At 43.9% G+C, this 60,818-nt stretch overlaps 1 protein-coding gene across 1 annotated transcript; it reads right to left on the bottom strand.

The window, feature by feature from the left end:
* Window positions 1-10,770: 10,770 nt before the first annotated feature.
* Window positions 10,771-55,321, bottom strand: erfl3 (Ets2 repressor factor like 3). Its single transcript, XM_070966355.1, has 5 exons — window positions 54,683-55,321; window positions 23,033-23,267; window positions 13,804-13,919; window positions 12,468-13,618; window positions 10,771-12,257 (listed from the first exon to the last, which is right to left on the bottom strand). Exons 1-5 carry the CDS (start codon window positions 54,702-54,704, stop codon window positions 11,580-11,582), a joined length of 2,202 nt encoding a protein of 733 aa, XP_070822456.1. The 5' UTR covers window positions 54,705-55,321; the 3' UTR covers window positions 10,771-11,579.
* Window positions 55,322-60,818: the final 5,497 nt, after the last annotated feature.

Genomic DNA, 60,818 nt, shown 5'->3' with positions numbered 1-60,818 from the left:
AACCCCGTGTTTGTAACTTGCAGGCAGTGGCGGAGACGAACCGGTGTGTTGAGTACTGACTGAAAGATGTGCATGTTTGAGATGAGGGCACGTGCATGAGACGGGCATCCTTGCACGTGTGATCTCTTCGATATATGACATCTGCATTGTGACATTTATCCTTTGCATAAAGGAAGGGAATTCACGCTACCTTGCAAAAGATATAGTGCCATAATAGTAAACATTACATAATCCTCCGCTCTGTGTGTAGTAAAAGACCAGACTCATGCTGAGACAGACAGCCATGCGGGATCTCACGGTAACAGCGCCCCCAGTCGGCACGACCTGATGCATGCAGCTTGATCTCTCCAGCGCAATGACGGAAGAGAGGAGATGTGTAGACCTAAAAACAGAAGAAAGCCCTGATTGGCTGAAAGGAGCTTGATATTTTGTAAGAGTATGTTTACCACGTATGTGTGTTTGCCTGTGCGTGTATGCGCGTGTGTGTGCGTGTGAAGAGAGAGAGAGTAAGCTGGGAACAGTGAGACGTTGATTAAATGTTGATGTAGAATGACATCTAGTGGCAAAAAGTGAACACTGCAGCTTACACGTTTCAACGGTATTGTTTTGCAGTCAGGAATATCTGAGATGAAAGTGGGAAATAAGAAAGAAAAGAAAACACATGTCTGTATTAGACAGCTGACAAAACTATAAACTTAATAAAAGGGTCAGAAACCACTACACTAAATCATTTCAATCACAATATGAATCTTTGTTCTCAGTTACCTCTTTCAGCCTTTTAATATATATTGTTTACTCCATAGACCTCTCTGGGTCCCTCGCCATCTGTGTTTGTCCTCGATCTCAAATGATCTTTCATTTCCAGCCATGCAGTAGAGTAGATGGATCCGCAGCTCAAAACCAGTAAGATGGAAGCGCTCATACTGGGCTCCCAGCAGCTTATTCTCGATTGTCGAGGTTGATATTTGGAGTTTATAATACCTAATAAAAATATGTTGGCCTTTGCACTTATTAATTTTCTCAGTTAAAACATTCAACCCAAAGATTTCTGGATGAATATGAAAGTAAACTCGTCAATGCCATCTAGTGGACAAACCATGTAACAGCGACCGTATTTCAAACTGCCTCAAACGCATCTGTGACCATTTCAGGTTGCTGACATATTATATGCTGATACGAGTGTAATGTCAGCCAGAAATCAACTCTTTCTAGCTTTTTCCAGAACTTTCAACCACATCTCACGCTCTTACTCAGCAGATGGAATTTGCTTAATTGTTGTGGAGATAGCTCAAACGTCCTACGTGGCCTTCTGTGTTCGGATTACATCAGAGAAGTTCGTGAAAGAGTTAGTGAAAGTTCACTCTCAACTTTTATTTATGTCTATTAGGTTTTTTTTTTTTTTACTAATGCATTTATATTATATAAGTGTTAATATATAATAAGTACATTCTTTCTTTTCTTTGTATCCGATAAGTATTTGCGGTGCCCATAATGAGGATCATTAAAGTCTCTTACATAATTTTCAGTCTTGTTTTTCCCTGCATGCGGCCCCACCAACCACCCCACCTCGTTAGCAAGTCCCCCCCCCCCCCCCGTTTCCTCAGCTCTGCTCTCCCCCTCTCCATGGGAGTCTGACCTCCGACCTTCACCCCTCACCCTCTCTCTGTGCGCTCATCACTGGTCTGTCAGTCAAACACCAGAGACCCTCCTCTCCTGCTGGGCTCTGCTGTCAGTCTGGCCTCAGGTACAGACAGCAGCAGAGGAGAACAGAGAGAGGGAAGAAGCGGGGAACCGCTGTGAGTCTGGAAGAAAAGAAAAAGAAAGAGTACGATACAACCTGAGCAAAGGGCAGAACAGTAAGCTGACAGAATAAACTTAAACTGAAATGATTCTGTTACTCTTATTAAACACTTTGCTTAAATCTTACTCACACTGTCCACACAAGGCCAGAACCACAGGAATGTCTCTCACCTCAGGGTCTCTCAAAGCAGAAACACACACAGTAGCATAACCTCTGACCTCTGACCCTCACTTTGACCTCTCACCCGGCCCAGTCAGACCATGCGTGCCCCATCAAACCCTGGACAAGTGATGGAAATAGAAAACCGAAGGGCTCTAAAAACAGCAGCCTTGCAGTCATGGAGACTGTGCGCTCCAATAAAATGATCAAAATCAACAATAAAGCTCGGATTCAGAGGGTTTAGTGTATCGCCTTGAAGTCGTCCACCGTGTTTCACCTGAAAGCCAGACTTAAACCGTCCCTGCAGCGATGAATTCCTGTTACCTAAAGGGATGGAGTCATCGGAGGTGGCCTTGGATTTTAAACATGCGGCAAAGCCACAGCGCTTTGAGATGACTTCTTTCTATTAGCCACACTAGCAGCATGGCCAGCTTGATGACAATGCTAGCCACTGAAATGTCTGAACCAATACTCGATGGGTTGCCATGAAATTTTGAGCAGATACTCAGGGTGGTGGTGTCCTGACTTTTCCTCTAACACCACCATGCGGTTAAAATATTTGTTTTTCAGCAAAATGCCTCTGGATGGAGAGAATTTCCACCAATTCATGCATACTTTGTGTTTAGTGCTAATTAGCAAATGTTCACATGCTAAAATACAAACCTAAACGTTAGATCAGCTTAGCATCAGCATGTTAGCATTGACAGTGTGAGCCTGTTAGCACGCGGGCATTAGCATTTAGTTGTACTGGAGTGCAGCCTCGCAGAGCCGTTAGCATGGCTGTAGACTCTTTTCAGCATTTTAATATTTAATTACTCCTGACTTTATCATCTTATTTGCAGACATTTGGAATAACGATGCCTGACTTTGCTTCTTCTGAGTTTTCAGTTTGCTTGAGCTGAGACCTTGGACACAGACCTTGTGCAGAGGAAAAATTTTCAAAAGCATTGTAGAATCCTACACAAGGGACCAAGACTATTTCAATAGAGTTGTACTTTTATTTCTTTCCACTGAACTTGTGCACTCTTTACCTTGGGCTTAAAGGAACGGAGCGTGTTATTGAAGGAAAGAAAGGGCTGCTCTCGTAGCTCACAGGAGGAGGCAGCGACGAGTCACTATGTGTGTGATAAATGCTGCACCCAAATGATGCAAGGTTAAGGATTTAGGGGAGATCCTGCCAGCACATGCTGGTATTAAAACCTGAAAATAAAAACAAATTGAGTAAAAAGATGTCACCACAAAATAAATGTGTAAAAATCTCTCTTTTATAGACTTTTCTGAAGCCTGAACAGCTACTCTATATTTATGCGACTGGCTCCGTGACACCGCTACACAGCTAGAAAAAGCACAGATTATATCATCATTAAAGGTTAACAGCGGTGGCACAGGAGGCTGGCATCCATACTGGCTGCTCGTATGGAGAACAGTAGGTCCTTGTGCTCGCTGCATTCTTGTTCACAGTAACTTTACACCACTCAGCTGTTCCTCAGGGTCCACGTCATGTCCCGGAGCTGAAGACAGGACTCTCACGGACAGGCGTCCTTGGACACAGATTGCTGCCTGTCTGAGTGAGAGGATGAGGAATGAATGGTTACCAAGCTTTATATTCCCTTTACATCCCATAGCTGCACATTCAACCTGGCTTTTAATATAGTGATTTAAATGATTATAGCTTATTCTTTGCTTTTTTTATGTGTTTTTTTGGTTTATTTTTTAAACACAAATGTATAATAAAAATGCCAATGAACAAATCTTGTGGTCCCCCTTTGCCTTCAAAGCACAGAAAGAACAAGCTCAGTGTTTTAGTTGTTCACTGAATTATTAAGTTTTAGCTGGATGAAGCAAAAACAAGTTGGAGTGTTTCTAGTCACCGGCTTGTTGTTCAAAATGTGGCTTAAAATGGCAGAAAAACAGACTAATCCAAACAAAAATAAGCCTTTAATTCTAGTTGAATGCTATCACCTCACAGGACACTGAGTGAAAGAAAACATGCATCTCCACACTTAAAAACACTTCACCCTAATTTACAGCTGTGTAACATGCAGTGCAGTATTCCAACAACAGGGGGAGACATTCAATGTGAAATAAGGGAGCAGAGACAGCAAAGTGAACCATTTTTGTTTTGTGGGGTGCATAAAAAGTTAGGCCTATTTCATAAAGCCTTAAATATTCTTTACGCATCAGGTCATTCGCTCACATTTAGTTAAAAATTAATATATTTCTTTTGGGGTCAAACATGTGAAACAGAAAGATTGTTGGGAAGGAAGGAGAAAAAGGAAATATGAGTACCAGAGTTTCAAACAAACCACATCAATGTGCGCACACACTCGTCTGTGCTCGGTGTGACAAAGTGCCGCCGCTCACTCCTGTGCGGTGCAGCTTTTCTCTGTATGGTGGAGGATGTGGTGAGCTTACGAGCTTTGCCTCTGTATGTCACCATACCGTAAGTCTCACTGAAGATGCAACAGTCGAGTGTGTGTGTGTGTGTGTGCATTCATAAAGGCTTCTTGCTGTGCAGCATGTGCATAATGCATAGGCTGTGGTTGTATGTGGAGCACAGCGCCGGCTCTGCGCAGGTTTCTGCGAAAGCAGGCGCTCAGAGGAAGCAAGGGGGGGAGGGATGTGGCACAGGTGAGAGAGTACAGTGGTTCCTGTGGTCTCTCTCTTTCTCCTGCTCCTCTGCTGTGAATGGAGCACCTGGGTGACTGGTGTGTCAACAGAGAGGGCCAAAAATCTCTACACACACACACACACACACACACACACACACACACACACGGTGACCCTCACCAAGGTCAAAGAAGGTAAACCCAGGTAGCACGACTCAAATGTCACACACTCACTCATGGGAGCATAGAAGCATCTGCGTCCTTCAAAACGATGGATCCTTTAAAACGAAGCGCTGTCCCACTTGTGACCCCTCCTCACAGGTTAAATATGTGTATGACTTGCGAGCAGTTCAACTACAGGGTGAGTTTCTCCTCTTAACCACCATATTGCTTCGCATGAAGAACTGTCAGAGGGTAAAACTTTACAACGCTCCACAGATAATGAAGCAAAAATGAGAGAAAAGTTGTAAACAATCCACGTTTGTGTAGAAGCAGAACAATAGTTTTCCTCTCTCCTGTAATCATCTTTGAAAAAGGACCCTTTGACTTCATCTTACAACCAAAGCCCCAGTCCCCAAGCTGGCAACCATTACTTCTGGGTTTTGTCAAGTCTGTCTCGGTGCAATACTCATGTGCCCATACGAATGTGGAAAAAGTTATTTGTTGCTCCAGTTCTTCCTCCTCTCCACACAGGCTGCTGGTGTGAGAGGTGGAGGACAAAATCCACGGTCATCTTCGAGAGCAGAAGTGTTCAGCAAAAGTTAAAATGAGGCTTTGGTAGTCTGAGTTAGTTAAAGTGAGGGCGGGATTCTTCCAAAGTTACCTTCATTTCAGCACAAAATTCCCTCTTTGTGTTCCTTCCCCTCCACTGCTGCTCAGTAAGGAAACTTGGGAAACACAAAGAGGAAACCTGGCATTAAAAAGACTGAATGTGAAAGATATTTGATTTGTCTAACTCAGACTGCAGAGGCCTCATATCACTCTGAGGTATACCTGAAAGCATTTTAGCACGGACTGTGGATTTTGTCCCTGATCTTGTACAGTGTTATGTCTGAAAGGGATCATTTCACAGCCAGTGTGGAGAGGGGGAGTGACTACATCCACCAAACCTCTTTCAATGCACGTACAAACGTGTTAGAGTTGAATAGGAAACACTTGGAAAAAAAGAAACGAACATCTAAACCTATTCTTTAAGTCTGATTATTGGCTGGATCAAGTAGTGACTCTTTGTTGATTATTAAAACAAAAAATAGCATCTCGACAAGTTCATGACACGTTTTCAGAGAGGTGCTGGTGTCTAGAGGAGCTCGGTGAGACTGAAGAAGTTTCACTTTCATTTCTTTATAGAATCCATCCTGTCAAACGCTGTGTGCTCTGTGTCGCTCCCGCCTGTAATACCTGAAATGTTCCAAACAGGTGTTTTTGGAGCATTCCACAACTTTTCCCAGCATTTGCTGCTGCTGTTCCAACTTGTTTGAAACGTGTTGCTGCATCAAATTCAGAATAAACATATATTTACAAAAGTTAATGAAGTCGCTTTACACAGCGTCTCAACTCTTGTGGGATTGGGGTTGTATAAAACATGATCTACTTTAAAAGTTTATGCTACATTCTCATCGTTATTTGTTTCGAATATTATTGAAAAATGTATTTAGTGTTACTGATAAAAGCCAGCACCAAAGTACAAAGAAAATTTAAGCCTTTACACAAACATCAGCTAAATTATGTAGCCCATGTCTGTGTGTTTGTATACTTGTATATATGTGTTTTGTGGTGCTACTCAAGGGCAGCACCTCTTTGCTCCAGCAGCTCCTCCTCCTCCTCTTACATACAAAATGTGCCTGTAAGTGCGCTTAAGACAAGGGAGCTGCTGCTGACGTCACGTTGAAAGGTAATGGGTGAGCCTTGTCTGAACAGTGTGTGGGTGAGTGGGCAGCAGCTCCGCAGACAAAGTGCTTTTCTTCATCACTGCCGACGTACAACCTCACAGGCCTCTGCAGCACGGCAGTGTGTGTGTGTGTGTGTGTGTGTGTGTGTGTGTGTGTGTTTGTGTGTGTGTTCATTAGGTCCACGCAAACCATCAGGGATCACGAAGGCCAGGATAAAAGGCTGCTCCTCCTCTTTCACATTTAAAAAAATGTTTTTACAACATCTACAGTCTGGAACATGTTTCGTGTTTCGGGGTTTTTATGTACGAATGTGTGTTTTTACATTTGCAAATCAGCTCACCTTCTGGAGAAATGACTGTCTTTGAGTCTGAGAAAAAAAAGATTAAAAAATATATTAAAAATGGCTGGAAAACAATAGTTTTTTTTTTTAAAATATGTGCATTTAATGTGGTGAAGAGTTAGCGGTTTATTGAAGCTAAAGCTAGCAGCTGGTTAGCTCAGCATAGCACAGAGAGTGGACATGAGGGAAACAGCGAGTCTGTCTGTCAAATGTAAATCATCCTACAAACACTAAACCTCAGGAAATAGCAAATTATATCTAGTTTAAAGCATAGAAAAATGTGAAAAAGGGACTTCAGGAGGTTAAAGTTATGCCTACCTGTTGCACCTAAGCTAACAGCCCGCTAGCTGAACCTCACCTTTAACACACAGGTATGAGAGTGGTATCAGTCTTCCCACCAGAAAGCATATTTCCCAAAACCTCAAAGCGATGCGTTGAGTGTCATTTTGTTTTCATTGTAACTGAAGTCCCCACAGAAATACCAAAAGGCCTCACACGACTGTCGGGTTAATCTCTTTGTTTACAAATAATAAAACTGGGCCTGATTATGTGTCATTAATGAATATGGATGCATGAAAGAAGGGCATAAACAAACACAGAGGTATTCATATTGGGTTTTAACCGGTTTTAATTAACCCTGATTACAGCTTAATTACAAGTTTTGAAAAAAAAAAAAAAAAACACGAAAGAAGTGGAGAAATTCAATGTTACATCATGGTATTAACTCTCATCTCTCCATCTGAGTGTTATGTAACTGCTCGGGGGAGAGGAGGCGAAAGAAGAGAGACTGAAAGAGGAAGATAGACCTTTACACAGTCAAACAATACACATCTTTTTTCTCCATTTAAAATGATACAACCCCCCTCCCCCCCAAAAAAACAAGAAAAAAATATACAAGATCAAGAGAGAGAAAAAAGTAACATTATAAAATAAAAATTACAATACATGACAAAAAAGATAAATCCACATCCCCCTCTGCCCCGAAAGAAAATCCTCCACCGCTGCCCCTCCCTCTCGATGTTATTCTCTGTCAGCATCAAAATAATATTACACATTTTAGTTATATTACATTTGTAAAAACTAAAGACAAGAAAAAGGACTCTGGTTTGGGGGCTTGAAAGTTTGAAACAGGACATGGGGGGGGGGGGGGGGGGGTTCACATCATCCAAAGTGATGTACACAACATAAAAAGCAACAGCTAACAGAGCCATGGAATAATAATAATGCCAGGTGGAGAGGTAAATAACCCAATGAAAACAATAATAACAACAATAATCAATAGCAATATCGACATCAGAAAAATAAACTGAGAAACTTTTATTCTTTTGATAGAGAAATGTCATCTTTGTGCTGTTTATCTACTGTCCTTTGACTGTAGAGGCCTGAAACAGGATGAGAGAGAGCCTGTGTTACAATCAGAGTCCAGTCAATCTTTATACCCTGCAATATCATGACGGAGTCAGATCACGCCGCAGTTAGCAGGAAGTCAGACCTGAAACAGAGCCGGGAAAAGCTGAACAGAAAGAGGAGAGAAAGAGCGCAGAGCAGGTGAGACCCACGCCTCATCTGTGCTGAGATATGACCAGAACGACCCCGATTCCAAAGAAGTCGCGACGCTTTGTGGAACAAATAAAACAGAATGTGATAACTTGCTAATCCCTTTTTTTTTTGACGTATCCTCAATTTAAAATGGTGCAAAGACAAAACATTTAATGTTTTCCCTCATCAGCTTTGTCGATTTTTCTAAATATCTGTTGGGACAGGAGCAACTAAAGACTGGGAAAGATGTGGAAAGCTCCAAAAACACCTGTTTGGATCATTCCACAGGTGAACAGGTTCATTGGTAACAGGCAATAGTATCATGATTGAAAGGCTCAGACGTTCACAAGCGAGGATGGAGCGAGGTTTGTGAACACATGATTGGTTAAAGAATATTACTGCATGAGCTCGGGAACACTTCGTAAAACCACTTGCAAATGATTTCATTCTGTTTTTATTCCTAATTTACAGTGTCCCAACTTTTGGAATCAGGGTTGTGGTAGTAAGGCAGCTGTCAGTTCGAATACAGACACAGGACTTGGTGGGGGAGGGTGAGAGTGTGTGTGTGTGTGTGTGTGTGTGTGTGTGTGTGTGTGTGTGCATGTTGTGACAAGCTCCAGCCCAGACCACAGGGGTCTGATGAGGAAATTCAATCAGCTCAGCTACACAGACTGCCAGGAGGCCATCTATCTCACAGTACACTGCTATAGATCCGTCTCGTCACTGGGTGGGCAGGGACAGGCCACTGGTCAACACGGCTCGGCTAACCAATCAGACGCCTGGATGACCTGGCTGCACAGATGAAAAAGCTCCCGGGTGTTAAAACATAACCACAAATCATTTGTGTATGTGTGAATGTGCATAGTTTGAGGAGAGGGCCTTTCAGCACGGCCTCACATCCGACTTTTCCAGGCTATCTTACAGCAATGATTAACCCCCCCCCCACCCCTGACTCTCCTTTGCCTCGATCCAGAGCTGCTGCAAACTTTCGAGCGTTATACTAACTGGCTGAAAAGACAGGATTACTACTTTACTCATAACCCATGAGCCAATTCTGAGCAAACACGCACACAGCCTGGAGAGGTGGCCTGGGGCCAGGACAGCTGAGGTTGGGGAGAACCCCGCTGAGCTGAGCTGAGCTGAGCTGAGCTGAGCTGGGCTGTGCAGACAGGAAAGAGCAGAGTGCTGCGCTGAAAGAGTAAGCTACTGCACATGAAGTGAACAGCAGCAGAGTGAGCCTCTCATCTGATTCATTAGCAGTCTGTCCGAGTCCTGTTTTTGTTTTTTTTTCCTCGTCGGTGTTGTTCTGGTAGACCGGCCTGTGCTGCTTTCCTCTGGCTCGTCTGGCTATGAAACAAATGTACAAGAAAAACCCGGACCCCCACCCTCCATACCATGTTACCTAGCGAGTGGCACGACACATCTCACCACTCAAAATAATCCACTTACAAAAAATCCTGAATCAATCATATCATTAAAATGCTATGGTTCTTTTAAAATCTCACTTTCTTAATAATTTCATTTAGAATATATAAAGATATAGTCTGTATGTGTGTTATTAGAGCTCAGTTTGCACTTTTATACATGCTATAAAAACAAGGCATAGAGAGGCAGTGTGTGAGTGTGAGTGTGTGTGTGTGTGTGTGTGTGTGTGTGTGTGTGTGTGTGTGTGTGTGTGTGTGTGGTCTAAGATGTTCCCTGCTCTCTCAGGCTCTCACACTCATGTAGTTAACAGGCCTGGCAGTCTCACACACTCTCAGGACCCGACGATGACGCCACTACAGGGAGAGCTGGCGGTCCAGACAGAGAGAGAGGGAGCGTGTTTCAGAGCTAAAGGCAGTGTCGTGCATGTGTGTGTGTGTGTGTGTGTGTGTGTGTGTGTGTGTGTGTGTGTGTCTTTGCTGGTTTAGTTTAACACTATCTATGATTGTTAGAGGAGCTTTAGCTGGTGAACTAGGATTCTGTGCTGCTGGGACTTGAGAGAAACTATTTTCAGTATACAAGCCATGTTAGGTGAGGTGAGAAGGCTAGTTACAGTCACTGGAACCCCTCAAACCCGTCCCTTCCCCTGCTGCCTTCCCCCAGTGGTCCCCTCAGCAGTCCTTCCTCTGCAATGAAGTACATCTTCATTCGTCTCCTTTCCTCTTCTCACATCTCCTTGGGGTTAAAATTATTTCTGCGAGTGGAGTCATGATCTTTCCACAGGTGGTCCGCAAGAGAAAGAGGAGGCAGGATAGGAGAGAGACAAGAGGAAGGTTATACAAAAGTCAAAAGCTCTGAGAGGACAGTGTGCCAGAGTCTGTGTATGTGTGAATGTGTCTTGCATTGCTGTGAACATTGTTAAGCGTCCATAAGCAATGCTTCCAATCTGTGTCCCCTTTGCTGTTGGCTGCTTTTTTATTCTTTTTTTTTTTTTTTTTTTTTTTTTGCTTGTGTGTGTTTGTGTGCATGATTCCAATAAACATACAGCAATAGGCTTCCCTGAGTGGAGTGGGCCAGGTTTAAGAGTCAGTCAGACAACACCCAACAGCCCCACTCTTCTATCTTGGAGACACTTTCCTTTTTTACCCCCCATGATGTCTTCAGTATCTGCCAAACTTTACAAGGGTTTCATGAGTTGAAGAATGATTACTCCTGAAGCAGTCCTGTCTTCCATGTCCCTCCAGAGCTGTGGGTTGTAGATACAGGCACTTATCAAAGTCCCGTCAGCTTATAGGAAAAGTAGCATAGGGGAGAGTCTGCACATTGTCATCACAGGTGTGTTGCTGGGCTGTGAGGGAGTGTGTGTCCCCTGAGGAAAGTGCTGACTGGCTGCTGATTCTACTGATGGAGCCTGAAGGCGGGAGCTGTGCTACTGGGGCAGGGCATCTGGAGCTTCACTGGCCAGGTGGGAGGTGAACGTGGAGCCAACTTTCATGAGGGAGCCTCCCTCTGATTTCAGCCCCGTTGAAGTCACTGTGCTTGGTATGGCTGAGTCTGAGTCAGTCCCGCCTCCCAAAGGATGTGTCCCAGAAGAGCCCTGACCCAGACAGAGGACTGGTGGGGGATCTGACAGAACAAGAGAGGCTGTCTCTGAGGTGTTGGTTTTATATGTGTGTATGTTGGACTGTGTTCTCAGTTCACTGGAGGTTTCAGGAATCTAATTTGCCAGTGTGGGAGAGGGATTACAGAGGAACCATTTACATACTCCTGTACCACCTCCAGTGCTACTGGAGCAGTAGTGTTTTGGGCTGTGTCTCTCATCAGCAGTCTTTGTTCTCCAGAGACAGCTGTGCAGTGGCACGATGCAGCTCAGCACTCACCCTCAACGGTGTGGCTAAAGAGCCCTCGTACGCCAACGGGGGAGGACTGTCCCCTTCTCCACTGCCTGTCCCGTCCTCCTCCATCTCCATCCGTCCATTACTTTGCCTTTCTCTTTCCCTCTCCCCCTCTGGTCGTACTTTCTTGTCATCTGACTCCTCCTGTGAGGCCTCCATGCGCTGGTCTTCGCTCCAGCGCCTCTTGAAGCGCAGCTTGAGGGGGATGCACTTCGTCTGGGGAGCTCCCGCCAAGCCCGTCTGAGGCGGGGGTGTGTTACTGTCCCCTGGTTCGAGGGGTTCACTCTTGAGGATGGGCAGCCCGCGGTGCGCATTGGAGTGTGTGTGCTGTGAGGTGAAGAAGGGCATCAGGCCAGGCGGAGGCGGAGCAGGGGCTTTGAAGACGTCCTCATCCAGGTCCTCATCAGGATGAGGGTGATGCTGGGGGGCACCTGTGCCATTGGCAAGGCGGTGGTGGTGGTGGTGGTGGTGGTGGTGGTCAGAGGCTCCAGAGTGGCGATGGGAGAAGAGCTCAAACTCCTCATCTCTCTCATCTGGGTCCTCATCACTAATGTCGGTCACCTCCACCTCTTCCTCTGACTCTATATCAGAGATGGGCTCCACCTGGACAGTCGGACAAAGATAAGAACAGAGATTAAGATGAATGCTGCAGGAAAACAGAAAACGGAAGAACTCACTGGTAATAAATTAGCATAATTTTTAAAATTAAATATACATGTATCATTTTTAAGATCTTTAAGATCTAATGGTGATTTCATGTAACACATTTTCCCTGATTGCTGCATAGGGAACATTTAGATTTATGTATCGCACCTTTATCTTGGGAAGTCCTGCACTGTTTAGAGACTGCGTTGAGGAGGAGGCAGAGATGAGGCCTGAGCCGCTGGCTGAGCTCAGGTCGCTGCCAAATGACAGCGAAGAGCCAAGGCCAGAGGTAGACGACATGGATCCAGATCCCGAGCCTGAGGACATGGAGCTCTGCCTGGGTTTACTCTGGCTTTGACTGTCCCTCTGCTTCCTGCCCAGTGGTGGTGGCTGCAGCTTGAACTTGAAAGGAGACATGTGTGGAGGCTCCTCACCAAGGTGGAGTGGGTGATGCACGGGATGAGAATGCGGGTGAGGGTGGGCAGAATGAGGCGGATGCGGGTGGTGGTGGGCAGAGTGAGCCAGAGGTGGATGGTGGTGCCGCTCTCCTCCCCTCTCTCCTCCCCCTGCTGTCGCTGCTCTTTCTGCTCTCTCACCTCTCTCTCCAGTCAGACCAGCCTTGTCTGCAGCGGGCCGGTGGGGCTGAGGGATGACGATGTTGGGGTACTGGAGGAAAGCTCTGGGGCTGAGGCCGTAGTTGTACACTGACTGGGTGTGGGCCTGCAGGTAGCGCTTCATGTCCTCTGGATTGAAGGAGAAGTGGGAGCCTAACATGGGTGACAGGGTGGGTGAGGGAGTGTAGGGGAGGTGAGATGTTGGAGTCATGGAGAGCGCTGGGGACAGAGGAGGGGCTAGAAGGCCAGCTCCTCCCGGCCCTGGCAGAGGAGACACAGGGAAGGGCGACAGGGGCTCTGGGTGGATGCGGTGCCCTGTGGGGCCGCGGGAGCCTGGGTGCCCAGCGGGGTTACCTGGTCCTCCGTACATGCGGAACAGGGTTTCATGAGACAGACGTGGATGGATGATACTTCGGTAACCTCCACCTCCACCACCAGGTCCTCCTCCTCCACTCACACCCCTCTCCCCCCTGTCCTCTCCTGCTACCGTGTTGCCCTCCTCAATCTCAGAATTGACCGAGGTGCCGTCACTGCAATCGCTGACGGAGCCGCGTGCCATTCGTCGGGCCACAGAGCTGAACATGCCACCAGGGCTGCGCAGGTCCTCGTTCGGGGAGAGGACTTCTGAGGGAGTTGACGGAGGAAAGCGGAAGTGGGTCCCTGCACCGGTGGGGACAGGAGGGGCGCTCTGAGGAACACTGCTTCCTGGAGACGCCACGGGAGGGAGGTAGGGAGAAAAAAAAAGAAAAAAGAGAGGGAGAATACTGAGAAATAACAGATAATGTTCTCCTGTGTAATCCTATGTAATCATGCTATCCTATTGTGGGATTAGGAGATATCTGAGCATGCACAGGCATGCACACACACAGCGCCAGACTATGCAGACTTACCAGTGGAGCCCATGTCGATAAAGGGGTAGTTGACCAAAACAAGTTTATTGAAGTTGAACTTATAGGTGAACCTCTTGCCTTTGGTCTTATGGAGGATCCTCTTGTTGTAGTAGTATCTGGTAAGGAGAGCAAAGCAGACATGATAAATACAAATATTAAGAAAAGACACTGTGCTCACACATGCCTAATGCATGTAAAGACAAATGTATACACACTTATCAGGGTTAAATAACTGACTGTGGATTATCTTATGCAACAATTTTGATGCATACTACCAAGGTATATAAATTCTGGCCTAGTAATAACACTGGAACACTTAATCCAAAATACACACCTCATTTTACAACATTATTTTGTTCCTGAAGTCATTGAGACCATGACAGATGCGCCTGCACACTCAAGCACACACTTTAATAAGCACGAGTCTTTCATGTTGCTTCCCCCCTCCCTTTCTAATGATAGATATTACAGAGTGTTGTATGACATTTGCACAAAGCAGACCCCGTAAAGGGAGGGGGAAGGAGGAAGAGGGGGGAGAGAGGGGATGAAAAAGAGAGAGAAGATAGATGAGAAGCAGTGGACAGACTGAACCGTGGAGCAGCAGTGCTGTTGTGTGGAGGTATAAACAAACAATCAAAAGATCAGAGGTTGATGTATGCAGCATTAACACTGCAGCCAAATGTGGACCGTAAATGGACTGAACGGGTGTGTGGGACTTTGTGTGTATTTTGTATGTGCGATATCTTCACTAATGTATATCCATCTAAATGAAGGTCAGGAATTAGGAAGCAGTATATTTTAGAGTCTGTTAAGTTCAGATTTTGTCAGACAAGTGTCACGTACAACAACACACTCTAATTCATTTTGCTAGATGGACCCATCGCTTTATGTAACACCAAAGCAAAGCCACCAATAATTCACCCCATCTTTATCTGTTTATGTAATGGCCATTCTCTCTATTTTTTCCGAGCTTTCTCTCTCCCATGGCTCCTGCCTACAGTACAAGGCTCCATTTTTATTAACCTTTGTCCAGCTACAGCTCTTTATGTAACATCTCTCTGCTTTCTTACACAGATCCACATCCACTTTATGTAACCTCTAGATCCCTGGCTGCCAAGCCTCACACACTGAGGGCTGAGACAGAAGGAAAGAAAGAGGAAGAGATAAAGGGCAAGAAAGGAACAAAAACGCTGTTTTTGTCTGTCAGGGACATAACAAGCTTGTGTGCCATGCTCACTAAAACCACCGCCTATCCTTTCAACACTACCCTTGGCTATTAAACACAAGAGATAACCAGACGGCACATTTGCTCATCATGTCTGCATGCCTACCTGCTTTTATAGCACCAGGCTCAGCTTTCCCTTCCTCCAGCATGTGTCTGCTGGCACAAGTTAAGTGAAGTGTGCTGACAAAGATAGGGGCTTCAGGGTATGTAGGTAATGCTGAGTTAATCAGAGCCCATTGACTATCATTACACTGAATGGTAGTTATCCAGACGGCGGTGTGTGTGTGTGTGTGTGTGTGTGTGTGTGTGTGTGTGTGTGTGTGTGTGTGTGTGTGTGTGTGTGTGTGTGTGTGTGTGTGTGTGTGTGTGTGTCTGTTTGGTGGTGGGGAGGTGTCGCCCTTCACCCCCTCTTATTATGCTTATTACACAGGCTGGTTGGGCCGTTTTTGCTCTGGGAACAGACTGTTGCTCTTTTTCAATCTTCAACCCTCCTCCTCCTCTTCTCCCTTTATCCTCCTGATGCCTCTCTCTCTCTCCCTCTCTCTCTCCCTCTCATCAATCCACCCCCCCCTTTATCCCAACTCTCCCTGCGCTCTCCACTCGTCCCCTGAGGCGATGGGAGAGGGTGAGAGAGAGGGAGAGACAGAGAGAGACGGGACAGGCCTGCACTGTTGAAAACATTGTTTACGCCAGGCACAAAGCAGCATGTAATTTCTGCTCTAGGGGAGACACTCACAAGGGCTGGGAAGGAGGGGAGAGAGGCAGTTGGGAGCGAGAGGACAGACAGAGACAGGCAGGAAGTCAAGCAGAATTAAAACCACAACAGGACTGTGATCGAATTAGCTGATGACAGAAAAGTCAACAGGCTGTGTTAGGGGCCATATGCACCCAATACAAATATGGATTGCAAGGGTGGAAAACAAACAAACTTATCACACCACACTTCTCATTTGTCACCAATGTCAGTTCGCAAAAAAATGTCAATTACATTTTCCTCGACTTTGCATGATGCAGCACATTGTTTTAGTTTCTATCTGTAACCTTGGAGGCAGGGGACATACAAAAGAGGGGTCCAAGAGACTAAAATAATGATCTTCTCCTCCACAGACATTTATCCACAGCAGGTTAAGACTAAACTGCTAAAAATGTCCTACTACTGCATCAAGTTGTGATTTTTCCCAAAAAATCACTGCAGAGCCTCCCTCTTCTGCAGTAAGTTTCAATTTTTCAACTTTTAATCTTCCTTTTCTCCATGTTGTTGGTCAGTCCTGCACATATCCCAAAGAAAGTGAACAGGGGTGAACTGCACAGAAACTGATTATAACCTTCAAGACGGGAGGATTTCTTGTTGGCTGTTGTACAATTCTGATTCCAAAAAAAGTTTGGATGCTGCACTGACATAGTTTTCTATAGTTGCATAGTTTTAACAAGGTGTACCTAATAAGCTAGCAACCACGTGTATAATTGTCCCAAATACGGACACATCCCAAAGGCCAATAATATCACACACACATGTGTCTGACCCTGGCTCATGGCAGTCTGATAGTAGGGAGCGTAGCCAACAAAAATTTTGTGTGCGGCTGGCTGCACACACAAGTGCAGGGAATACAAAGAATGCTGAAATGCATAGTTGGAAGCAGACAACAACTTTGCGTAATCCCAGTCGCAGCAACTGAAGCTGTGTTTAGAGCACATGGTTGACCATTCTTTCTCCATGCCCCCTCCTCCTGCGCCGTCATACGGGCAGACAGTCTTTGAAGAGCATTTGAACTCACTTCAAAAGAGAAGAAAGAGATTCTTTGAGTGCCTGTGTTTAGCTGCCCACCACACTCGCCTTACACACAAGCACGCTCATACACACACCTCTCCCATATCCTGACTCTGTAACTGCCATTTCATTCAGGCATACTCAAACACATGGGTGCATGTGTGCCCCACACTCCCCCAGACCGTATCATGCAGGAGATACAGCTTTATCCTGCTCCCTGTTTAACCAAAAGAGTAGATTGAACAATCAATGCAAGTATGGATTTAAGCAAAGCCTTCAGGAAAGCAGAGGGGAGGCTTTCTCTCAACTCAGTTGTTACTGTGTGTGATTCTAGGCCAGGGATTAAGGCTGCGATTACACAGACCTGCTGTGGTTCAAAACAATATGATCAAAGCAGAAAGAGAGACGCACACACCAGAGTGCAAGAACTCAATTGCAATGAATGAACAGACATTTCAAAACGGCACTTTAACCAGGTTTGAGGCTATTTCCAGAGAAATACCAGAGCATTATTATTTACCTTTGTGTTATTGAAATACCGTTTTATACTGGTGTCAACGCAGTCAATCAGCTTTTGATTTCTTATTTGAATAATATGAACAACTTTTACTCCCCAAATTCTTCCATTTGTTCATTTAACAAAACGAGCCAAACTTCTGAAACAAAGCAGCCTTTTTAAGAACTGAATTAACTAAAAAGCAGGACTGATTTTTTAGCAATGTTGCAGTTTTCTGATGTCTGAACAATTACTTTGGACAGTATAATGGTACCATAACTTTTACATCCAATGGCCAGAGTACAAAAAGTATTGAACATGATTGTTTTTTTGGGACTAAATGTGTTCTATCTGTATTCAGTTTGTGGACAACTTTTTGTATTACCCTAATATGATATGTGTATAAACTCACCAATCTATGTCAGTATCACTTAACACACACACACACACACACACACAAATGTCAACACTAAAAGTGAAGTAAACCAAGCCACTTGTGTGTGCGCGTGGACAGGCTGTGCCTTGCCCATTGTTGGGCTGTAAATAGGCGCTGACTGTGACAGGAAGTTGGGATTACAATACTCCCCATGAGCCCCGTGTTTATTTTCTGCCTCTTTCGTCAGCATTGGCTGTTACACACACATCCCAGCCAGATCCTTCTCTATACACATGCACACACACACACCAGCTGCTCACACTCAGGTGTGTGTGTGTGTGTGTGTGTGTGTGTGTGTGTGTGTGTGTGTGTGTTTGTGTGTGTGTGTGTGTGTGTGTGTGTGTGTGTGTGCACAAGTTGCACATGTGAGAGTGCTTTGCGTAAAAGCCAAGTTTGACAAGTGTTTACTGTCTTAAAAAGGAAATGAAATGTGTTTGTGCAGGGATGTGGGCTGAGTTGGGGGTATGATAAGGCAAGGTGTCACATGCTCTGTGTATGTGTGTTTATGTGTGAAGAGGAGGATCTGGTCAGGGTCTGATTATGATGGTCACATGCTCTGTGGGTGCGAATATGTACTGGAGCGCACTCTGGCGTGTGTGCATTCCTCCCTCATAGAAAATAAAGGCCTCATTCAGTGAAGAACAATGACATACACACAACGCGCATGTAAGCTGAACACATACATGCTGCAGATAGAGACAATGGAAAGACAATCAACACAAGCATACGTTGAACCCAAAGTCATACAGTGGTACTGTCCCTGGGTGCTCCCTCTGCACTTTCTCTCTGGCCCTGGGTGTTTCCACACAAAGCACTGCTGTAAAGAGAGGCCTTCTGACCTACAAACAGGCCCAGCCAGCTAGGTGAGTAACACTCTGTGCATATGCAGCTGTATTTCCTGCAGCATGTTTTGTAGATGTGGTCACTGAGGTTACTTCTAAATGCACATCAGAGCCAGTTTTAGTCCCACTGATTAAACATGGCTACTGTATTTCGGGCTTTACTTGGAGGAACAGGAGAGTATTAGATGCATATTGTCTTCACATATGATAAAAAAAGTATAAACAAGTATTACCATACCCAGGAATCTTGTGCAACCTTTATTTATGTGCCTTTCTGTAGGAAATTTTCCAGCTGTGGTGGCCCATCACAGCTAAATGAATGTTGGAAATGAAGCAAACACTGCAAACATGTGTGCATGCAAGCATGCATGGGCAAGAGTCTGTGTACAATGGTGCATTTGTGTATGTGCACATGTGCTGTGTTGTTAATCTTTGCCAGCTGTGCATGGCAGTCCCCCTGACCTCTGACCACTGTGCTGGAGCCAACGAGGGCTGTTGGCTGGAGGAAAGAGAGGCCTGGAGGTCTCAAGGAGCTGGGACCTCTTAGCATGATTACACTCATTAAACTAGCACTCTGCAATGACTGATTGGCAACAGGCTTCATTTCCCGCTACTATTTGTGGATCAGTACAAGTCTCATTTCTGAGAGCAAGACGGTGGTGCACAGAATCAGGAGGAGGGGTGAAGGCTTGGCTCTTTGTTTTAGTTGACAGGTTTACTTCCTTGTCCTACCAAAGGATTCCTCATGATTGAAATGCAGCTTTTCTCACATTTGATTTACTACAACAAGACAGAACAACAACGCATTCATTAATTAAAAAACAAGACCGAGGAATGACTATCCTCTTTCAACATTAAGCATGTCCACACGCACACGTTCGTGCACACACTTGCACATAAACACACACGCACAGTGTGAGCGTAATCCTCTCAACAGGAGTGGGAATTTCACAGCGGCCGTGGGAGCGGGAGACCAGGATGACGCATGGACTGAGGCTGTGTCCCCTCAACGGAAAGCCAACACATACGCAAACGTCCACACACACAATACAGCGGTCCTGATTAAGGGAATTTCCACCATATGCGTGGCAGACAGGAAAGAATAAGATAATTGAGGCAAAAATAATAATTACAAAGGCTAAGTGATAAAAGAACACTTCAAAACAGACGTGCCTTTTCAAGTATGAGAGCATGTGTGTGTGCTAATTGCCACATGCCGACTGTGGTCTCCATTATTAGCAGACTCCAGGTTTTCTCCATATGAGGGACACAAGGTGGACTGCTCTCCAGCAGTTTGCTCCATATGGGGACTATTACCGTGCACATGTGTTTGTGTGCCTCCTTTATAACTTCATTAATCTTTAGTGGCATTAATCCTCTTGCCACATTACTATTGATGTGTCTTGAGACGCTTCATTTCCAGTGTCTCTTGTGGTGAAGGACTGATGGCAGCTCTGGTGTCAAATCAGGTAACAACATGGACGTGGGTGTTTTGTTGACTGTCCTTCTCCCTCCAAGCCTGAAGTGACTCTGCTAAATTTTTAGGCACATAGGGAGACAACCTGGCCGTAGGAGGGTGGGTGAGGACACAAGGGTGCCAGAGGGGAAGCTACTGTGTAGAAAAGTTGCTGATAATCAGCCTCTAAGGCCGGTCCATCAGAGGGCACTAAGACCCGCTATATATAAGCACTTACTGCAGCCTAAGCTCCAAATCTGTTAGAGCTCTAGAGGATGGACATGATATAAATACACAGCTTGACCACAATTATCCCCATCTTCAATTTTTTTCCTCTTTCTAATTCAGGAACCCTAAATCTGGACTCCAAGTGTGAATGTGTGTGTGCGTGTGTGTGTGTGTGTGTGTATCACATGCATGCAAACATTAGTAGTCCATGTTAATTTGCTCTGTCCCCATAGGATCCAATGTAACGAACGTTATCTTAACCTCACCCACCTAAATGAGCGTACATAAACACTCCCACCCTAAATTAAGCAATTCAAGGCATTTCCCCACTTCAACAGCCTATGTGGCTTGCTTAGCCTACCCTTGGCCCTGTTTGGCCACAAACAAGCTGGGGACACATAACACAGACACACACAATGAGACTCTGTGCTTGCTACAACTGGTATCATCTGAGAGGAGTTCTGCAGTGATATATGATGTCTGTAACACTGAACTCTAATGTGCTGAGCGGTGACTGTGTTCTTATATATATCACAAAATTGATTGCATGTATTTTCATTCTATAATCAAACAATATTGTGACCTAATGTCTCATTATGAAAGCCAGAAGTACAAAATCCAAAGCATATGTTTAACTACTGCGTTGGTCTTGAAGCGATTTGCTTCATTGACTGTCAGTTCAATTTGATTTACTTCATACTTAGCAAATCCTATTTGAAGGTCAGGAAAGCAGATCTGGCCAGAGAAAAAGTCAACAACCATCAGATACAAGGATTAAAATATGCCCCAATGTTACAATCTTCACAACAAGTGAGTGACAAGAATCTTGTGAAGCAAAAATTGCCACAGATGATCAATTCTGATGATAAAGTCAATCGATGATGGTGAATCATAATGCAGTTTGTACCTGTGTTTGTACAAGTAGCTGACTACCTGACTAAAGCGTGATATTTTCATGTGATGGAATTGAACTTGAAGCGAGGGTCAAACAAAACAGTGCCAAATCACTGTCGTAACATGTTAATGGGCTTGGCTGAGTTGGAGTCCATTGATATAACTTTAACCAAAAGGTGTAAAGGTGTGACCGGCCAAATAGGTCGGTGTTGTAACTCTACTTGTCTAGGACAATACCGTGTGAAGGCATGTGGTCAGGGTCACTCTTGCAATAGAATTATAGACTTGATTAAGTGCTATTAGCCCCTCGGCAGGAATGTGTGTGAAACAGAGCCAGAGAGTCAAAGCTGAATGAAATGCTTCCAGCAGGTCACTGCTGTAACTGGAATCAACAGCCAGGGTCACACACAACATTCTCCATTTGAATTACAGAACGTTTCTGAACATTGAATGTAGCCCCAGGGGTATCCGTACGAGTTTACAAGTCATAACCTCATTTATTAAACATCTGCACCAGTGCTAGTTTATCTACATGTGTAAAACCAACCCTCAATGTGTGCATACATCCTTTAAGCACACGGAAACCACATTGCAGCATGTAAGGAGACTGTAGTGCACTTGGCTTCAGGATGAAGTAATTTAAGGAGTTCATGACCACAGGTGAGGGTTTGAACACTGACTGGTAAATCGCCCTTGGGCTCAGAACCCTCTTCACCACAACAGCCCAGTAAAAAGATTGCTGCTGGTGCATTAATCCATACAAATCTCATTCAACTCCTGTGCCATGCCACTGCAGAGCCTTTTCTCTACTTCAGTGTCCTCCATCAAAGGGACAGGCATGTTGGGGCGCCTGGTGGCCAAGGGATTGGAATGCCAATTGTGGTTTGGGTGTCCCTGGACAGCGTCTGGTTGGGGGTCTTTGCTGCTTGTCACTTCCTATCTCTGACTGTGCAGCTGACCTTGTAATAGAAAGCTTAAAATCCCTTAAAACATTTAGAAAAAACAAAAACACAAGTCTGCATCCTTCACAGCTGGGCTTAGGAGTTCCTCAAAGTGTTACTTCTACCGACCAACAACATCCCGTGTGGAGGTCAGCAGTTCTCCTCCCTGCTGAGAGCAGCCTGGGGAAGATACTGGCTGCCTTTTTCAACTTGTCTGGAAAAAGAGCAATTTTGGGCCCTGTCTACGAGTTGAAACCATGTATTCGGTATTGCTTCACCAACCACACTTTCTCAGGTTCCTTCCCTCAGAAAGGATGGCATTCCACGTCCTGAGAGCCAGTGATCAGTCCACCAAGGCTTTTCCCAACTGCCCAAGAGTAAAAACACTACAACCCTAAACTTAACGTGGAGCCAACCACCCACAAGACTGCGGCTCCATGTTAATTGTGTCAGGTGACCGGGCTCGACAGATTACTGCTCACCCATCAGGCCTGCCTTCAGTGGAGGCCTGACCTGTTTTAAGAAGCTGATTCATATAGGTCTCTGAATCACTCTTCATCTGTCCCTTAACCAGTCAGACATTTCTTAGAAATATCTTGTATCATAGTTACTATTCTTCCACCTGCCATGCCTTTATTCAAATTCATTTATTAGCACAGTGACTATTCTAAGTAGGCAATAGTGTTGTGTGCAATTTGACTGCAAGGTCAGTAAATCTATCATTCAACCAGAGCATTTGGGGTCTGTAAATTTTAGCATATGGTAAATGTTCACGTGAATTTACCACCCTGTAAATTCCATGATTACTGTCATGCGGCAACATTAGGCCTTTCAGGAAACAGATCTTCTGGTGTAAGTTTAAGGTGAGGAAAAGGAGTAAATAACTTTTAACATAACTCCCACACAGAGATACAAAACGAAACAAGTTTCTCTGTCGTCGTACCTCAGTGCCCTGCTCAGCTTGTCGTAGTTCATTTGGGGTTTACACTTCCTGGCACCCCACAGCCGGGCCACTTCATCGGGGTCCTTGATGACAAACTCGCCGTAGTCTCCCTGCCAGGCTATTACATCATGATACTCTTCTTTCCTGAGCAGCTCCAGGATGAAGTGCCACAGCTGGATCTGTCGGGACCCAGGGCTTGACTCAGGCTTGTAAGCCCAATCTGGGAAGGCGAAGCCTGTAACAGAAAGACAGAGAGAGTGAAGGGTTAATGTGGGCCACAGAAGCACAATGAACCGCTGTGAATGATGATGTTAAGAGCACATGTACATGTCTCAATTCAACAGAAAAAAAAATGTTTTTTCAATTAGACAACTGAGAACTGCTTTAAAGTAAGGCAAAAGAAAAGACTACGTTATGATTACAATTAGGAGTTAGCCGTTGTAGCTGTTTCAGGTGAGTGGATTCTCTTCTATGAGAGAAAAGAGGATTAAAGGTGTCTAGCCAAGTAGAGATCACACACAACAGAGCAGCTTAGTCAAGCAGAGTGTCCTCATTCATATTTCACGTTGCACATAGACTCTCAGGTCTTCCCTGCGTTTTTTTCTTCACCCTCCAGTCAAACTTTGGATAATGTTTGTGGTTATTCTCAGGCAATTTCTCTTTTATGGGTTAGACTGACACAATGGAGAGCAAGGGGAAGGCCAGGAGAAAGGTAAAGAGAAGAGAGAGAATAAGGTAGTAGATATCACAAACGATGGCGTGAGAAGCAGTGTAACATGCCTTAACCCTCTGAATTCTAGGATGCTCCTCTAACTTTACTTGTCTTTTTCTTCTCCTTTAAGGCCGCTGCCCAGACTAAAACAGTGCTTTTCTCTCCTGAGAACGGAGCATTTCCAAAATGGCCTCCAGAGTGTGTAAATCTTAAAATGCCAGCTTGGTATTTCAGTGTGTACAGGGTAAATGGAGCTATTCCAAAATGATCACATAAGCAAGCCCAGTGAGAGGTGGGGACAGTGTGCCAGTAAAGTTTAAGGTCCCATATTGTAGAAAGTGAGATTTTCATATCATTTTGATTATAAAGCAGGTCTCAGTGTTACATAAATACTGAGAAAGCATCAAAATGCTCAATCCACTGAGAAAAGCACACAGTCTGTATTCAGAAACTGCGCCATTAAACGAGCCATCAGGACGCCCATAAGGTTGTGATATCTATACAGTCACTGCCCTCAGCCACGCCCAAGCACGGCCACAGACTGTGGACCACGCCTGCTCAGGCCTGTGAGAGCCAACCTGTCGGAGCAGACTGGGCTTTTCAGAAATGGGCCTAAACGAGAAAGGCAGTAAAACGGAGCGTTTCATACAGAGGGTGAATGGAGGTGCTGCAGCGATGGACAGTTAGGAGGGTAACTTTCTGTCATCTTACTTTTCCGTGATCACTCATTTTTAAACATACCTACTGTGTTTACAAATCTACTGTTTGCACTACTGGCTGATTTTATGTTTTAACATTTTGCTGTTACATCTTGCAATATTACATATTTTATATCTTTTAGTACCAAGCCTATACGTATATTTTTTATCTACTGTGCAACAGTGGAAAACAATTTCCCCTAAGGGGGATTAATAAAGTATTCTCTTATCTTATCTTATAAATATAGCCGATTACACAGAACAATTGTTGTTATGAACCTATATTTATGCTGATTTTAATCAGACAATGCTGCAACCATAAATTCAAGATTTGGTTTGGCTGTCCGTCCTACTCCTCACCAGATGTTGGCTGTGATGCAGTTTGTTTTTTTGTCAAATGAAAATAGGACCTTTTTGTATTTAAAAATGACCTAGAAACACTAGTGAGGAGGCAAATCGCAAAAGAAAACAGCGTTTCAAAATTCAGGCAGCATTTCTCTACTGTCATTAGGTCACCACCTCACCACAGTAGCTCTTCACAGGAAACACACACGCACACTGAAACTACAATACTGAAAGTTGTAGTGTTAGTGGGCTTCATGGAACAGTTAGGCACATGAAAAACCTTTCCACCTCTCCTCCACCTCTTTCCTCTCATGCAGTCATTCTTTCCTATGACCGGAGGAAAACAACATGGCCAGTCATCTCTCCTGTCTATCCCTCCATCTCTCTCCACCCTCTGCCCGAAGGAAACGCAGAGTAAGAGACACAGAACGAGACTGTAGGCGTGGGTATATGGCTGTTTGTATGAGCATGTGTGCGCCCAAATGTTCAAGTTTTAAAGAGTTTATTTGCTAGTGTGCGTGTTTGAAAATGTTTGTGCAAGTCTCCCACTAACATTCTGTTGCCTGGGTGGTCATGAAAATTTGACACGACCGAGCAGAATAACCTATTACAGTGTAATACTCTGCCAAATATAGCCTGGACAAGATTTTATTTTATCAACAATCACCCTCATAGCACTGATAAACAAGTGAGGGGGTGGAGTTACCAGAGAAATAGCATCCACCTGCTAAAGTGTCGTTGAGCAGGACATTTAATGCCTATCAGTCCAGCTGTTGTTATGTTTGGTGCAATGTTAAGCATCACATTACACTGAATATCCAGAAAAATTGAGTTACCTGTCTGATGTAATGCAGTGCAATACAATAGCCCTTAAATAAATGCAGCTGAGCAGATTTTGCTGCGCCTCCGCGTTTGATCGTCTGCATGTTGACTCACTTCTATGCTGTGCTGCAAGGCCATATAGTTGGACCACATTTAATTAATTTTACATTTTTCACCCATGTTGTCTACCTGCCTACCTTACATATATGGAGGAGGATTATTAGAAGCACCACAATATAATGCAGTCTGATAACACAGCATAAATCAGTTAAATTAATATGACTCTGACACACAAAATTTTACAAATTTTACCACATTCCACTATAAGCTGCCTTTATATTTTTATTTCTGTTAAATTCATATTTTTATTGTATATACTTTGAATTATTTTTTTTGTTATATATTTATCTGGACTTCTGTAATGTGTGTTTTCGTGCTGCTTTAACACCTGAATTTCCCTTCTGGGGATCAATAAAGGCTTATCTTAGCTTATCCTGGGCTTCTATGAAGCCAGTGCTTGCAATGTGTTTAACTGCACCGCATACAAATGGCTACAGAGGAAATGAGGCAGGCTGGGCTGGAGATTGGGAAACAAATCATCAGCCCAAATCATCAGATTATGGATGTGCAGGCCTGTCAATGGATTTGCTGGATTACAGCCCAAGGCAGAGATAGATAGCCCTGATAATCTCTGCTGCACTAGCCTGTTCTGACCATTTAGTCACTGTTACATAACACTAAATAATGTTGATGGCACATCTGCCAGACATCTATGTATCTGCACAAAAGTGTTGATACTGCAGCCTTTCATCAACATGAGGTAAATAAGTTACAGGCACATTTAGGGTTCAAGCTTTCGGTTAAAAACAGGGTGAAAGGAAAGTTATCTTCCTATGTGTCTTCTTACTCATCAAACGTAGGCTATTTGCTATTCTTCACCACCACTTATTGGTGATTTTCCTCCAATCATGGGGATGTGTTTTTGCGAGGTATGGTCAATGAATCACTCAGTTGTCCCACCTACTCAGGAGTCATTTTGCGATTCAAAATAAAGATTTTCTGAATATGAAACGATGAACAAGATGCCCACACATTTTCAATCTCCAAATTCCAGACAGGATTTTAATCACCGTTGAATATTATGCAGATAGTAGGTGGCCAATGAGGCAGTCAACAAAGAGGCTGTGCAGGCAGCTGAGCCACTTTCAAAGTACAGATTATTGTTCTTTATAACAAACATCACAATGTGTGAAATGACCATGGGTGTTAAAACTGCATAAACAGAGCCGTCTGTGTCTAACTTTCCAGACCTGCATATGTAGGTAGAAGTTAGCATGCAAATGAAACAACACTCACTCACTGTCATTTTATTTCATTTTTCCTCTTCCGACCTTCCTCCTCCTCCTCTTTCACTTTCAAACACTCAAACAAACACTTGTGGCATGATCAAAGCCCCGAGTGAACTACAATCACAGAGGAACACTCTGGAGGCAATCATAAACATACTGGCCTGGCCGAGCATGCTTTTCTACCAATAACACATTATCACCCACACACACACACACACACACACACACACACACACACACACACACACACACACACACACACACACACACACACACACACACACACACACACACACACACACACACACACACACACACACACACACACACACAAACACTCCCACTGTGGAGGACAACACATTCTTTCCAGACATAGGAAACTGATGGTGACTGTGTCAAGGCAAGTGATGTGTGTCAAGTCGATCGAAAGGTGGCTGGTCAAATCCCCAAACCGGCTGAGATGAATAAAAGAGTAGTGCTGCCCATATCTTAACCCTGTGGTGCTGCTGTTGATCTGACAACTGCTTCAATGAAGCTGCTCAGTGGCCAACAGGAGAAGGTTATTTGTACTGGAAGTTTTGCCTGTCTGCAGTTAGGCAGAGGATGTTTAAGAATGGGCGAGCAAAGCTCATCAAACAGACAAGATAAATGTAAAAAGAAAAGAACATCCCAGCTTCTAAGGTACTACGCTAGAGTTTGTGCATGCACAAATGTGAGTCAGTGACTTTGTGTGTTCATCAAGATGCATCTGTAATGATCTTTTTGTCTTTGGCATGGGCCGCAGAGGTCATGATGCACACACATCATATTTCAGGGTCCATGACTGAAATGTATCCCATGTAAATACTTGGAGGACTGGCAGCCGGGCTGTATGTGAATAAAGGCAAGAGGACATTCTCTGCATGAACTGACCCATGATTCACTGTCATCAGCAGCAGTGTACATCACAGCAACAACACAGATAAACAGAGGTACGAGTGCCGTGCACAAGGGTGTATATGTGTACTGCGCATATCAGTATATCATCGGTTTACCTGTCAAAACCTTTACATCAAAGAGCCCACAAGATATGTGCTCTGTGCTGCATAGTGTGTGTGTGTGTGTGTGTGTGTGTGTGTGTGTGTGTGTGTGTGTGTGTGTGTGTGAGCGAGATGATAGGGATTATGTTTAGAGGAATGCTAAGAGCAAGAACAGGTGTCTTTGTCCTTCTATCCACCCAGAGTCCTGACTCAACACTGGATCAGCTATCACATACACACACATGCACCCATACACACACACACACACATACAGATCTGTTTCATCAGCCTTGTAAACCTGATAGGAGAATTTCAGCGGGGAATTTTTGGAATCTGTGTTTGTGTGCGAGCGTATGATATGTGTGAAGTTGCGCATCACAATGAAGAAGAGAGAGAAAGCGACGAGTAGCAGGGAAGAGCCTGCAGAGCACGACCTAACCCCCTCCACCACACTTAACCTCTCTGACCTCGACTCTCCCTCTCTTTGGCTCCTTTGCTACCTCATCCCCCTCCCTCCCACGGGAGACACCAGATAGCCATTACAGCATGCATGCGCAGGCATCACACTCTCACAAATACACACTGGCGCATGCACACACACGCGCACAGACATACACAGACACACAAACACACACACAGACTGAGCATCAATAATGCAGAGACTGGTGTGGAGGGTTGACGATAGGGGTGCGTCTAATCTCTGCCCTGGGACACCAGAGAGTGCAAGTGCGTCAAGAAGTGAGTGTCTCTGTGTGTTGAGAGTTGGGACAAGTGAGGGGCAGGTGGTAGAAAGTGAAGGAAAGGGAATGAAGAGGAGGAGGAGGATGAAGGGAGGGAGGGAGTGGGGGGGTTGTAGTGAAAAAGAAGAAGGCAAGACGAGATGGGGTGAGCAATGGGACAAGCGGAGAACGGAGAAAAGAAAGTCGAAGAAAAAGAGACGGGGGAGGGAGATTGGGGAAACAAAAGTGGGATGAGAGAGAAAGAGAGACAATGGCAAGAGTGGGACAGGAGAGAGGGGGTGGATGGAGGGAAGGAGGACGAGGAGGGGGGTTTGAGGGAGGGATGAGATCATAGCTCGTCTGGTAGTCTGTTGTCATCCAGATCAGATTGCTTATCCCCCCTCCTCTTTCTTTCATCCATCCATCCATTCCCTCCTCCACCTCCTCCTCCCCCTCCTCTCTCGGAGTGCGGACGCCTCTTTTCCTCTGTGCGATCTTGGTGGCAGGCCCCTAGCAGACTCCTAACACTGCTGCTGCTATGCCAGCTATGTGTGTCGCTCACCAGTCCAACAATTACCTCCACTCTCTATCTCTCTGTCTGACACACACACACACACACACACACACACACACACACACACACACACACACACACACACACACACACACACACACACACACACACACACACACAGCAAGAGCAGAGAGGGGGCTGCAGAGATGAAAGCAACTGAGTGAGAAAAGAGTGAAATAGAAAGGAAAGAAAGAGAAAGAGAAAATGACAAAAGGCTTAAGAAGATGAAGCGACCTGGTGGGTAAAGGGCAACTTCTTAGTCAACTTCAATAGATAATGCTGCCCAAAGATTGTCTGTGTATGCCTGCTGCAGTTTTGCACATTATATACGAGTTACTGTCCTATTTCTTGGAGTTGATAATTCAGATTTCCAGTTCTGGCTTTTTATATTATTATTTGCTGACATTGTTTGACATATATGACAGCTTTTCACCAACAGTAGCACTATGGAGCATGAGGACACGCATGCATGCGGGCAACGAAATAACACTTTCCTGCTGCCAGTTTCATGCTATTCAACAACAGTTGTAGCAGTTGTGCACTAGAAACATTTAGAAACACGGCAGAAAAGGCAAGGAAGAAAAAATATGCTGCCAAGCAGACGTGGATGTACACAATGCAGGTTTAAAAATACATATGGGGGGGAAATGCAGTCATTATGTGTATTAGGCCTCAATGATACATACAATTTACAATGGACATTTTTTAGTATTTTCTGACATATCTTAGACAAAATGCTTCATCAGTTGATTGAGAAAAATTTCAGTGAATTAACTGGTGGTGAAAAGAAGTGTTACTTGCATCTCTAAAACATTTGACAACCGCACAGCCTCAAAGGAATGACAGACTGGATCAGTGACATGGGACTGAAGTGCGAAGGAGGGCGAGAGCTGATGGGAAGGAGGCAGAGACAGACGGGCAGTCAGACAAAGTAGTAGAGTGAGAAAAGAGATGTGGAGGAGAGATTCCAGGAGCTGTGAGTCCTACTCAGCAGCAAATCAACTGACAGGCCTGTGCCAAACTAACAGTGGAGTTGCAGACTCAGGGTTTTTATACAGGACCAGGGCCTCTGAACAGCCATTAGCAGCAGTTGGCTAGCACTGTACTACTTTAAACCAACTCAGCTTTAGTGTGGAAGTGGGAAACGACCAGTGCAAGAGTGTGTGGGTGAGGGGGTGAGGTCACTGTCTCGGCTCTGAGAGTCTGTAAAAGCACTAAAAAATGAGAGACAGTCAGCATTTGCCTATAGCGCATTCATTCACAAGCACACACAGCCTTGTCTTTTGTCACAGCTGCTTGGATAAGTGAAACTGCCTGAAGCGGCGAGCATGGGGAACAGAGAAGACAGAAACACAAGACCAGGAGGTGGAGGGGAGGGATGGAGGGATAATAAAAGACTTGGAGGGTGAGATAGAGAAAGTAAGAGTGAAAGGAGGCAGAGAAAGGAGAGGGTGGGCTCTGCAGGAGGAAGAGGAGGAGGGTAATCAGAGCCTATACGCCTCAATCCCAAAGTGTCTGGACTCTTCCCACCAAGTCCATTAAAAATTCATTAGGCCAATACTCGAGGAAGCTAGAGAGTGAGACACTGAGTGAGAAAGACAGGGACACAGGAGAGTGACACAGAAAGCAAAATGTTGGGGACATGACAAATGTATTAATGGGGAAAAGGGAATAATTTGGAAGGGAACTTTTAACTCAAAATGCATTTAGTAAAAAATTCTTGTCATATTTTCTAGAAAAAATATCCAAAATGTTTTGTATTTTGAGATTATTATAAGTACAAGTCAAAATATTAAATGTATAGGTAATGCTGCAACTATCAATGATTTTAATTATGGGCTAACGTGCTGATTATTTTCTCTATTAACTAATTTATTGTCTGTTCTATCAAATATCAGAAAAAGATGAAAAATGTACTTCAGAATTGAAACAGAACTCAAGATGGCATCAAATATTCAACTTACTATCACAGCAAACACTGACATTTGACAAGCTGGAAACAGGAAATTGTTGGCCTTTTGGTTTAAAAGAAATTACGTAAACAAATAATCGGTCATCAAAATGGTTGTGGCAACCTTCTAACTGAAGCACCGAAGAGAAAAAGTTTCTGTGTTTCTTTGCTGCTCTTGTTTATTTCAGACGAAATGGTGCAATCAGATGTTTAAAGCTGCCACCAGTGGAAATATCTACTAGAGATGCAGATTAGAATAACTGACTCTTCAGTTTCCATTTTAACATTAACACATTAAATTCTGCAGAACTCAGATGTTGATAAACCAGTAGACAAGCTGTTTGATTAATTACACAGGTTTGTGATCACTGTGGTTTCACTGTGAGTAGATTTTACTGGTTTGGAAACAATCATTTAGAGAAATGTGGGTTGTTGTGAATAATCCAGATGGAGACTAATTTCCCTTGGAGGAATTGTCTTAAGGCTCATGACCGCTGGCTCACCTGAGTGCAAGGAGGGTTTAAACACACATCACACACACAAAAACATGTAAGCCTAGCAGGCTGCTCAACTATTCTCTGAGGTCACCACAGTTTATATTTTCTATAGGCTCTTACTCCGTGCCATATAGCTGCAGAGGAGAGAAAGAGCAAGAGAGAAGAGAGTGCTCTGTGGCCTTGGATGGGCCAAATATAGCACCACACACACTTACACACACTGGGTTTATTGTTCAACAGTGGGAGAGCGAGCAGAGACAGCGAGAACACACAACATGGATGGGGAGAAGAGGGAAAGTACAGAAGTGCTGAAGGAGGAAGAGGAGGCGGCGATGAGGGAACAAGTGGGACGGAGAATGAGAAGGACATGACGTAAGATGAATGATTTCGTCTCTCTGCCTGTCGCGGCTCACTGCTGTATAGCTCGTCTTCCAGTGAACAGATAGCCGTCTTTTCCAGGAAATTGTAGGGGAGGAGCAAGGGGGGGGGGGGGGGGGGGCACGTCCGTAGGGATGCTCTCTTCCAGAACAAGCTCTTCTCCTGCAGCCCTCCGCATCTAGTTCACATGCTCGGCTGCGGGGCTGTAAATGGCTTGGTAAGTCACGACATGGTTCAAACAGCCGAGAGTTGAGGAAAGGCTTTGAAGTGTGTTGTGTTGCAGGGTTGGCTTTGAATGCAGAAAGTCTCAGCCCACACATGGTTTATCGACTGACTAAGCACTTTAATAAAAAACATATTGATATCTAGGGATGGACGATATCTTCTATCTTCTATCACGATAAATCTAATTTCAATTAAGAATACATACATATACATATATAAATATTTTGCAGTTAAGGGACTAAAATTTGCATCACAACCAGGGTCTATTATGATTGAGGGGAAAACAGAAAGGAAAGAAAAGAAGTTCACCTAATTAACCATCAGGTAAACCAACTCAATGAATATTTTATCACCTCATCCAAAGAGGCTGAGCCCCTTGGTGAGAGCTTGAATTTAGGCTGTCAGTGCTCTAGTATCTAACCACATGGGGCAACACACAACACAGCCCCTGTAACTAGCAACATGTACACACAACAGGTGATCCTTCACCTGGGAGCTCTAAGAAAAGGCACAAACACATACACCTATCCAGATATTTCACATGGGAACTGGAAGACTAAAAGAGCAAAAGTCACTGGCAAATGTGTGTAGGACGAGCACCGCGTGAACAAAAACACTGAGCACTGTCCACTCACAAACACACATAAAGCCCCAAGGCACTGCACCTGATGTGCTCTCAGGTGGGCTGGACAACTGGACTTCACTCTGTGTAATCGCACTCATAAACAAGCCTGGTGGGAGAGTGTGTTTGTGTGTGTATGCGTTCCCCAGAGTGTGTTAAGCGCAGCAGAATAATATTGTTTCAGGGAGAGACGAGACTGTCTCTTGCTCTCGCTGCTCTCAGGGCGCTGTGAGGTATATTTACTCTCACCAAAGTGACACACTGCTCCCAGGACATTAACCTTTCTCCTTAGACATACACACACACAGATACACACACACTGCTCCTAAATGCTGGAGCCACACAGGCCAAAATGCAAAAGATCTGTGCATTAAATGACAGCCATATTATACACACTGGGAATATGCTGGAATATGCTGTGATGAATGATGTGATTTTAATGGTTGGCAGGAATAGGAAAGCATTTTAGACAAGCACCTCACTTATTAACATTTCCCAAATCTAAACTCAGGATTTCTGCAGATGATGAGTACTGATGTGATGCCATTGCTTTCTTTTTGCCCAATTTTAAAATGCATGGAACTCATTAAGATAAATATGACAATGTTACGCATCGGGGACCAATGTGGTGGATCGCAATGACTGAATGAAAGTAAGTTAAAGCAGAAACTGAATATTTAAAATTGACGGTGATGCTGAAACTGTAATGCTGATCAGCAACGTGTGGCTGAAAGCTAATCTGCTTAGTCGCCACTGGTGCAGATAACCTGATCCGGCAGATCAGATTGGAGCATCCTCAGTTTCTTTCTACACAATCTTTGACTTCTTTTGCTGTAATTTTTCTGATAAAATGTCTACTTTTTATCGTGGTGTGAGAGGTGTGTGAATAGAAGTGAAATCTGGCACTGCAAACACCTTGCTAGTCATACTCATACACAATTTTCAACTTCACATTAAAATGTACAGAGTAAAAATGGAAAAGGTCAGCTGGAGATGCCATTAAAATATGGCTGGGAAGTGGCTTTTGTGTGCAATTTTCCCATGATATGCTAATAATTTCCTTCAAAGTTACTTTTGGGGAAAAGCTGTTAAGACCTAACACAGCCATGTTACAGGCCACAGGCGCCTCTCTTCTCTTTCACTCTGTTGCCCCACCTCACAGGCTGGTGTTAATGTACTTCTCCAGCCAACAGCTTGGCAGAGAGCTGCCAGCTGACACTTCACCTCTGGTTCAACAACACATTGCCTACACTCACTACTGCCTGTGAGAGTGCATTTGACTGTGTGCGCACCTCTGTGCGTAGGAGCGCATAGGAACTTAAGACATTATCTCAATATCTATATAATGTATATTGTCTACATTTTATTCAAACTATTAAAAGTTAAGCTTGTCTTTTAGAGATGAAATCAATAGTCCTATGTGCAGTTAGTCAGTTGATTGAACATTAAATCATTTTGATAATTTCAGTCATTTTCCAAGCATAAATGCCAAATACTGTATTTGCTGGTTCTAGCTTTCCAAAGTTGAGGATTTGATGTTTTTTTTTTCTCATACATGACAGTTAACTGCTTGACAAATTAAGTTTACAAGACATGAAGATTTCAACTTGGGAAAGTTTATTGAACATATTTCACCATTTTTTGACCTTATATAGGCAAAGATGTAATTGATAATTTAAAGCTAACCGAGTGATTAATGGATAATATCAATAATAGTTAGCTGTAGTCCTATTATCTATGTCCCACTGAGTCAGTATTTTTAAACTTATTTTAAAATGCATCATTCACTGAGACTTGAGAACTGTGAACCCATAATATCTCAATATGGGAATTTTTGCACACGTTGTCCAGCCTTTGAGCACAAATAGCATTAGAGCAATAGAATATGTGACCCTGGGGCAGTGGGTAAGTGGCTGTGACCCTCCACAATATGCAGTTGGACTGCCACTGTGTGCTTGTAAGGTCAATGGGTGACTTTGCCACACAGGAGTAAATTAGATGTGGCATGATCGAACCATATAACTGTCAGATGTGTGTGCATGTGTGTACGTGTGTGTACGTGTCTGTGTGTGTGTGTGTTTGTGTGAAAGATATAGGTGGTACTTTTGGGAGGTGGTTTCCTGGAATGTGCCACTAGAGCGGGACAGGATGTTAGCAACTGTTATGCACCACCACAACAGATCTGTTTCCTGTGTGTGTGCGTGACCATGCATGTCATTTTTGATACACAATAAAATCTGGCTGGGATCAAAATCAAATCAGACAACACAGAGGCAAGTACTGAGCGAAAGTTAAACACAGCTTGCTCAATCTACTCAGAAATAATTATTATTCCTCCTCAGAGATGACGCAAAAAAAAAAAATGTGTAAAGATCAAAAATATGATAAGAATGGAAAAACTGACGCACACTTGTTGCACTTACTTGTCTCTCAAACAAATGAGCAAGCACCCAAAACATGTGCAGCTCGCTGGCTTGTGCATTCATAGCCACAGACTCAGTTAGGTGTGTGTGTGTGACATCGGGTACCGCGGAGGAGCCACAATTTCCAAGCATAAATGACAGTAACACACACGGAGCGGCGACCTGCTGAAAAGATACACTGAACCAGAAAAACAAGTCCACAATAACAGCTACAGACAAAAACACCCTGTGTTAATATATTTATGTGAGTGTGTGTCAGTGCTGACTCAGTGTGTGTATGTGTTTATAATTCAGCCTTCACAACACAAACTCTTCTCTCTCTCTCTCTCTCCCTCTCTCTCTCTCTCCCTCCCTCCCTCCCTCCCTCCCTCTCGCTCTGTCTCAGTGTCTCCTAGCAACCAGACACTTAAGGCCTAAAAATAACCCCCCAGAAACGAACAGAACAAAAAAATAAAGCATAAACGGGCAATTAATCCTTTCAAGCCTGGAACACAGACTCAAATAGACCAGGTATTAGAAAGGGAAGAGCGGAGCCGAAGCAAGTGAGCAAGAGATGGAGACACACAGAGAGAAAGGAGTGGGAGGCTGAATCTGCCAGCAACAGGTAGTCGTCAGGAGACAGAGTTCTGCGCTACAAGAGAGTGTGTGTGTGTGTGTGTGTGCATAATGTGTCTGTGTGTGTATAAGAGTGTGTGCGTGCCCACTAGCCTTGGCTGGGAACAAGACAGAACTTTTCCACCCTCTCCAAAGGCAGGGGCTGCTCAAGGCAAACAAGGCTGCAGTGTAAACCAACCCAGCGGCCCTGCAACAAGCTGGCAACAAGTCCTGTGTTAAACAGAGTTTGAAGAGAGCAACGCGCCGCATGTCAAAAGACTCGGCAAGGCCTCTCTCTCGTTGACGGCGAACGCTTTTATTGTGATTTTTTTTTCCCCCTGCTCCTCATAGGACATTATGAAATAAACAGCCTTATGAAACAAAGTAAAAGACGACTGAGTCATGAGCGCACACGTACGCAGAGGCCTGCCGCCTCGCGTCTGAAGCCGACACATTCCACAGTGGATTAACATTCTGGACGCATGATGGCAAGTGAGAGACAAAACAGCCAGACACCTGATCTTTAGGCCAGACATCTGACAGTTCAGGAGGACTTGTTCTGCTAAAATCAGATCAGAGCTGTGCAACGTAGGCAAAAAAATAGCATATCACAATATTTTTCTGAACTACAAATATGTAATTGTATTTGATTGTTTCTTGCTTTTTCACTTCAAATTACATAAGTGTATTTAAGACCTTCCTCAAAGTAAAAGTTTCTGACAAAACCAAAAGGCTGGCGAGAGATATATCTCAGCCTCAGAAACACAACATCTGTGTGTCAACAGGGCTGCAACAAATGACTATTTTCATTCACTCTCAATTAATTAATTTCAATTAATCAATCCGCTATTTAGGCTGCAAAATGTGAGAAAATAGTGAAAATCATGAGCACACATTTAACACACACATTCAACTTTTTGTTTAAATACGAGTCCGAAACCCTGTAACCAGAAATTGTTTGATATTTTGTGCTTAATTTATCACATTACCAATTGATTGATTAATTTTTTTGACATTCAACTAATTAATTTAATAATCATGTCAGCTCTTGTGTCGTTCTCTTTGGCAAAGCGCGTTAACTTGGCATCATTTTCATTACTCTGTCCCTGACCTCATGTAATATTAAAAAGGTATAGTACTGTGTTAAAAAGAGTTTGAAGAAAATAACACGCTCAGTGTCAAAGTCCCATATTAACGGGTAACTTCAATGAACAGTGAACTAATGACTCTTGCCAGGATTAACGATTGGTGCATTACGTTCTTACACAATATAATTGTGAATAAGGTATTATTCCAGTGAAGCTGTACCTACTGGTCCCACTGCTCTGTCAGGTCATTAAAATGCTTGATGGAACAATGTCCTACGCATGTAAGCTCTGAAGGACATCATATGGTCAGATATAAGTGTAGTAAACTTTGCTAAGGGCAAATAATGAGCTAGGTCTCTTGTGAAGTTGGTCCTTTCTGCAGGCTAAGCATACTTCAGATTGTAGAGGTCAGCCACTTTCAACATCTTGGACAAAAAGCCCCAGCTTTGATTCAAATGAAAACACTGTTTGAGACATCATTATGTCTCCAGTGCCTTTAATTTTCTCACCTTTTCAAGTGTCTAGGTGGTAAAACTTCAAGCTATTTAGCATTCGAGTATTCAGTGATCTTCACATGTACATTCTCTTTTACCTCCAGAAATAGCTTAGCACTATAATCAAGGACTTTGCAAATGGCTTGAGCATTTATCCTCGATAGTGATTTGTTGCTGCAATAAAACAGAAGCTGTGATTGACAAAGTTAATTCTTTAGACATTACATTTTATGCTATGCAGCTTTGTTGACCTAACCTGTTTACCCTCTGAGCATTGGTTGGTTTGATAAATCTGCTGGTAAGAAAACTGCTAATCAAGCAAACTACTTGCCCAAGACATGCTGTATTAGTGTAGTGTTTAAAAGCTGAAGGCATCATTTCCATTTTCCTTGCAGAATCGAATACTCCCTTCACAGTCGAATAAAGTCACTAACATCCACGAACATGGCTTTTGCCTTCCATGGGAAAGGGTACAATCAGCATTCACTTCCGGGTCAAATTCTGCAGTGGTTATGGCTATTTACTGGCTCCATCTCTGGTTAGCAGCAATAGAAACACGACACCCAGGAAGAAATGCTCATTTTCGTCCATTTTCCGGTGTGAGGCTGTGGAAGGTGAGGGTGCTTCTCTTGATTCGAGGTAATTGATCACTTGGTGTTGAGTTTGAAAGAGAGGCTGAAGCAAAAGATCTGAAAAGTAACCATAACATTGCCACGTCTCCATGCTGCTTTCTACTGTTACCTGCTTTCCGGTGAATTCATAACATTGAACGTGACGACCTAAAATTTATATCTCGTAGGCGTGGGCAGTATACTGCTTTTGCCAATGTCACTGGAGTTGCACCAGTTGGTTAACAAAATTCAAATTCCCTCTTTTAGTAGTGCAACAAGCAGCGAGTGCTCTACATCTCAAAATGAGTGTATATTTCTGACTGAACAAAGCAATACATTAACTGCAATGGCACATAATGTGTCCACAAACTTCTGAATAGATTCAAACTGATGGATCCATTTATACATAAATGTATGGGACTCATCTACTTTCTTTTTGTCATTTTGTTTTCAAGTCTGTTAACAGCCAGCAAAGTGTCTAATTGAAACACAGTTACTGATGATGATGAACTAATGGACATGCTCAATGCTGCTGTAAGCACACAAGCATTTATACATTAATATTAGGTACCAAAACCATCTAAATTTTTTTAGATGCATACTGTGCATCCTTTATTTTTTCAATTTGTTCTGAAAATGAAGAATCCATATAACATCAACAAACAAAGGAAAAGAGCCAAATATGACCTGTGTCATTGGTTCGCATTTCCAAACACTTTTGGCACACCATTAACGCTTCTCCACAGTCTTCATACATTTCAGTTTAACCAAAGTGATAGCTGGTACTCCTCTTAACTATGCATTCGTTTACCTTACTTGTTCAGCTAGAGCTACCTTTGAAATCCTGGAGACAGAAGGAAAAAAAATTATCACACACATCTTCAAAAACTTAAATATGAAGCCCGTGGATGTAGTCTGTGAGTGTGTTTGTGTTTTCCTCTTGTTATGAGCCGTGTGCTGTTGTTCAGACTATAGGTGAGAGTGAAATAGGTGACAGGCCCAAGGGAATCATGTTTTCCTCTGGTACTGCTCTGGTGCTGCTAACTGTACTGATGATGGCTTGCATTCACACGGTATTCACTGTGAGTACAAACACACGTACACACAGTTACCTGGAGTGTTTTCTGAAAAACAAAGGCTACTGCATAAAAGCACCACAGCTTTTCAACAAAACAAAAATGTAAGCTGACGGTGCGTGTATGCGGAAAAAACAACATCAAAATATCACTTGTTGACCAAGTTCACATGATTGCATCCAACAAATACACATGCACGCACACTCCCTTGCAGGCTATGTGATCATCAGGGGAGAGGTAAACCTTACTGAGGGCTGGTGGCCTGGTCTTCTAAACGGGCCCTTGGGTGATGAGTGAACAGGGGACATCGGCAGCTTGCCAACCAGCACTGTTGTCCTTAACACCTTTCTGCTGCTTGAGGGAGAACAGCTTTGGAGCAGTGTACAACATCCAGCTTCCAAAGTGCTAATAGCGAGGTAATTACGAAAAATAAGGATGGGAAGTTTCACAGCAGCCTTGCATCAGAACGATGGTGAGAGAAACAGTCTGAAGCTGTTTACGACTGAAAAGTGGGTCTTTACTGGACAGACACACAAAGGAGCACGCTGAAAAAAGTCACTATCTTTGATTGTTTCTGTTGCTCCTTAATGTATTAAATCAATTTTACACTGGCCTACAAACCCAAAAGAATACTTAACACAGTGTATTACACTGCAATACATGCACATTCAAAGTCTCAGGCGTTGTTGACTTTGTGCCCTCAGTGGTTCCTGTGCGTCAGCAATGTGTGTGAATAGCACCAAAAATACACACTACTTCACTAAGTCCCATCAACCTATTCCTTCCTCCATTTCTACTCTATTTCTCCATCAGTCCCCCCGTCCCAACCCCCCTCACCCCTCCTGTCTGTGTGTCCAGCCCTGTGCGCTTTCCTGCCATTCTTCTATCTCAGCTAATTTTAGATGAAGGAAAAGGCTCTGTCCACATCTGCTAGTCATTCTTTAAGAGGTTTGTGTGTGTGTGTGTGATTGCAAGAAAGGAAACTGGGAAAAGGTCAAAGGGAGAGAGCAGTGGAATGAGTGCTGAAAAGGAAATAAAAGGAAAGGTATAAAACAACCAGGGTAAAGACAGAGTCACTGTCACAACCAGAACAAATGCCCATTATGACTAAAATACAATCATTTAGATTTAGTGTTTCCTCTGCATTTACTTGACAGTGGTGAACCACAAGAGCAACAAGCTGCCATCAAAAGTAAAGAGAATGCGAAAAAACAAAACATTATAATTTAGCTCAATTTGCCCCTGAGAAGCACAGACAAATGTTAAGGCAGAGTGCTTCGAAATGGGGCTCTTTTCAATGTTCATAAATCATCCAAATTGGAATAATTTGTAGTCTGAAACAAAAGAGAGAGGGAGAACACACAACCCACAGTTTTGACATGCTGGCCAGAGGCGAAGTAAAAAAACGCACAAAATAACCCTTTTCTGCAGAATTATAGTATGCAGCACATTCCTTTTCTTCAGGAGTTTTAAGGTTTAAGGATTTACTTTATACGAAATCACACTAACATTTACCCTCACCTGATAGAGTTACAAAAATCAGGTCTTTATTTTTGACACTGATTACTTGTTTGCCCTGTCAACTTGGTTCTTAGTCTAGGTAACTTGCCCATTTTGCCGGCACATAAAACCTGCAAGATTGGTGTTCACAGTGTGAGTCACTGAGATGGTAACAGTACACGCTGGCTGAATCAGTGGATTCAACATTCATGATGATCACGTTGAACATAGATTGTAAAAATATCAGGTTTATGTCCGCAGGAGTCTACATGTGTCCACTGTAAAAAGTGGTGCCAACAAAGTCTCATATTGTCTTGACTAGTGTATTTCACTTCAAGTGGACAGAGCAAATGTCCAGGAAAGACACACACACGTACAATCATTCACATGCACACACGGGATCCTGGCACTCACCACTGTGTGTCACAGTGGGCTGTGAGGGGGACACAGAGGGCAGAGTACAGCGTGTTTATGTGTGTGTGTTTATCCCATCGTAAACAGGGGACGAGAGACACATGCCGTGTCACCGCCTGTCACCACTTTCTCTTCTTCCCCTACTGGTCCCATCCTTCACTCAGCTTCTCTTCTTTTCTATCAAGCTCTGTTCCTGTGCTCTCGCCCTTGTCTTGTGCCCCATCGCTTCCTCGCTTCTTCTCCTCCTCTAACCCTCACCCCACTTGGTCAGCTTGTTAAGCATGTCTCCTAAAGCTGATTAAGTAGTGTTGATCAGCCTTACATAACATTCACCTCACACAGACGTTGCTGCCAGCCAGCTAGCATATTGTCTTCGTTCCTTTGTGTGTGTGTATGTGAGAGACGGAGAGATATCAGCAAGGGAAATTTTGCTTCAATGAACTTTGCTCAGCATGGTGTATTTGCAGTTGCAATACACACACACAAGCCTGTATGCATGAATTACGGTGACACTATTGTCTTCTTGGACTGCAGCCAAGTCCATGCATGGTCTCATTGACATGAGCAAATTTGGCCACAATGGTGGAATGTGCACATCATCATGGTCTCCTCGGGAGTGTGTAAATGTGTGTGTCTGTGTGTGTGCTCCGACTGCGGGCTGTGTAGATAATCACTGCTTATCCCCAAGTTACCATGGGGCTGCCAAGAGAGACCATGCACCTACAACATTGCAGCAGGGGGTGGGGAGCGCACGCCAGCACATAAACACACTTGACAGGACAGATTGAAGACATAAATGATGAAAACGATCTTTACATACATACATACATACATACATACATACATACATACATACATACATGCACTCTAACACTGTGTTGGTGCTGCCTGTAAACAGAGCCCTGTTCCAGATCTCATTAATTGGTATTGAGTTAATGAGGCAATGCACACAGGCCCTTGTTTGAAAGGTTGAGTCCAGCTCCTCTTCTCTCCTCTCCTGGTTTGCACTTGCGCTTTGCCTCGTGGGAAAGATTAGAATCCTCAGCTGGAGCAAATAAGGCTGGACGTTATGCAAGAGCCCAGGAGAGGGAGGAAGAGAGAGAGAGAGAGAGAGAGAGAGAGAGAGAGAGAGAGAGAGAGAGAGAGACTGATGATGATGTAACTTGAGGGAAGAGCAAAATACAGAAATGAAGGGCAAGGGAGAAAGAGAAGAGACGGGCTACAAAGGTGTGACAGGAGGTCTTGAAGCAGCTGACCTTACAAAATGACCAAGCTCCATCGCAGCTTGTTGTATGTGTCTTACTGTGCTTTATGGTGCCAGCCACCCATCTGAACAATTGCAGCCAATCTACTCTACTAGGCAATGAGCTCAGCCATAAACACACAGCTGCCCTGCACTGGCAGAAACCAGACCTCTTCACTTTCTCACATCCTTGCCCCAGCCACACACAAAAATAGACTATACGATTTAAGGTCAATCTCAGAGTGACATATATAGAACTGTGTTTCTGATTCAACATACAATGTGGTTATTACTAGCCTGCCAGACCCAAAAAGGCAGAGATTATAAATGCAAGACAAGCGGTTCTCATAAAGGTCATAACTTTTCACTTAGACTTCAAACTGCCATGAATAAAAAAGAAAAGACAAGATCTGTATTATTAGATTATCTGACTGACTTAAAAAAGTCAAAGTATATAAGAAGAGACAAGAACAGGAAGAGCTGGAAGAGAGTGACGACAAAGGACCAAGGCTGGACAAGAACCCAGAAAGACAAAGAGAATGGCTTACAGCCTTTACAAAATGCAACATAAACATTTACATAATTCAGCAGCACGAGGCCCATGATTACACAAAATCATCTTCACTTCCTCATCCTCATCTGACTACTGCCGCTGACTAGGAGGGACACTAATTCTACCACAGAACTATACAACTATGACAATTCTGATTTTTAGATGTTGCTTTTAGCAAATTGTGCATGTCAGAAATAAATATCAGGTGCGAGGAGGGACGCAAAGAAAAAAAAGGCAACAGGGAAGGAAGTGAAAAAAGAGAGAAAGGAATGAGGTATGGGGAAGGAAGGAAGTTCACAGAGATAAAAGCCTCACTGGCAGAGAGAGAGAGAGAGAGAGAAAGAAAGAGAGAGAGAGAGAAATGAACTTTCTCCCCTCCATCAGTGTACTGCTTGGATGGCATTATGTAAGAGCTGAGCGTACACACACTGATTACCTCCGCTTGGTGGAACTCATAACATGAGGTGCTACCTCACTGTGTGTGTGTGCGTGTGTGTGTGTGTGTGTGGGTTGGTACGTGGGTACGTGTGTGAACATACGATGGTGATACCTTTCAGGTACATTTCATGCACAAAGACACAAGCACACATACAGACAGCATACATACAAACTATTGTCCTGATTCAAAAGGGCTCAGATCATCCGTCCAAGGTGTAAGCTTGCATGGGGGATCCCCATGAAGTGACAGCTGCACCGGCTTACAGTTACACCTACACAATACCAGTTTGATGACACACGCACGCACGCACGCACGCACGCACGCACGCACGCACGCACGCACGCACGCACGCATCCCCACAACAGATCAGACTCATTGCGCTGCATTTACATACAATCTTATTGATTATAGTGTAATCAGATTTAAGAAATATGCCAATTATTGTACGTTTAAAATCTGAATTGCAATATCTACATTGAATTAGAGCAGACGCTGAGTAAGACAGATGTTAAACCTCTGAGATCACTGTAGCATGTCGCTGTTTGTTTGAGTTTCAATTCTGCGTACACACCAGAAAGGTTGCAGAGTGCACTAATGTGATGATGTGTTTCAATACATAAACAGAGTCATGAGTAACAGTCGTGGAAAATTAAATAGTCTTCGTCAATGTAAACAAGAGGCATCAATAACATGCCTTCATTTTCGTCCCTTTCCCTTATTTTGTAGTACTACTTCTGCTAGCTAGTTAGGATAACTGCTGTCTAGTGAGCAGTCATTTGCAAAACCCTAGTCAAGACAGCTGACGCTTGGATTTTGATGCATCTGTCCGCAGTCTTACAGTACCGGTGCTTGAAGCGGATGAAAAGGATAAGACATTTATTTGAGACAACATAAAGCAATAGAGCTGTATATATTGCTATCTATTTGTCACAAAGTACTTGGCAATTAAAATATTTGCAGTGGAGCACTTTATATGCAGTATTATTTAATAATAAATTTAAGAAAGCGTGAGCAAAAAATTTGTGACTTATCGCCGCACCCTATATTACACAGAGAAACAAGTTTACACATTCGCATTGCTGACATCGATGAGTCACACACACACACGCACAGATCCCACATTCCCACACACACCTCTGCACTCTGCCTCTTCTCACAACTAACCTAAGGGACAGAGTGTACCTTCGCACAGAACCTGGCTAATACTTGGGCCAGACGAACACAATAACCCTACTAACACAACACCCACACACAAACAGTGAGGATACTAGCTGGGGGCCAGCTGAAGAGAGAGCTGTGGACGAGAGTGTGCGTGTGTGATGCAAGATGCACGCGTGTGAGCGACTACAAAGACCCTAGTGTATATTAGTGTGTGTATGGACAAAAATAATTCACTGAAATTATGGTTACAACACTTCTAATTCATGTTGTGCACTCTTTCTGTAGCCTGCAGTCAGGAACATAATATTTATGACTGGCATCTCTTGGCAGAGAAAAGATTCTGCACTTAGGACTTGTTTCCAAGGTAACATGTATACAAAGTATTATTGTTTAGCAGACATGCACATGCTGGCAGTTAAAACCAGAGACGCCATGCTACAGAAAATATGCCAATAAAATCTGTTTGAGGTGTTTTTAGATGCCATTGAACAATATTATTGTATTACGGTAAAACTGTGCCCGCTGAAGTCCTAAGACCCTGATCTAGACTAGTTGTGCATCAGTGATACGCATAACAATTTGCTTGAATTTCAATTGCACTGGGTTTGAAAGTCTTCCTGTCCTTCACTTAATAGTCTCTTACCAACCCCTATGACCAAGCATTTTTTGTCCTTTTTCTCTTCCTGCATCATACTTCTGGTTGTCTCCATTTAGCTCGTCATCATTCCCTCCTTCCCTTCATGCTTTGTAAATCCCCCTGCTGCTCTTGATCCATTCTTCCCTGCTTTACTTTTCTCTGTCACCCTGTGACTGGCCAGGGGATCTAGCTCACTGTTCTCTTCATCAAAAGCTTTAATCCCCTAAAACAACAATCACTGTGTGTGTGTATGTACAGTAGGCCTATATGCGTGTGCGCCCACCCGCATGCAACTGCCTGGCTGTTACATAATTTCACTGAGCCACATCTGATGCTAAAAATGGACATGGATAAAACTATTGTGACCAGGGGCTGGGCTACTGTACAGAGGCACTGGCAAACACAAAGCACACACATATAAACAGCGGGGGGCTGGGCAACCTGCTGAACCTTGATGTCAAGAACCAGAGATGAAAAATTTCTTGAACTGATCGTCAGTCATGGTAGTGTTTAACGGTTAATAATTATCAAAGGCTGAAGACACAAAACAGGTGATATTTTCAGGACATAAGCACCGCCTATACAGCCTGTACAGTGAGCAGTATGTAAGTTTATGTTAATAAAACTTTGGTGGATCAGTTTTGCAAACTATCGTGTTGTAAAAGAGGGTTGGTAAAAGGAAAAAGCAACCACAGTGAAGTATTTAGCTGAACACGTGGAGACTCCGTCTTCTGCTAAGTGTAACACTTCTCCAACATAAATAATTAACTCAACTTCAGCAAATAACCCCCACCAACCAAATTAAAATTCAATTCAAATAAGTGTAAAATACAATTTAGAATTGATCCCATCAAATGAAGGATCACAAGGTCCGTGACCGGGATGAACTAAATAAATAAATAGGATATTGTGATATGATTTGGTCAAGTCACTAAGAGTGGTCAAGAGTGGAGAGTGGTTAAGCACAAAAGAGTGGCTCACATACTCACTTGTGGACAAACTCCCTTAGAAACATGTGATGAGACGAGTGTGCTCCTGCTCCAGCTGTGTATGTGTGTGTGTGTGTGTGTGTGTGTGTGTGTATACACGCGCCTACGCGTGTGTGGAGGAGGATATGCTATATGATGTGAAGCACTGATGGCCGATTTGTCATTAAAGTTTAATCACTCTACTTTCCTATAAATACCTTTCCAATGATCCAATGCATTATTCAGTCCCTCTCTCAGGCCAGCACACACAGACAGATACACAAGCAGAGAGACACACAGAGACACACCTGAAGAGGCTAGAAAAAGCCAGCGCCCTGGAGGAAGGAAGTCTTATGAACATTTAAGAGGACGATGGCCAGTGGGCAAAAATAGAGCTGGATGTTTGTCCTGCGGTGAGTGCAAGCTTTAGGAGCCCATGGCTCTGTGTGTGTGTGTGTGTGTGTGTGTGTGTGTGTGTGTGTGTGTGTGTGTGTGTGTGTGTGTGTGTGTGTGTGTGTGTGTGTGTGTGTGTGCGTGCGTGTGAGTGAGTGAGTGAGTGAGCAACAACATATGTTCAAACTGCCGCATGCACTGAGGCCAATTTGCACTTGATACAAGCTTGTGGTCTAGTCTGACTTTCAGCTCATATTTTGACTTTTCAGGGTGACTCTAGAAACACCAGCCACCACTGATTGCTGATGCATTTTGACAGTGACTGACAGGTTTCTGTATTACATGAGCCATGTTAGCAGACTGTGCTGTATCTGGTCATCAAGTCATGCTGGCTGGTAAATCAGGGTGTCCAGTGAAAGAAAGAGAGACAGGGTAGGGTGACATGAAGCAGGAGAGAAGGGGAGAGAGCAGGAAAGAGGAGGAGGAGGCTAATGGAAGAAGAGCTGCCACTGGGGTATTAGTCCATGGATTGGTGACACAGGAATGATAGTGAGAGGGAGGAGAGGATGGTGGGATGGGAGGGTCAATCGATGCTTAAAAAGGTTTCAGTCCCCTATGGGGATATGTGCATCTGTGCGTGCACAAACACACAACAGTCTGTTCCAAATGAAAACACGATCTCTCTCTTACACACACAACGCAAGGCTCCATCTGGCCCAAAAGTCAAGAGGTATTGTAGATTAGCAATCACTTCATCTAATTTCGGCCTAGAGAGTAGGTTTGTTTTTCTACATCTTGGGTGTCAAAGACGGTGTTTACGTGTGGGGTTGTTTAGAAGGATGAAATAAGATCAAGCAATCACTGCTGATAAAAGGCAGAGGATGTCCTTTTTCCACTTATCACTTTCCCTCGTACACTCACACATGCACAGTTTGCCACTGCTAATCCTATTGGAGAAGGTGCCATTTGGTTAGCAATTATGAGGTATCTGTATATACACACCTGCAAACAGTCCAGCAGTTATTTCGCACTGTATGCCTACGCTGCAATGAGGAAAGAGCGATCACCTTGGCATTAAGGTGGTGTTAACTAAAATTAGTGTATAGGTTTACAATGGCAAAAAAAATAAAGCAAACCAATCTTTTTATTAGCAACACTTTGTTCCCACGCGTTTTACCTGTGACATGGCATTCCACCTAAAGCCCTGCCTTTCAAATGCACATAACTTTCTCACTCAGATAGGCTGTGATGAGTTGGCTCAAAGTTCAAAATGAGCTCTGACGTACAAAAGAGAACAGGTCTGAACATGGAGGGGGGGGGCAGAGAGAGAGAGAGAGCGGCAGAGAGTGAGTGAGAGAGAGAGTGAGAGAGAGAGAGAGAGAGAGAGAGAGAGAGAGAGAGAGAGAGAGAGAGAGAGAGAGGGAAGATAAAGACAGACAGACGCTGCCAGCAGAGTGAAAGACAGAGAGGCAGAGGAAGAGGAAAGACTGGTTGAAAAGAAAACTCCAAACGTGATCTTGCATTCCTTACATGGGGTGCAGGGAAGGAGAGAGAGAGGGAGAGAGAGAGAGGGGGAGAGAAAGAGAGGGAGGAATGGGGGAAGGGAGAGAGGGGAGAAGGGGAGGAGGTGACAAGAGAGAAAGTTTAACTTGGCGCCAGACAGCATTTCAATACCCAACAGCCAACCACACAGACACTCGCACTAAATATCGACACTATGCAAGTGGCATAGAAGTCCTTTTGGTGACTTCCCATCGTCCGAAATTAGATTAGATATTTGCCCTCCACCCCCGCTCCCTGGGTCCAGCACAGAGGCAGATTCCCAGATAAAAATAGCCAGAGGAACTATTCAAACACTGCTGCCTTTTTGCAGGGAGTGTCTGCTGACTGCACTGGACTTAAGGGGTTAGAGAGGGGTTAGGAGCTCCACTCACCACCTCCCTGAATCAGAGGGCCTGGGACAACCCGATCTCTATCGCACTTATAGACAAACACAAACACTGACAAAGTTCAAATTACTGTGCACAAGTTTTGATTTCTGCTCTGTTATTCTGATACTGTCTGAGATGTACATTAGCAGCTACACTGTATGTAGATCCCTAATGAAAAGATGCCCTCAGCATGACAAGCATTATTGGGGTCAATCTAAGAAGATTAGGAGTGTACATTACAACACCATTCAGGCCGAGCCATACCATTGGCAAAAACAGCCACAGTCGAGTGCAGCAGCATCAGTGGAGGATTATGAGAAAATGCTGTCTGTCTGTGTGTGTGCGTGCGTGCGTGCGTGCGACAGGCCAGGCCAGGCCAGGTGGTTGTGGTGTGGTTCAGAGGTGGTGCAAGAAGGAAGGGGTGAAGGAAGAGTTAGCTTCGTGACTGCCTGCCTGACTAACTGACTAAGTGCTGTCATGGTCTTGACAGCTTACACCCTGATTATACTCTAACCAGCAGAGAGGTGACACTCCAGACTCTAACCTAAAGGACAGGTCATTGTGTTGTGAGGATCCAAAATAAAACCTCTCATCTGGAAGGATCAGAGGAATCAAGTTACCTGATCTTCACGTGTGTGTGTGTGTGTGTGTGTGTGTGTGTGTGTGTGTGTGTGTGTGTGTGTGTGTGTGTGTGTGTGTGTGTGTGTATGCGCACGCATGTATGCACGTGTGTGTGTGTGCATTCGCAAACATGTCATCAGACTCAGATCAGTTTCAATGGCGCCGCCATCACCAAGAAGCTGTTATACATACACCCGCAAGCACTGACGTACACATTTTGTTCACAAGTAATACCTTTACAAAGCTGCCCACCATGAAAACCTTGTCTCCTTCATATACACACTTGATATTCTTTTACAATAACATGCCATTCTGCACCTCACTCTGAGTCACCTCTACAACAATGTAGCTCTGTAAACTCCCCATATTACATTACAATACACATGCATGCGCAAACACAAGCAGCTGCTAAGCAGTGCAGGTCAATCCATGCACACCAACACACCCTACTGCATTCCCAACATGAATTTTGATACCCATTTGAAAAGAGACCCTTGCTGTGTGTGCGTGTGTGCATGTGCATGGTGCGGTATGTGAGCATTTTGAGGCTGATGGCTTTAACACAAAAAAAAATGTACCTCATCTCTCTTAAAATAACTGCCATTATTTTGATTCCATTCTTCAATCAGTCTTATTCATATTGTCCTTAGGATGTATTCAAAATATGTCTGTATATAAATGCATGCATGCCTTTGCAAGTTACTGAGTGAGTGTGTTCAGGAAAGCAAGCAGAGATAGTAACTGTTGTGTTTTCCCCTCATGTGTAATGCAACACAGCCGGCAACTATTAACCTTCTAAGCAGGAATGTGGGAGGTCCAAGAATTCCAATAAAAAGCAGCAGTGTGTGCAAGAGTGTGTGTTCTGTATATATGCACTCACACATGTGTTCCTCAATGTGTAACAGTTATCTGTCAACGGGCTAGCCCATCCAGACATGCAGACCCAACTCATTACCTTCCCGGACCAATAGCCAATACGGTCAATATGGGGTCATGCTGTGGCTACAACCAATGGCATCACAGTAAAACTAGGCTCAACTCACATCATAGACATGCACACATGGCTTGAGGACACATTTAGTTCTGCAGCTGTGTTATCAGTGTAAAAAGTGCATTTTAAATGGATGCTCTTTAGTGTTGAACACCACAACTACGCAGTTGATCAAACAGGTCTGAAAGGGTGATAATCTATAGGACCCTATGGCCAGATCTGAGGTTAATGTGTGGGTCCCTGGGGCAGTGGGTGAGCCGGTCAGCCATAGTGCTGGACAGCGGTCAGTGGGCTATCAAGGGTAACGCTGCCTTGTTGGTTGTGGTCTCCCTGGTCAAGGGCGACCCAGGACTAATGGTGGGGAGGTCCATTAGTGTCAGCTGGCTGAGCACATTGTTCCCTTTGGTCACATTCCTGGCTAAATACAGACATTTCCACAACTGAAGACCCCCTCTACCAGAAGTCATTTGTCAACTTAGCATCACAGATGACCATATCAAAACTTTTATGAAGAACTATTACGACAAGGAAAAGTGGGCCATGCTGCCTCTGCACTGGGGGAATACTCAGCCTGTCTGCTTTAAAATCGATCTCTACAATGACTTTACAACAACTTAAAACACAGCACTAAAGACATAGTTTTATTACAGTATAAATATTAAGCTGCTGGGTGATACATAAAATTTTAGCCAACAACTTAATCAGCAATGGTATTTTGCCTTAACAGCTTTAGCATGATTACTAACAGCTGATATGCTCACACCAGCAATCAAAGTTGATTCCTGGCACTAACCAGAGTTTGCCATCTTTTTCAGATGGAAGATAACCAGTTCTGTTATGGAACATCATCTGTTTCAGGCTTAAAGCATGTTGGCTGAGCCCGATCACAGCAGGATACTGTCTCATAAACCAGGCTGTAAAACTGTATTGGGATAATGGGAGGTAGTGGTTTTGCTGTGGTCAGCACTGCGAGGGAGTTTTCACAGATAAGGCTAATCGCTGTGCTTATCATCACAGTGGTTGTATGTTGAGATTGAAAAGCATATGCTCGTAATAGCACGCATAAACCCACACAGGGAAAAGGTGAAATGTTCCCTCTCAATTCCTTACTCATAGTCTACCCCTTTGTCTGCTGCTCTGCCACATCATAAGGCAGGACTGTGTGTGTGTGTGTGTGTGTGTGTGTGTGTGTGTGTGTGTGTGTGTGTGTGTGTGTGTGTGTGTGTGTGTGTGTGTGAAAAAAATGTTAAAATGGCTCCACAGCATATCTGTCATTCTGGGGAAATAGCACAAAACAATAATCATTAAACTACATAGTTAAATGATTGAATGCCCACATTTACCTCGCTCTTTCTTTGACTCTTTTTCCTCTCTCTCTCACACACACACACACACACACACACACACACACACACACACACAGATGCCCACACACATGTTTCATGTGCATGCAGAAGTGCGGTCTCTTCACTTGTCAAAAGCACCACCAAACTATGAGCTACTCCGCGCCATTATGAGTACAATGAGAGGTCCGAGGCCCCACAAGTCCATACACAATCAACCCCAAGGCCTGCCCCACTCCCACCATTGTCCCACACTCCACACACACACACACACACACAATGGCCACTCCAGAGCCAGGGGTCCCACTATGCAATTCCACCACACAAAGACACACACCAGTCCTTATCCCGTTAGAGAGAGAAAAAAGAATGATAGAGGTGGCAGAAGAAAAATTGCAACCCTTGGGAAGGGATGGAGGGAAATGAATGAAAGACAAGTGCAAAATGTGTGTGGCGGGGGTGTAGATAACGTATTAGGAAGGGAGAGACATTAAGCAGGCAAGTTATTGTTGTGTGTGTATGTCCTTATCACCAGAGCTTAATCAATCATTAGCACAGCCTTTGAGGTACATAAAAAGGTGGATGTATGACTACGTAAGTGTAGACAAGACACCACATACCACCAACTCCCTGTCTGCTGACTAATAAAGCCTGTAGTCTGGGGACTGCCTTTAACCAATCTCACAGACTACAATAAACGCTATCAAAAAACAGGTAAATAGCGCTGACGAACACACAAACCAACACCAAGCTGCCGGCAGTAATATATGCAGCTATAGCCCTGCCATTTCCTGTGTCATCATATCAATTCTCTGTGTCAGCAGATGTCTTATCATCTATTCCGGCTAATGAAGTGCCTGTGGAAGACAGGAGTGCAAGGGGAAATGTCCAGTAATGGAGAGAAAGGAGTTGAGCTCCACGGAGGCAGTATCTCACCATATGGGACATAATCCTACATCACCAAACATCCGTGGAGGGGATGATTACATTTTTTTTATCCTACACATATGCAGGCACTGTTTTATCCGTCTGCATTCACGAAATGTGCTCAATGTAAATGAATGGATCTAGACAGGTTAAGGGTTAAAACTTGTGTCCTGATTGCAAAACGCAGCAACAGCAGGAGATCAGACAGATCAGGACAGCACCGTGGATTAACCAGTTCAATAATTCTGTTTAAAGGTGCTGTTATAAGATCAGATGTGTTGTTAGATAACGCCTCTGAGATTGAGTTGCTATGTTTACCAACTAGTGCTAAAAGGATTAATCAAGTTAATCAAAAGAGAATTAATCAAATTTAATTCTGATGAACAGAGAAATAGTTACGGCATCACAGGGACAAGAAGCTGTTTGCTTTCTACATTTAAAAAAAAAATAAAGCTGAAAACATTAGTAAATTAATCGTAACTTTTTTGATCATTGATGATGTGACATTTGATTGTTTTAGCTTGCTTCTTTTCCTTGTCTTGCACTACAGTATACTGAATATCTTTGGGTTTTCACACTGGAGTTAATGAAGAAAGTAATCAGAAGCTGTTTGTTGCAGCCCTAATGTTCAGTGTTAGACCAAGTGCTGTCAAGACGTAACTGTAACCATAATATTTCATAGACAAAATCAATAAAACAAAGAAAAAGAAAGGAAAAGAAGACCAAGAATGATTGTCCATGGTAATGAAGGCAACTTGGATGGCAGCACACACTTTGCATATCTAACAGAAAAGTAAAACACACCAAGGGTTGCACCGAGATGCAGATCACTGGAAAGAAAACTTGAGAGCAGGAAATACACAATACAGGTCATACACTCCATACGCATTTCCCTTTTATTTTGATGATGTTTTGGTCCTCACGCCTTCTTCAAGATCATGACACACTTAACACACTTTTCACCACTCACTTTTCAAGTATTGCAGGACTAGTTAATGTCCCTTTACTGAACAGATGACAAACACAACCAACCTAACACACACACACCAGCTGCATACATCAAACACATAACCTTAGCACGATCAATTTTTAGTGGTTTCCCAGAAGGGCTCTGGCTATCTGCTGCCACACAAACACTGGGCTCCTTGTAATAAAAGGGCTACTTGTGGTGGGATGCGGTGTGATGTCATGGCAGCCTCCTCAGGGCTGCTGCAGGGAGTGGGTGTGTGTGTGCAGGAATGTGGAGGGTTGAGAGGCTGAGGCTGGGTGCAGCGGGAGTCAGGAGGGGACAGGGTGGGGGAGGGGAGGGAACGTCCCAAGTGGAAAAGGGTCCCACATAGTTGTAGTTAGTCAGACACGCGGCCATATGCCAAATGCTTACCAGTAACTACTTAGTAAGCCGTCACATTGTATACAGAGACAATGAATGATTGTTATGTACTTTCAGATGTTATCCACTAGGACTCTTGTACTTTAATTCTGCTCAGTTATGTCAGCTGATAGAAATCAAACATATTAAGTTTTGCCACTTCCAGAAAGCCTCACGTCAGGCAGATTATTACTGACACTCAGAAAAACATTGAAAAACTGGCAAAAGTCATAGTACTTCCACTTCCTCCTTTCTACAAAAAAATGCCTTGGCTTCCAGTGAAGAGAGCAAGAACAAACTTATGCAAGCATTTCAGGAATTAGACAAAATGACACACACAGACACCTCAGCTGACTACTGGAAACCCCCCCCCCCCCGCTCTCACGTCAATATGCTGACAAGCCAAGTACCTGCCAAACGTATGCTCAGTTACTGGTTATTATCAGCCTGCTCCGTATACCTCGCTGCAGCCAGTCACCTCAACACCACCACCAGGAGGAGAGGGGTCTTGAAGCAACTTATCAACACGTCCACATCTCTCTTTCTCGGTCGAGTCAGTGCAAAAACACACCTGTGTAATGCTTCGAGGATTTTCAGCCTGCTCTCTGAAAGGTGCTGGATGGTGAAATTAGGTTGTCAGGGTGACACGGAGGATGTCGCTGTAACAACTGTACAGTAGTTTAACCACTTCCTCTTGAACCGGAGTACAGTACTAAACCTGCACCAGATTTTACAGTCTTGTCTAGCTGAATCACGGACAACTGCACTACTCCCGAACCACTGAAATCAACAGGTTTTCGTCGTCTTTTTCGACTGTAAGCGGAAGTTGATAACTCCGTTGCTCGTTCATTAATCAGCAATGTTAGTTACTGTTAGCTTTGCCGACAACAACCGCGACAAGTAAACAAGAAAGACAATGGTGGATAAAAAAAAAAAATCAGAGCAAGAGCCACGCAAACTTACCACTCTCCCCAGGTGTTTTCATTCTCTCCGCTTTAGCCACTTAGCAAGACCGCAAAGGGATAAAGTTGCTAAACGCGAGGAATTCCACAAAGTTGCTTGTGGAAAGAAAAGTCAGTCTCTCGGCCTCTTCCTCCCCCTCGAGTTCCCAATCTGGAAAACTAGGTGAAGATATACGGGAAACTTTTGTCGCTGCTGCCTCAGCGGCTCTCTTCTCCAGCCGCCGCGCTCTCCCGGTCCGTTTCCCCGGCTCTCTGCCAGACCACAAAACGGTTAGCTTTCCACCGAGCTGAGCGGTCAAGACCTCGCTGTTGGTCCTCGCTTCTCGTGCCGTGACTAGCACCGTTGAAATCTGCTCAAGTTGCGGCGGAAAACGGCCAACCGTCTCGACTCGAGCCAGCCGAAGAGCCTTTCCCTCTCTCTTTGAACAAGTTCTGTCGCTAACTGTCCGGTAGCTGTTTACTCCGTCTCAACCGCATCTTCGTCGCTGTTTGACATCTCTCCGCCGCAAAGCTTTGCTACTTCTTTGACAGAAATTGACGTTGGAGAGGAACCTCTCTTTCTTTACAGACTTTTTTAAGTCCTCCACTCACTCTCACACCATTCAGTGCTCTTCTCTCCTCCCCCCGTGCCTCTCCGTCCTCGGGGTGTCGTGTTTCGCTCGCTCTCTTCTGAGCGGGGCCCGCCCACACTGACGGGAGAGGAGGGGGGGCTAACGTGGCGAGTCACGCCCACTCACCACGAGCCGGGGCCCGGGCTGGCGTCACTGCAGCACGCGGCGTTGCCTTGGAGACCGCCACAGCGCTGCCGTGGTGACATCACATCCGAGTCCTACGATTCGAGAGAGGCGCGAGCGCGGCCCAGCTCATACGGTCCGTTTACGTCAATCAGTGGTTATGGCTCTAATTAAGCCATTTCTTATGAGGATAATTACACTTATTAAACTGACAAATTAAATATGAAAGCGTCAGCTAGTGATTAACCCTGAATACAGGAAATTCACACTCAGTATTACTGCGCATCTTATCGAGTCAGCCACGTTTGAGCCATGACTAGTGATCAGAGCATACTCAGTTTCTTTGCACCACTAAAAACAAAAGCTCGGCTCTCAGAATTGTACTTGAAGTTCACCTCAACTCAAAATATATGTATCGTTACTTGGATGTTTGATCTTCACTGTATAGGATTATATGTGTTTGGGCTGCTTTCACACTAATCTTCTGAAGAGGGGAAGTCTCTCTGCACACCTTAAAATTGAGTTTAACACGTATCATGATCCAGTACGCAACGCAACAGGTGTGATGTGAAACCTCCAGTGTATGGTACACTGACAATCATAAAAAGAAGGAGGAAACAGCCGTTAAACTTTGGAAAATGAAACACGTTCCAATTATTTTTTGTTGTTTAGGTAAAGTAAAAGTAAACTAGTCAATTTGACAGTGAAGTAAAATGCATTTTCCCTTTGTGTTATCAACAGCACACTGGTAAGAAGTTCTAAGCAACTGAGAAAATCTTATATTTACTTTGCTTCTTTGCATTACATAAGTTCATCTTGTCCTTGAGTGGTATGTCCTCTTTTCCTGTGCAAGTACACTGAGTACAAGGTTTAAACCGAAGTCAGATTCCTTGTATGTGCACAAATATTTGGACAATAAAGCCCATTTTGATTTTGATTTTAATTCTGATTCCATTAATAACAGTGGTGCACCACATGATTTATATCCCATTCACGTATGTGATTAATAAAACTATAGTCTGTGAATTATTATTCAATCCAAGCTCTGTGATGATGGACACAATACCAACTAGAACAGCACATATTGTTCTTCTACATCAATGAATATGAATGAATATTGGTCAAATGTGTCATACAACCATGTCAGTGGATCCATAAGACTGTACATTGGCACAGTGGTTACATCTAGTCTAGATGTAATGTTTACCATGTTCATCATCTTAGTTTAGAGGGTTAACATGCTAACATTTGCAAATCAGTGCTAAACGCTGTGTGCAACTAACACCGAATGGGATGTCATTGTTTTTGCAGGTATTTGTTCATAAACTTTTAACATTTCTGCCAGATGAGGAGTGAGACGATCACCAAAGTTATTAAAATTCATCTTCTGAGGAACATGTATTTATATATCAGCAACATTTTGCCCAATATATCTGGTAGATATTAAAGTGTTACATTGGATATGAGACATCAGCAAAGTCACTAGGATTCATCTTATGGCAACCATGAATATCTGTGTCAAATGTCATGGGAGTGCATTCAATAGCTGATGAGTTATCTCAGTATGTGACCTGCCAGTTCATGTAATAAGTACATACAGTGGAGTTTATGTTCCTTTCCTTGACCAACACCGAACCAGTGAGTAGCGTAACTGTAATAAAATATTTGCTGGTTGTGATCTTAAGTTTCACCTGTAATTATAACTGAGTAAAAGTTGAAAATAGAAAATTCTGATTTAAGTGAAAGTACAGTAAAAGTATACTCAACCACTTCCACAGCAGCGACCACTTTTACCCTTATTCTAATTTCTAGTGAAATGCGTGGGCATTAGATCAAAGCAACAAAGACCAAAAAGTTCTTCACATAAAAACAAACAATTTAAAGAAACTCAAGACCTTGCGGTTGATTTACATATGAACCTGCATCCTGTTCCTCTCTCATGTAGCACTAACACCCTTTTCCTCTTTTTAAATGTGCAGCCAACCGTATCTGGCCTTTCACTCGCAATCAAACACATGTACAATGACCCAGATTGTGCATTAGTGTATGCTGCATGTATGCATCTCTGTGAGACATCCAGTCATATGTAACACCTTCTCTTGATCGATGTTCAGCATGGCGTGTTTGATGGTGAGGAGTGGTGTCATGCCCTGACTTGTTTCCTGTCACCTCAAACACACTGACCTTCTGCTTCCTCACACGGCGCTGATATGAAGCTGCCATGTGTTATCGATAAGTGCATGTGAGTGGGTGAGGCGTCATACATGGGAGGTGAAGTGCATCTCCTCCTTTGCCTTCTTGTACATTGGCACCTGGTGCATGGGATGTAGGCTTTACGTGTGTGCATTTCTTGACTGTGTTACATGAGCGTTACACACCACTGCCCTGCCTTGTCAACAGGATAAGACAGAGGTAGTAAAACAAAGTAAACAAAGTCCCCCGACAGCAGCAATGTCCCTGTGGTGTGATTTACAAACAGGATTTCTCCTCCCTTCGCTGGCTATTCTCTGACAGGCTCAGGAAACCCACTCTGCTGGGCCTGATAAGAAACTGGACCAAAAGGGAAAAAGAAAGAGCATCTAAATTGGATGCTGGACCTTCACATTCAGGAAACTGTTATCCTGTCTTCTTCTTCAGAGCAGGAAAACCAGTGGATGGACCTGTGTGGCATTTTCTCACACTGAGGATGACAATAGGGCAATCAGCTGGGAACAAGAGAATTGTGCTATTCCCCCGTTTCTCTGTTTGTCACTGTCTCTGATGTGTTGTCATGTGCTTTGGTATGCACCCGCCGCCTATCTATCATTTTCCCATTTCTGATGTCAGTATTCTGGTTGAGGTGAAGAGCTCTTCAGCGGCCCCCAGGCTCTTCACACAGAGGGAGAGATGAGAGAGAAGAGATCAAAGAAAGGACAAGACGAATGATTTAGCGATTAAGGGCAGGGTGGACAAATGGCTTTTCCTCTTTTATAGTCTGTGCGTATTTACATGTGTGTGTGTTTGCGTGTGTGTGTGCGCCTGCCTGTGACTTGTGTGAGCACACTCTATTGTAACTCAAGCACAGGAGATGACATTTACAGACAAATCTACAGCACAGTACATTCTGAACACTGATAAACACAGTGCTTCACTCAGCACCCTCCCTCTCTCCCACCCATGTCCTCCTCCTCCTCATCCTCCTCCTCCTCCTCGTCCTCTGGCCGTTTATCCGCCTCTCCTGTTTTCGCTCCCCCATTCCCTCTATACTTTTCTGCTCCTCCGTCGGTTGCAGTCCCGTCGTCTTTTACCACTCGTCCATCCATACGTCCGTCCACCCTCCCTCACTCTCACACCTCTTTTATTCCTCCTCCTGCTCCATCCTCTGCCACCTCTCCGTGCCTGCATCTCATTCCCTCCCTCACACTCATCACTCACTTTCCCTGTTCAGGTCATTATTTCAGCTACAAGCTCAAGGTTGATGTACTCTCGAACTGAATATATGAAAATGTATTTTATTGCCATTGACGGCTTCGTATGATCATAGTCTTTTTTTCCCAGAATCAAAACAAAATAAATAAATATAAAAAAAATTGAAACTATTGACAGTGAAACTTTTGTGATTTTTATTCAATATAATCAGGCACATGCAGCAGAAATTGTGGACCTTTTGCAGTGCACTCGCCTTCTCATCACATCAGGAGTGCGTACCAATTAAGAAATTCTTGAAGATTTTAGGATTTTTATTTAAAAAAACACTCCTAGTAACTTCACTCCAATTCAGAAATTGGCAGACTTTTAGTATCTTTGAAAGATAGCTTTGACACACTTGTGTTGGAAACAGTAGCTTGAGCTGCCGTTAGCTTAGAGGTAATCCCAGCATTCCCAGTTCACGTGCAGCAAGAGGATTTTGTTGCACATGATTTTCCATTTCTGTCTTTCTCCCAGCATGCGTGTCATTTTTTTCTTATAAAACCTGTCAATATGACATATACATAAAATACCCCAAGATACTCTTTAAAATGCTACGTCTATTGAAAGATGATGAGTTTGATATTTGATATTGGACTTTTCCCATATCTGCAGTGCGTTCTTCATATTTCATGTTGTAAATTGTCACATGAATTTGATCACTAATTTAGACCCGGCTGGGTCTTGCCGGGTGAACTTGATGATGTGTTTGACAGAGTGTATCACAGAAGAGCCTTGTCCTATTGGTTCCACATCATCTGTAACTCCCTCTATCTCCTATCCCGCCCTTTTTCATCCCCTCCTCGCTTTATGTGACTCTGTCCGTTCCTAATCATAGTGACAGACAGACGCTCCGCAGAGAAAGACGGAGAGAATGAAAGGGAGAGCGCAGATTTTGTCACTGGAGTGTTTGTGTGTATGTGAATGCTCGCGGTTGGGTGGGTGTGGGTGTGAACATCCCCAGATATCTTCCCTATAGATTGAAGTCCTTACCCACCCCCCATCCTTTCCTCTCTATCTTCTGTGAGCTAAGGGATGTGTCATCCCAAGTAAGAACGGATGGCATGACTGAGATCTGTGCCAAACAACCACAACCGACGTAGAAGGTAGTGAACAAGAAGGTCAAAGGCATCACAGATTTTTAAAAATGGATGTCAGTGGTGCAACTTCCTTTCATATTATCCAGTCAGCACTAAAACACACATCAGCTTCTTCTGGTCTGTGCCTCTCCAACACAGATGGCTCGGGTCAGTGTAATTACCGTGGACAATGGGTGTGGTAGCCCACTAACCAGTGCCACCACAGGCAATGCAGACACACACACACAAAGACACACACACACACAATGCATGTACACATAGAACTCGATTTCAGCAACCAGTGGAAGCCAGGCAGGATTAGAATTCCTGGATGGGGCGTTAAACAACCAACAGAGGTGTAATATGTACATAGGGTATGTGATGATTCATACCACTAGTGACGTGAACAAATGCACGCACACACACACTCACCACACACACACAGAGGCATGCATGTGCACACGCTTCATCTCTCCTTTACCCTTGCCTTCTTCGGCTTTCCTTTATCCTTCAACTCTTCTTTGTACAGTAAGTGCTACAATTATGTTTGACTTGATTTCGTGCAAATTATCTTCCATAACCAACTTCAATAGTGGTATTGTACGAAACACCTGCAAAGTTGAACCCTTGTTCATCTTTAAGTTTTCATGTGGAGAGCCTTGACTGAAGAGAAAAAGGTTCAACTTCTCGTGTGACAGTGAGAGGAGAAGGCAAGATGGGTCACCAGACTAAAAGGCGTGTGGGGTGAGAGCAGACCGGATGAAAAGAAAAAGCCGGCAGCTGAGGGGACAACAAGTGCAGCGGGGTGGCGGTTAATGCCTCCCCCCCGCACACACACATCACACTCACCCTCCAGCCTCACCCCTTCGAAACGGCA

This window comes from Chaetodon trifascialis, chromosome 7, assembly GCF_039877785.1.
Source record: "Chaetodon trifascialis isolate fChaTrf1 chromosome 7, fChaTrf1.hap1, whole genome shotgun sequence".
Lineage (NCBI taxonomy): Eukaryota > Metazoa > Chordata > Actinopteri > Chaetodontiformes > Chaetodontidae > Chaetodon > Chaetodon trifascialis.
This window is presented reverse-complemented; position numbering and strand designations above follow the sequence as displayed.

Coding starts and splice junctions, on each gene's coding strand:
- erfl3 (XM_070966355.1), bottom strand. CDS start 54,704: ATGAAAACACCTGGGGAGAGTG. Junction 23,268..54,682: donor GAAAACACCTGGGGAGAGTG/GTAAGTTTGCGT, acceptor TTTCTGTTACAG/GCTTCGCCTTCCCAGATTGG. Junction 13,920..23,032: donor AAGCTGAGCAGGGCACTGAG/GTACGACGACAG, acceptor TCTCCTTACCAG/ATACTACTACAACAAGAGGA.